We start from the raw sequence: 53484 nt of genomic DNA, 5'->3' as shown, positions 1-53484 counted from the left end.
TGCTTACAACAATTAAACTACAACTTAGAGCTTAGAACTAACAACTTTCAATATGGTAAGTTACAACTTCGAAATAGTTAGACTAATATGGCATCCAATTTTAGTAATTACAACACCAAAAATATACACTTCTTCACAGTAACTCTAGTAATTACATCACCAAAAACGTACACCAAAAAATTATAATTACAGTAATTACATCAATGGATCATAATATGATATCCAGTGGCAACATTCAAAATCAACCATTAATCACAGAATACTAAATGGGAGATAACTGTCTATAAGTTTGCAGTAAATAAATCACACACACAACAAAAGAATTCCAGATTTGTCTTCATTTTTTTCTCCTTGATTTCAGCTTCCCAATTCTTTCTTGCCCTTGTTTTTCCAACTGATTTATAGTTAAAGCAACATTCCCCTTCCACTGTAATGTTGGGGCTAAATATGGTAGATCTGTTGGCACACTAACACTACTGTGATCACCAGTGAAGTTGATTGACCTTGTTCCAGCTAGTATTTGTACATGTTTTTTCATCCTGAGCCTTGTAGTTACTTCTGATATAACTCTTGGCCTAAGCACAACATCTTCTTCATGTCTAACTCTTGACCTAAGCATTCTTTCAGGTGTAGGTATGAACCTAATCCCACTGTCCTGACTTGGTTGAGTGGTTTGAGGTGTTGAACAGTTGATATCATTTTCAACTTGAGGTGCTAAACTGTCTTGACTTGGTTCAGTTTCATGATCTATCAAACAACTTTGCCTCTTCCTCTGCTGCTTTCCTTTTGAATTTTTTGCAGCAGATGCTAAATTGGTGGCAACCTGCTCAGTTGTTGCAGCAGGTGCTGAACCGGTGGCAACCTGCTCAGTTGTTGCAGTAGGTGCTGAACTAGTGGCAGGCTGCTCAGTTCTTCCACTCTTACTTTGCTTCTTTCCCTGATAAAGATAGTTAAAAAGACAATTTAGAAAATATTCTTCATGTCTAGTATTTAATGCTTTGAAGTTCATGTAAAACAATTACATGACCACAAGTCCTTGCATTATGAGTTGTTTCTCCACATTTTGCTACAAGTCATGATTTTTTCTTTTCTGGACTTTGACCCTACTTCTTGTCTTTTAATTGCCTCATCCTTTTGCCTGTCTCTTTTAACCTTAGGTTTGCCAACCAATTTCACAAGCTCTGGAGGCTCCATTACTTGAGATGGTTCAATCTTCCAAAACTTTTCTCCCCTGACAGGCTATATCTTGTACCTATAAGTTAGCATAAATGCCTCTTTGCTATACCACCAGTTGATTTTTGTCATTGGATCACCAGAGTCATGAAGTATAGCTCTAATAGCATGTGAACATGGGATTCTTATAAGGTCTCATGACCTGCAAGTGCACTTCTTCACAGCCAAATTGACACAATGCTTGTCAGATCCTTCTGTAACTTCATAGCCATTTTGACCATTTGCATTTACTTCACAGGCTGTTTGAGCAATCTACAAGTACTCACAAGTCCATGCATTTTGGACTGAAATCATGTCTCCAACTCCTAACTTCTCCTCATGTTCTCTTAACAGGTTCATGGTCTTGATTCTGATGTCCTCTAGCATCTTGATTCCTGACTTATGCCTTGCATCCACAATCCACTTGTTGAAGGATTCCATCCAATTATTATCAACCAACTGATTCTTGCATATTGTATCCATATATGCTCTATACCAGGCCTGAGGTGGGTACTTCAACAAAGCCTCTACAACTTCTTTATTCAAGTCTCCTAATTTTTCTAGCTGATTTTTGAAATCTTCTACATATGTGCACCATGCACACCACCATAAAAGCTTCTTGTTTTCCCCAGTGTTGTACTGTTTGCACCAATTAGACTCAATATATCTAACACAATACATGTGATGTGCCTGGAGAAGGACCGTTTTGACTGCATCAAGTAGTCCCTGCATTCCAAAGAATACAAAGCTGGTTAGAAACATATATCAAGTAAAAAGTAAATAGAAGATCGAATAAAAGTAGACAGAATTGTTCAAAAACTTCACCTTTTGCATATCTGACATGAAGGTGATTCCTTCCCCTTCCTTGAGGTCCAAAGAAGATTGAAGCAACTGCAGGAATCAATTCCAAGTATTTTTTGTCTCCTTATCAACAATTGCCCATACCAAAGGGTAAAAATAATTTTGTGAATCTTGTCCAACTGCCAGTAACAATTGGCCTTTACCCTTAAAAAAAGTATCATCCAAACCAATAAAAGGTCTCAATCCTAGATTGAAACCCATCTTCAAAGCATGTAAACACACATACATCCTCAAGGACCTTCTTCTTCCTTCTTCAAGTGCACTATTTGAAAGTATAACAACCACATCACTACCATGGTTACTTTCCCTTAATATATTGTACTCATCTGAAATTACCATATAGTGACTCCAATACCATCCTCTTTGACCTCTTACACTTTCCATGATTAACATTTAGCTCAAATATTCTCTTTAAATCTAACATCATCTCCTTAACCTTGTACTTAGGATTATCTTGTAACTTCTTCTTGAAATATTTTGCAATCGTACTAAAATCAACAGTTTTGTTATCAAATGCAGTGCCACAATCATATTCAGCATTTAAAGTCTGATTTTAACCCCACCAAACTTTTCTTTTGATATTAAACAAACAATGGGACAACCAATAATATCACAACTATACCTAACCCTTTCTATGTCACTCTTCTCCAATTTCAATCTTTTCTTGTTAGCTAGAGAATATAACTTTATGCACTTCCTAGCTTCTGGTATGTCCTTAAAGGACATACTTTTGTATAACTCTTTGTAGTCACTAAGTTTTTCCGTTATTTTCCTTTTCTTTTGTGCTTTAAGTGCTTCTAATTCTTCAGAATTGTATCCTTCAGAATTAGTACTAAAGTTAGATCCTACGTCACTTAAGCCACAATCAGTACCAACATCATCCAAAATTTTATTAGATTTTTCTTCATATTGTACAATATTGGGAATAGAGTAAATAGGGGGCTCACATTCATCTACATTAAATAGGTTCACTATATTGAATTCATTGCATATTAACTTTTGTAAATGTCTAATAACAGTATCCCCTTCAATCACATAAAACTTACCAGATGGGGCAGCAACTATAAGTTGTTGAACCCCGAAAACTCCTAGCTCATTTGTGAATTCATTCACTATGTCTATGTGTGAAAGTAAGTCGGAGTCATATCCTGTCCAAGTTTTCACCAATTTTCCTGTGTAGACAACTTCAGGTTCAGTAACCCAATCACCATCGTAATTGAATATTAAGTCAACTAGTGCCATCTCCATCAACCTATCAAACACAACAAAAAAATATAAAGCAAACAATGTAAAAGTAAGCAGTGAAAAAAGAATAATTAAAGCCAAAAAAAAAATTATGACAAGAGCCCCCCCTCCCCCCAAAGAAGAATCCAAAATACCCTAATACTTTAATCAAATGGCCACACGATTGGGGACCATCTTTGTTAATAAACAATAAAAAAGTGCAGAATCTTCAGACAACACAAATATACTTTATTAATAAAGACAAAAAATAAACTCCACATAACCCCACAAAATCCCACAAAATAGAGAACCCCAACAATAAATAAACAACAAAGGCGTAAACCATGCATGCAAACACTAGAAACAGACAAGAAATAAGAATATATAATTGAAATTGCATAAACTTAAGTTGGATGTAGATGAAATCCAAAAAATCGAAACCCTAGAATAAAAATCCTAAAAAAACAAAACAAAAAACTAAAAAGATGAAATACTAACGAAAATAATATAGTAGAGATGAATGATTTTAATGGAGGAAGGTATTACCTTTATGGCATTTGTTGTTCAAATCGGCATTCAATAGAGAAGACAGAGGTTAGAATTCTAGAGAGTGAAAGAGAAAGAAGAGAAAATGAATAAAATGAGTTTATTTTATGTTATAAATCAGGGGTTACGGGTTATAGGTATGGGGTTTCGTGGAGCAGGTTGCTTAATATGTGCCCATATATAAAAAAGGGCACGTATGGGTGCCACGTGTCCCCCCCCCCAGTCCAATTAGGGATATATTGTTAGGATAGTAAGACGACAGGGAGTTTTATGGTCCAATAGTATAACAGGGGTCAATTTCAAACAATTTATCATAGTAGAGGGACAAATCAGACCTTTTTCGAGCGGGAATTGATCCCTATTCCTCTTAGTAACTAACTCAAATTTCAACCATGTGCGCCATTCAACCTTCTTAGAGGACGGGTGTCAACAGTTAATATTATACCAATTTTAGAAAATATGTAAATAAAATATCTAATTTTTCGGAGAGATCATGAGTTTACTTGGCCCATATTTTGCCTATAAATCTGCCCCTGCACTTGTTGTTGGGATTTAATCACGAATGCAGAACCAAGCTTTGATCACAAACATGAAGGATAGAGACTTGTGGCTCGCCACTTGAAGACAACGACTTCTTATTATGCGAAAGACTTGCGAATCATCATCGGAGAAAAGAGCTTCTCTTTGTATTTTTCTTGTTTTTGGCGGAGACCCCTACTTATAGTTGTAGGGGAGGTAAGCTGTGATAAATACATATCTTTTTCCTCCAACTTGAGTCATCAAATCTATCACTAAAGCTATATGATTAGTTTGTATATAATTGGTTGAACCATGTCATTTGAATACTTGGCGACATTGATTGGTCTTTGCATTTGACTTGGCCTACTACGTCATTTATGCGCGTAGCATGATTTTAGTGGTCCTTGATTTGACTTGGCGGGCCATATCATTTGACACATGTCATGAACCTTGGGCTTATCATTTGAGGTCCAATAAGATGGGCTAGCCCAATTAAATTGGGCTCTTAACTAAATCTATATATATTGAGTTTAAATAATAAATTTAATTATACTAGCCCATAATACTTATTTGGGCTAACACATGTTTAAATTTAAAATATGGTCCAAATAATTTAATGAACTTAAACTCAATAAAATTCAACCGTCTACATAGTAATTTAACAAGAGTAAAAAGTAAGAAAGAAGAGAGCAAAAGAAGAAAAAAGAGAAGAAAAGACCGGAGGTTATTTGATTCAACCATAGTCTCTAAATATAATAACTTACATAGGATCCCATTTCTTAACTAATTCTATTAAGCAAAAGGACTAACAAATTAGTAAAAACTTAAACCAAACTATTATAATCTAAACTTCAACTATTTGATCAACCAGCTAACTGTCACGATCCAAAATTTCACCACGGGCGTCGTGATGGCACTTAGTCTCTAAGACTAAGTAACCAGATCATAGTAACAATTCAAATCATTTTTTTTTTGAAATAGAATTTAATACAAATGTCAAAACCAACAACAGAAATAGTGATGCAAACTCCCAAAACTGGCAATATTGAGTCACGAACTCTAGCCGAATACATGTATTGATCTTAAGGATCGAATATACAATATTGTTCGAATAAAAGTTGACAGTACAATAAAATGGAAAGACTCCAAGGGACTGCGACGGCCAAGCAACTCTACCTTAAGTCCTTGCAATCACACTCTAACTCTGTCTGTGTCCGATATCTCAAATACTTGACTCTGCACAAAAATGTGCAGAAGTGTAGTATGAGTACACCAAAGTCGGTAGTAAGTATCAAGACTAATCTCGGTGGAGTGGTGACGAGGTACAGTCAAGACACTCACTAGTCTAATAATCTGTGCAATATAGCATAAAAATAATAGGAAGCTAATAACAACAATAATCAACCAGTGATATAAACAACAAGGAAACAAGAACACCATAAATATTGCTCTAATGAATAAGGAATATAGATACAACCAATTAATCAAGTCTTTCAAATATACGTCTTTCAAATGTAAGTACTTCAAGTATAAATCTTTCAAATATAAGTTTTTTAGAAAAAAATCTTTAGAATATAATCCTTTCAAATAAATATATATTTCGGATATACTCTCTTCAAATAAATATCTTTCGAATATAATTCTTTCCAATAAATATCCTTCATTATAATTCTTTCAAATGATATTTTTGAATATAATTCTTTCAAATAAAAGTCACCTTGTGACACCTCATTTTATAATCGTAAAAATACGGGTCTCAACCCGCTTTCACATTTTCACGGCACCTCGCGCCCATATTTCTATCGTAACCGCACGAACAACTCACGTGCCAAAAATATCAATATATAAAATCCACACGATCAATTTATTTTTAATAAAGTAAGGTTACAATTTTTAAATCAAGTAAGAAATCAACAAAGAAATGAATTTATTTTTGAAATAGTTTGAGTGAAGAAAATGACATTTCAATTAAAAATAAGGCATATGATAATCTACTGATTTGGATGTAAAACTTATTAAATTAAAATATAATAGTAATTTTTTTTAATTTAAAACAACTCATTCAACAAAAACAAGAACAAACCAGAAATACAAATCCTTGGAGTGTCGTACGAAAAGCCAACACAATACTACAAGAGTAAACAACAGGGGCGCTCCCGAGGTACCGCCTCATAGTCTCAAAAGTAAATGCACGATAGGGGAGCTCCCGAGGTACCGCCTCGTAGTCCCAAAAGTAAATATGCAAGACAGGGGAGCTCCCAAGGTACCGCATCGTAGTCCCAAAAGTAAATATGCAAGATAGGGGGAGCTCCCGAGGTACCGCCTCGTAGTCCCAAAAGTAAATATCACAGCATAATACAACTTGCTGCTCCAGTGCTCAAATATCACAACACATCACAAATTACACATCAAGTGCTCAAATGTTACAGTATGTCACAAATTGCATATCAAATACTCAAATATTACAACATGTCACAAATTGCCCATAGGCCCCAACAAATTCTAAATATACGATAAAATCAATTAATTCCATAGCAATTAACCCAAGGCTCCACACAACTATATAAAACCTCAAAAAATAACCACAAGGATGGAAAAGTAACTCAGCATATAACAACGCCTTTTTTAATCCAAGTTTCCGATAAATATATAATGCCTCTTTTTAAACCTATTTATTTACTTAATTATTTACAGATAGTAAAACTCATAATATAATTATTTTTGGGGAATATCGAATCAACAAACACAAAGAATACACATAAAAATTCAAGTAGCAATCACATTAATTTATCATATAAAATCTAATTAGACAACTAAGGATTTGAGGCATGGCAAATAGAGGATTAAATAAATGTCTATAATTATTCAGTTTAATATGTAAAAACACTTAAGACTTTAAACCAATAAGTTTTGCACATATAAGCCCGAGTACGTGCCCGTCACCTCGCGTACACAGTTTTTCACATTTCACAAATGGCACATAATACTCAATGTCTAGGGGGTAATTCCTCCACTTAGGGTTTGGCAAGATACTTCCTTTGCGGAGTTAGAGTTAGGTTGATATTCCAAAATAGCCTTCTCGCTTGAATTGACCTCCGGACAGCTCAAATCTATCCAAATTAATTATATAGCTTCATTAAAATTCATCGAAAATAATTCCAGATAATAAAATATTGACTTAAAATTTTACATTAAAAAGTCAACGCGAGACTCGCCTCTCGGAACCCGACATAATTTTTACGAAATCTGAATACCCATTCCAATACGAGTTCAACTGTACCAATTTTATCATTCCGATAATAACTTGACCTCCAAATCTTAAATTTTCGTTCTTGAAAAGTTTTGCAAAAATCTTGATTTCTTCCATTTAAATCCAAAATAAATCATGAATATAACTATAAAATTATGAAGTATAATTACTTTCGGATATAGAACACTTACTTTCGGATATAGAACACTTACCACAATCCATATGGTGAAAATCGTCTCAAAAATCGCTTTAATCCGAGCTCTATAGCTCCAAATATGCTACAAATGGCCGAAACCTCGAAATATAGCTACTGCCCAGGTATTTACTCTCCGCGATCACGGAAAATGCTTCGCGATCGCAAATCACAACTTTTCTCAGCCCAAAATTTGCCCTTCGCGATCGCGAAGAACAAGTGCCCAACTCTTCTAGACAACCTCTAGTATAATGGTCATAACTTTTTGTACAAAACTCCAAATTGCAAATGGTTTAACTTTTTGAAAACTAGACACCAAGAACTACAATTTTCATGCTTTGCTCATCTCCCAATTCCTTATATAATACGAGATATAATATTTCAAAGTCGGGTCATTGCAAGAGAAAGTTTCCTCTATGTGATTGCGTAAGGCCTTCCGCGATCACAAATCACTAGCCAATTTTTGCCATTTTACTCACCGCAGTCGCGACCATTTCCATGTGATCGCATAGCACACTGCTTTAGCCAAAAATCAGCAGTTACAAATGGCCTAGAAATGGTCCGAAACCACCCCGAAATTCACCCGAGCCCCTCGGGACCTCATCCGAATATACCAACAAGTCTCAAAACATATTAAGGACTTAGTCTAGGTCTCAAATAACATCAAACAACGCTAAAAACATGAATCACACCCCAATTCAAGCCTAATGAAACTAAAAAATTTCAACTTCTACCTTCGATGCCGACACTTGTCAAATCAAGTCTGATTGACCTCAAATTTTGCACACAAGTCATAAATGACATAACAGATCTGTTCCAATTTTTCAGAATCAGATTTCGACCCTGATATCAAAAAGTCAACTCTCGAATTTGTGAGTTCCATTTTTTTTTCAACTTTCGCCAAAATGTTTCAATTTATTTTACGGACCTCCAAATCCAATTCCGGGTGCACGTCTAAGTCCGAAATCACCATACGAAGCTATTGGAATCATCAAAACTCCATTCCGGAGTCGTTTGCTCAAAAGTCAAACTCCGATCAACTCTTTTCATTTAAGTTTAAAAAATAAAAATTATTCTTTCAATTTAATTCCGAATCTTCCAAAAATGGAATTGGACCGCGCACACAAGTCATAATTAATAGGTATTACTAATTTGCTTGGGACCTTAAGTCGATGAATGAGGGTTAATTCTTAAAAGGACAAGTCCGATGGTTACACTAACCAACCAACCGCCTTCACTGCAATTCACCATAACATTCCTTGTATGTTCCTTTGAAATTTGTTGCTTTTCTTCTTTTTGTTTTCAAGAAAGATTTTTACTGGGATTCGGATGTCATTTTATCTGCCATCCCTTTAATTTTAACTCACAGGCTTAGGTTAAACTAAAAGAGTTCAATTGGGTCCGGTTGAATTCAGAGCCCATACTTGATAAGTAACACAGTCACGGTACTCCGTAGTCCGTACAGATAGCAATTGCAGGTATCGACGGGTGGTGTCCGTCCTCAACTTACTACCCAGTCGACGGTTTCAGCAGAGCTATCGACGGTGGTTATGCTTCTCAGTGGCCGCCTCATGCTCAGGTCTCTATCTCTTGCGTCATTACCGGCAACTCCTTCCCTTCAGGAAATTGCCTCTAACCATCCTACAGGTTTGTACCCATTCAATACGAAACAACTTTACAATAATTATCCCTACTTGTAAAAAGAGCTTACGGAATATGTGCATCTATCGGACGTCACATTAGCCCGTTCTTTACTTATTTGAGGTCACTCATAACACCAAGTTATGCTTCCCCTTTCAGTTTACTGGAGAGAAAAATACTGTATAGGCCTTTGTTTTTATATGGCTGAAGAGCAAGGAAATGCCCTTATACAACTGCAACTATTCTAGCAGCTAATGCTATTCTGCTGCCCCAACCAGAGGCTGATCTACATTGTAACCTATGGGAACTAGTAGCTTCTGCTCATACCTGTATATGTATTAAGAAATCCCACTAAAATAAATATCTATAATTATTTGATTGCGAACCCATTTATTATTGTATATTAACTTGAAGTTGCTATAAGAACCCATAAACTTCCTGAATCCGCCTTTGGCCCCAATCTGATTGAATTGGTTGTGCAGGTGTTGCAAAAGTAGTGCTTAAAAAGGGCAAGACACAACTATTTAAGGATGGAAGTCCAATGGTTTACAGTGGTGCTATTGATAGAGTGATTGGTAGACCACCACCCACCACTGGGGATATTGTCCTCGTTGCTGATGGCACTGAGAAACCAATTGGCTGGGGATTTTACAATTCTACTTCTATGTTCCGTGTCCGCCTCATGCAGCAAGAAGAGGAAACAGCATTGTACTATCTGTCCCGTTTATTTCTTTTCTTGTCCTCTTATTTTCGTCGGATCAAATAAATATTCACCACTCCTGATTGCTATGCTTTGTGTAAAATGATGCAGAGACCCTTCTTGTGCGCTTAATGCGGAAAAGCTACTGGAAACAAGAATTGCAGCTGCTGCGGAGTTGCGTAAGAATCTAGGGCTTCCTTCTGCTTGCACAAATGCATATCGTCTTGTTAATAGCGAAGGGGACAGGTATATTTCCTTAAACATTCATCCCTGTTTCTCATGTATGGAGCCTTATTGGCACTAAAGATCATTTGATCATGTCTATGGCGATGAAGTTTTTACATAATTGCTCAAGCAACTTAAATGGCATCCCCACGTGCATTACAGTTGAGTCATTCCTGATTATGGATTTTTGGTACTCAGTCTGTGCAACTATTTTATGAAAAAAGAGGGACAATTCCAAATAAAACAAAACAAAATAAGATAAAAAAAAAAAAGTTAGGGAGAAACTGGTGAACAGATGGAGGACTGCTAGCTGTCAATGCTAGATGGACAACTAGTAAATGATTGTCATAGCTGTTTCTTACAGGGAAAGAATCAGTCGACCCTTTTAAATTAGTAAAATTTAGGTATAGGGTAGCTATAGCAGTAATTTAACGCATACTATTATGCTCTGTATCTTCTAAGATGAAAACATGTAAAGCCTTCTTTGATAGGATCCATAAGACATTTTCCTCAAATTATTTCTCCTTCTCACATCTACAAATTGCTGCTTTTGACTGATTCCCTATGGGAGGTGTTCTACTTCTCATTTCGCTAGTTAGTTACATGTACTCCAAATAATATGCGTGATTGTGAATATTATGCTGTTTACATTACAGAATGAAGAAGATTTAGCAATGTGTTAAAAATAAGACCTTTTTCTTTCTATATTTCTTTTTGAGAGCGAAGTTTTCTAGAAGGCAAATCTTATAGCTGAAGACTTGAGTCGATGTACTGTCTTATTATTGAAATTTATTATGCTTATTAGTGCTTAAGTTAAGAAATGATGTCCGCTAGCAGCTTGTGCCTCAGTTCATTAAGATTTCATGTTTAGTATAGGTAATATATATTTAATTTTCGAGGTGCATTTAGTGAATAGAGAAGTTACAGAATTCTGGTCTACAACAAGCTTTTTGTGAAGAGAAATGTAAATACAATTGCTGACTTTTTGGATTTCCCCGTATTTAAAGGAATCAGAGGTCTTATGTGTACATATTAGTACCTTCTTGGTGCAAGTAATGAAATTCTACTTTTAAAAAAAAAAGGGGGCAGCCCGGTGCAGAAAGTATCCCACGTTCACGTAGGGCCCGGGGAAGGGCCGCACCCCAAGGGATGTGATGTAGACAACCTACCGTAATGCAAGCATTAGGGTCTGCATTCTACTTATAAAATTAAAAAAAGGACAAAGGATTCTGTCCAGTTAATCTTTGTTTGTTGCTGCTAGTTGGTTCAGCCAGTTTTTGGCATAGTGACAACTTCAAATGGTTCATATTCACTATGGAAGAAGTTCGTGCAGCTTCTAAAATTCATATGGGACATGGGATGCAGTTTCACTCAACCCGGGGGTGACAGTGGTCATCCTTTTCTTTCACCTAGCAAAATTCATAGAGGCAGGAGCATGCAGATAGATGTAGGCAGTTGTTTTTAGGGCAAATGTGTAATTTATGATGTATATTAGAAATACACATGTCAGGTTTATACAGAGACTGTTAACATCTTGCATTTTTTGCAAGGGTAATTGTGATTATTTTACATGCTCTGGAATTTGTCGTTCAATTACTTCAATTGCCAGAAATCTGATATTTACTTATTACAAAAATTACTGCATGACAGACTATCAGGCCTTATTGTTGATATCTTTGGAGATTTAGCTGTAATAGCTTCATCAGCTGCTTGGGTGCAGATATACCAGCATCAGATAATGGATTGTTTGAGTAGATTAAATAATATCAAACAGATAAGCTGGAGGCCAACTGTTGAAATCTTGAAAGCAGAAGGCTTAGATCTTTCTGATTTGAAAAAACCAGATCTAATCATACCTCAAACTACGGTAAAGGTGAGATCTGTATTCATATGGATCTGTTGTGCCATTCAGAATTTGTTTTGTGAGCTAAAATCAATATGAAGAGTTGTTTGCTCGCATGGAGGTAATAAGAAACTAAGCCAAGAGTGTGATCTGACATGAAATCCTGTTAACATATAAATGTTAGATGCTAGGATTTGCAAAAGTACAATGCTAAATCCGACTTTTAACTTTTAGAGGGCATCTTGTGTTGTTAAGGAGGCATCTCCTTTTCATTAAGCTATTACTGTCGGTTTCAGAAACTGAACGCAAAGTCGTAGATGCCTAATCGTAAGTAATTACAATCATCTTCCGTAGTGTGATATGTGGAGTGGTGCTTATGTTGCACGCAGCAATGCTTTAGAAGCAGTTTAGGTGCTAAATATTCAGTGAGCTTTCTGCCTGTAGATTTGAAATAAGTGTGCTATACTGGCCTATCATTAGCATCAGAAAACTGATCTAGTTATTAGATAATAATATTGTGGAGTGTTGATTCTGTTATCTTGAAGTTTATATTTTGACCAAATCCTGTCAAAATTCTTTGGCCGACTTTTTTAGTGTTCTCACTTTTTTTATCTTCGTTGTTGGAGTTGCAGAATTAGTAGCCAAACTATTGCTGAAGTTAAATTCTTCTCAAGTTTAAAAGGTTGTAATTCAAACCTAAACTATGAAACAACCTCTTGCAAAAATGCAGGATAAGACTGCGTACAATAGACCCTTGTGGTCCGGCCCTTCCCCGGACCTCGCATATAGCGGGAGCATAGTGCACCGAGGCTGCCCCTCGTCCCTGGCCCAACCAATAGTTCAACTTGAGACATATTTCTGGCACACAAATGACAGGCCGGAAGTAAAGTAAGGGCCAATCATCAATCAATGACGCCTTAATCTCAAATATCAGGGGTTGGCTATGTGAATCCCCCCTATCCATTTTTATGCTCTACGAGGGTCTTTCATTTCAATATTATATAATTTGGTCTCTTAAGGCAAACTAGGAGCTCTCTAAAACTAAAGTTCTCTAAGTCTCCCGGCTGACATACAAATCTTTAACCACATCACAATGACTCATGGAAAACACCGGATCTGGGAAAGGTGTAGCAACAACATGTCATTTAGGGTAGGGAACGGAGGAGGGTAACTTTTGGGGCCATAGGTGGTGCCGAGACAGTACTTTGAAAATTTCTTTCCCAAACATTTACATAATTCGTGCCAAAAGGAGCTAATAGTCCAATAAGTTTGGAGGCTGTAAGATTGTCAAATCTTCTGCGGTTAGGATTTAGGAGGAATTTCCAAGATTAGGAGGTGATAGAGTTCCAAATGTAGTCAATTTGCGTCGCAAAGAAAGCACTTCACAGGGTAGCGTGAGTATTGTCATGGGCGGCTTTCCAGCCGTGCCCCATGACCCCTTGGGCGCGCCCCGTGGCGTCCTAGCAAGCCTCCCAATGCCTAGCGCCACAGACGGCCCCGTGGTCTTGGCCACGTCAAGTGACAAGCGCGCATGTGCCTCTGTCGCCCCACCGATATCCCTCGCCAACGCCCAACCGTAGGCGGATGCCAACAGCGCCACGCGCGCAGACAACGCCGAGCGTAGACCCTGATGCCAAAGACTATGCTGCTGACAACGAACCTGTTTCTGCCTTGTAGAAAACTAAGTCTTTTTCATTGTAAATATAGAGTAGTTTTATTCCATGTACTTCCATTATGTTTCTCTAGCTTAATCAAGTCTAGTTTTGTAGCTTTGGTTTATTTTTTTAAGTATTATTAGGGGGATCAAGCAATCAAACTTTCTAGCAAGCAAACAATTCTCTGTGCTGGTGTCTCTCCCCTCGACATCGCGTTGCCTTTCTGTAATAGCTTTCATTAATGTAATCAAGCTTTCTTTCATTCTCAATCCTCATTTCTGTTCTCTCAATTGCTCTTGACATTGATTTTCCCGTGCCGTACAATCTAGTCTAGCGTACGGAGGGGACTTCAGTTGGCGGACAATAACGGCACTGACATCAGTTGCTTAGCCTTATGTCGCCCTTCCAAGGAATCTCAGGAATGCGCCGCGTAACAGTTGGTATCAGAGCCTAGGCTCGACATCGGACGAGGGAACGCATTGCCATTACCACCATTTCTGACCATGGTGAATCATGGGGACCGCATTGCGGCCCTTGAATAGACGGTTGACGGATTACGGCCCATTGTGGATACGGTGCCTGAACTAAGAACCAACCTAGGGCAAAGGTTGGACGACCTGGACCGTAGGGTGCTCCAGGCCGAAGTTGACATAGAAAACATCAGTCGCAACTCCGAGGGAGACCGACAAACGGCAGCCACAGAGGCAGCCGAAATTTTTGGCAAATTCGAGGGACTCCAACAGGAGCGTGCCGAGGATTTAGCTTACAGGGCACAAGAGGCAGACAGGGTGACTGCCATGCAACAAACTATTGACGACTTGACAGACAAACTCAATGTTGTCAATGCTGCTTTACAGGGCTTGCTTCGAGGCGGTGGAAACTAAATTGGGGGCACTGCGAACCCCGCTTCCGTGACACGAAAACTAAAAATTCCTGAGCCAAAGCCATACAGTGGAGCTAGGAATGCCAAGGAAGTGGAAAACTTCATCTTTGACATCGAACAGTACTTTGATGTTGTTGGAGGCCTAGAAGAAGCTAAGAAGGTAGCAACTGCTGCCATGTATCTTCATGGTGATGCTAACTTTGGTGGCGGGTGAAGTACGAAGCCATCAAGGCCGGTGAAGATGCTCTCGAGACATGGGCAAAACTGAAGACAGCCATACGTCTACAGTTCTTCCCCGAAAATGTGGAATACAATGCAAGGAGGAAGCTACGGGAGCTCTGCCAGACCAAGTCAGTGCGGGACTACGTGCGGGAATTCTCCGCGCTCATGCTAAACATACGTGACATGGGGGACAAAGACAAGCTCTTCACCTTCCTAGAAGGGTTGAAACCTTATGCTCGCATGGAACTGCAAAGACAAAGGGTAGATACCCTACCCAAGGAGATCCAAGCAGCTGAATGCCTTGGGGACTATCAAGTGGAAGCTCGAAAGGATCGGCCTCAGCCGCCTGTCCGAGCGGGAGTCAAAGGGGGCCAAACTAGCAATGGTGGCTCTAGCAGAAGTGGGGGAGATCGGAGTGCAACCAAATCTAAGGCCCCCTCCTCAGGCAGCAATAGTGCTGCGTCAAACAACAATGACTGGGGAGAAAGCCTCCTTCGGGATGTCGTCATTGCGGCGGACCACATTGGAATAATGAGTGTCCACATGCACAGATGAACGCCCATCAAGCCTTTGATGATGGGACATATGATGACACAGATGATGCAGACCAGACCGAGCCAGTAGGTGCCTTCAATGCAATTGTTAGCTCCATTTTTTAGGCCTTAGCGGGAACCAGTGCTGGCATCCGTAAGAAGAAGGACCCCTGCCCAAGCACCAAGAAAGGGAAAAAGAAGGCGGATGAGAAGAATCCTCCTAAACAAGAGAGGACCTTAATGTTCGTTGAGATGAAGGTAAATGGCAAGCCCATTCGGGCGATGATAGACACGGGTGCTACCCACAACTGCTTAGCCTCGACTCAGGTGGAGCGCCTTGGTCTAGTTGCAGGAAAGGGCAGAGGTAGTGTCAAAGCTATCAACTCACCTCCTCAGCCAGTGGGTGGGATAGCCAAAGAAGTACCAGTGAAGCTTGGCCCTTATGAAGGAAAATTCAACCGGCTCGTGGTGATCATAGATGACTTCGAGTTGATAGTTGGATTGGAATTCTTGAGGCAAACCAACACCATGCCTGTACCATATGCTGACATGTTACTGATAATGGGAGCAAATGGGACCAAGCCCTGCATTATCCTGTGCATGCCCATGAAGATGGCCGTTGAAAACATCTCGGCCTTGCAGTTGAAGAAGGGGGTCAAAAGACATGAACCTACGTTCCTGGCAACCCTCTGCATTGAAGATGTAGAACGCTCCTCGGGTCCCATTCTTGAGCCTGTGAAGGAGCTACTACTAGAGTTTGAAGATGTCATGCCACAAGACATGCCAAAGCGACTACCGCCTAGGCGCACTGTGGACCATGAAATTGAGCTGGTGCCGGGCGCGAAGCCACCCGCCCGGGCGCCTTACAAAATGTCACAACCCGAACTCACCGAGCTTCGGAGACAATTGACGGAAATGCTAGACACAGGGATCATCGTGCCCTCCAAATCCCCATACGGGTCCCCTGTGCTATTCCAAAAGAAACATAATGGCAGTCTACGACTCTGTGTGGACTATCAGGCTCTAAACAAAATTACTGTGAAGAACAAGTACCCTATTCCGCTAATGGCAGACTTGTTCGATAGACTGGGTAGTGCAACGGTGTTCACCAAAATAGACCTGAAGACAGGTTATTGGCAAGTTCGGATTGTAGAGGGTGATGAGCACAAGACGACCTGTGTGACAAGATATGGGTTGTACGATTTCCTGGTTATGCCATTCGGCTTGACTAACGCCCCAGCTACGTTTTGCACTTTGATGAACCAAGTCTTCCGAGAGTACATTGATGAATTCGTGGTGGTCTACTTGGATGACATTGTGGTATATAGCCAAACATTGGAGGAACACCTGATGCACTTGCGGAAGGTCCTAGCTCGATTGCGGGAGCATGAACTATATGTGAAGCTATCTAAGTGCTCCTTTGCTCAAAAGCAAATTGACTTCCTCGGACATGTCATCGAGGAAGGGCGGATCAAGATTGACCAGCAGAAGATTCAGGCAATCACATATTGGCCGCCGCCTAAGGATATCCACACCTTGAGGGCGTTCCTTGGTCTATGCAATTTCTATCGGCGATTTGTGAAAAACTACTCCCTCATTGCAGTACCATTGACAGAACTCCTCAAGAAGGTCACGCCTTGGGAATGGGGACCCAAGCGAGCGGAGGCCTTCAACGCATTGAAAGCGGCTATGTCTAGTAGTCCCGTCTTGGCCCTTCCTGATCTGGCCAAGCCATTCGAAGTACAAATAGATGCATCTGACTATGCCCTTGGTGGAGTCTTACTACAAGAAGGACATCCTGTAGCGTACGAGAGTCGGAAGCTGAAAGATGCAGAGCGGCGCTATGCCGCCCATGAGAAAGAATTATTGGCTGTCGTCCACTGCTTGTGCCTTTGGAGGCACTATTTGCTGGGGACCCCGTTCGTAGTTGAATGGTCGACAGGCAAGGTGGCAGGAACTCTTAGCTGAATTCCACTTCAACCTGGAGTACCGAAATGGGAAGACCAATCATGTTGCTGATGCGCTCAGTCGGAGAGCTGATCTAGCATCGGTGTGCCTACTCGCCACCCTAAGGGGGAGCGAAGTAGCCACCTCCATCAAGGACCAGATACAGGACTTACTCATCAAGGATCCTGCTGCACAGTATTTGGTTGATTTGGTAGGACAGGGCAAGACTCGCCAGTTCTACATGGAAGATGGTTTTCTGAAAGTGAAAGGGAACCGACTTTATGTTCCTAAAGGAGGAGATCTGTGAAGGACTCTTCTGGCTGAATGTCATGATACTCCGTGGGCCGGCCATCCTAGTGAGGAACGCACCATGGCGTTACTTCGCCGTGCATATTATTGGCCTCAAATTGCCGATGACGTTGCTCAGTATGTGAAGACTTGTCTAGTATGCCAGAAGACAAGTCGGACCGCTTAACACAAGCGGGACTCTTGGAACCACTAGCTGTCCCAAAGAGACCTTGGGAAAGCGTTTCCCTGGATTTCATCACCGGATTGCCCAATGTCGGAGATCTAACAACTATCTTGGTTGTGGTAGATCGGTTTTCCAAGTATGCTACCTTTATTGTTGCCCCACAATATATATCAGCAGAAGATACAGCTCGACTCTTCTTCTCTCATGTCGTCAAATATTGGGGCCTGCCCAAAGACATTGTTAGTGATCGCGACTCACGCTTCACTAGTAACTTTTGGACCCAATTCTTTAAGTGCCTTGGGTCAAAGTTGAGTCACAACTCAAGTTTTCATCCGCAATTTGATGGCTAGACGGAGCGGTTCAATGGTATGTTGGAGGAATATCTCCGTCACTTTGTAACCGGATCGCAGAAGAATTGGGTGAAGCTTCTGGATGCTGCTCAACTGTGTTTCAATTCACAAAAGAGCTCTAGTACAAACAAAAGCGCTTTTGAAATTGTTACCGGACAGCAATCGCTACTCCCACACACAGTCAATGCACCAAATATGTCTAAATCTCCTTGAGCTGCTAGCTTCTCAAAAGAGTGGAAGCGAAATTTGGAGATAGTGCGGAGCTATCTTGTCAAGGCTCAAAAGCGGATGAAGAGGCATGCTGATCAGAATCGTCGCTTTGTTGAATACCAAGTAGGAGACAAAGTGATGGTCAAAATTCCAAAGTGTTACTTATTTGCGGGGGTCCATGACCCTCGCCTATTGCAAAAATACATTGGACCCTTGTCCATTGAAAGGCGCATTGGGAAAGTTGCATACCGGGTGGATACCCCAGCTTGGTTGAAAATTCATCCTGTCTTCCATGTCAGCCTCCTGAAACCTTTTCGGGAAGACACGGAGGATCCTTCACGGAGCCAGCTCACAATACCCAGTATTCGAGGGCCCAATTCAATCGGGAAAAGGCGTGTTGAGGCTATCCTTGATGATAGAGTGATTCATGCCTCAAGGAAAGATCACCAAGAGTTCTTGGTGAAATGGCAGGGCTGTGATGCAGAGGAGAACACTTGGGAGAGGGGAACAAACTTCAAAGCCTACAAGAGCCTAATTGAAGATTATCTTGCAAGTAAGGCGCCGAGGACGTCGCCAATTCAGGTTGGGGAGAATGTCATGGGCGGCTTTCCAGCCGTGCCCCATGACCTCTTGGGCGCGCCCCGTGGCGTCCTAGCAAGCCTCCCAATGCCTAGCGCCACAGACGGCCCCGTGGTCTTGGCCGCGCCAAGTGACAAGCGCGCATGTGCCTTTGTCGCCCCACCGATATCCCTCGCCAGCGCCCAACTGCAGGCGGATGCCAACAGCGCCGCGCGCGCAGACCCTGATGCCAAAGACTGTTGCTGACAATGGACCTGTTTCTGCCTTGTAGAAAACTAAGTCTTTTTTATTGTAAATATAGAGTAGTTTTATTCCATGTACTTCCATTATGTTTCTCTAGCTTAATCAAGTCTAGTCTTGTAGCTTTGGTTTATTTTTTTTAAGTATTATTAGGGGGATCAAGCAATCAAACTTTCTAGCAAGCAAATAATTTTCTGTACTGGTATCTCTCCCCCTCGACACCGCGTTGCCTTTCTGTAATAGCTTTCATTAATGCAATCAAGCTTTCTTTCATTCTCAATCCTCATTTCTATTCTCTCAATTGCTCTTGACATTGGTTTTCCCGTACGACACTGACAATCTAGTCTAGCGTACGGAGGGGACTTCAGTTGGCGGACAGTAGCTGCACTGACATCAGTTGCTTAGCCTTACGTCGCCCTTCCAAGGAATCTCAGGAAGGCGCCGCGTAACAGTTGGTATCAGAGCCTAGGCTCGACATCGGACGAGGGAACGCATTGCCATTACCACCATTTCTGACCATGGTGAATCATGGGGACCGCATTGTGGCCCTTGAACAGATGGTTGACGGATTACTACCCATTATGGATACGTCCACTTGGCTTGCAGCAGGAGGGGTGATCTTGATGGCCGAAAATCTGAAGAAAAGGTAGGTCATGTATGTCAATTGGTGCTTTATGTCTAAGGATTCGGGTGAAAACGTCGACCATCACCTTCTACGTTCTCGAGCTGCTACGAGGATATGGTGGGAGACCTTGAACTAGCTGGAAATCTTTGGGTGATGCCATCCATTGTGAAAGAGGTAATCTTTAGCTAGAATTGTGGTAGACGTTGCTCTACTAGTACTTATATAGGTTTGTTTGGAGAGAAATAAATGAGAGAGCTTTCAAAGGTTTAGGGTTGAAATTTGTACATTTGAAGATTAGGCGAGTAGCCTCTTATTCCTTCTTTCTTGTTGGTGCACTCATGAGGTCCTTTGTTGTATAGAAGACAGTGTATCATTCTTAGAAAACCATATGTTTTTGTAAGTTTTTTACTTGTTTGCCCAAACACTAATGATATTTACTTTGTTAAAAAATGTTAGTGTAGCAATAATAACTAATACCTTAATCTAACTGATTGGTATCGCTCATACGGACAAGAAAAGCTGAACCTTATTTTCAACTGCCTGGTATCATGCATCTAAATCCTTTGCTTCCATTTTTTATGTCTTTAGCTAAGTCCGTGTTAATTTAGGAGCTCGTAGGTCTCTTTTTTTTTCCCAAAGTTGTAATATTTTTTTTCCAGAGATTGTTGGGGTTTTAGAGCTCATATGACTTTCTCGCATCGTCTCCTCTATGTGTGCAACTTGCACCCTTTCTTGAATGTGATCATTTTTGGTCTTGTTCAATATTGTATGACCCCATATCCATCTTAACATCTAATTTTTACTACACTCATCTTGTGGATATGTTGCTCCTTAGCAGCAAAATATTCACTCACATTTCACATTGCTGGTTTCACAACCTTCATGTAGAACTTGTTTTTCACTTTATTGGGTATCTTTATCACATAATACTGCCACGACTCTCCTCCATCTAAGGCCCAACAATCACTCACATATAATTATGCTGGTTCCAAAACTGTTCTATATAACTTGCTCTTTTTGTTAGGTATCTTCCTATCACATTGTATCTTCATAGCACTATTTCATTTCAGTCATCCTATTTTAATCCCCGTGTTTATTTCATTTATCATGTCATTCTCTTGAAAGAATGAGTCTAGATTTCTGAAATTGTCTGCATTTAGACACCCCAATTCCGTCTAATCTTATTTCACCTCTATTCTCTTGTGGGAGATAAACTTGAAATGCATTTATTTGGATCTTGGTTTTACTTATCCTTAAACCTTTGCTCTATAGAGTGCTTCTCCATTATTCCAAGTCTTGGTTGACTCTCTCATTTGTTTTGTCATCTACCCCTTCTTTTTGCTAATGGTATCAAATCTTTTATTCAACGTTCAGTCTAGGTACTGACAAAGATACCAAAGTTTGGACTTGTATAGATTACTTTCACTCAAGTACCCTTTTCCAGGTTCATTTTGCACCTCTTTCTCTGAAGTTGGGATAGAGAGAGTATCTTCTCTTAAGATATAGGCTCTAACACAAGTTGTGCAGCGGGAAAGGAAAAGGAGGAGAGGAGCAAAGGCAAGATGGGAGGATTTTACTTCCTTTTTTCTATTTTGTATCAAAGTTTAATATCTTATATTTGCTTTCCCAGATCTCACCCTTTTAAAATGCAATATACCTATCCAAATGTTTCCAGAAATTCGATTCAATTGCATTGGCAGCTGCGTCAGAGTGCATTTTGAAGCAAATTTATATTAGCTAGTGTTACACACATTATTAGAACTGACCAAATCACAACTTCTGCAATAGTTTGGCAACTACTCTATGACTTGTTCTATATCTGCATTTAACATGCTATGCTTGCATTGGAAAAAAGATGACTGGAAAAAAAGAACACTGTATGCTAAAGGTTTAAGCCATGGTGTGCGATGTGGATATACTTTTTCAGCTGTTGTATGAACTTTCCTGTTAAGTATTAATCTACGCTGCTGAAAGCCTGAAAGATTTGTTAACATGGTTTAATTTTTTTCTGGTTGAGGTTATGGAGAATGGAATTTCATATTGGATATCCTTGGATGGGCAAAAGACAGGGTTTTATGCAGATCAACGTGAAAACCGTTGCTTCTTATCTACCATTTCAGAGGGTCGTAGAGTTCTTGACATATGTTGCTACACTGGAGGTTTTGCTCTAAATGCAGCATCTGGTGGTGCTTTGGATGTTATCGGTATTAATTACTTTCATTGTCTTGTCAATTTTTATCTGCAAATGTAAGTTACTATTTTGCATGTGTAACTCATGCAGTTAGATGACAGCAACAACATCAACAACTACTACACCTCAATTCCAAGCAAGTTGGAGTAAAAAAGATACAAGATTATAGTGTTTAATGAAAATAAAAATGTAAGATAACAATAATATACAACCGATATATCTTCTTCTGACTAACATATCGATAGCTTCTTTCTCTTTTTGTTTCTTGTTCATTGCTCGCAGTTCATGCTTTAACATAGAAAATAAAAAATTGTAATACCTGATCTTTTCCTAGATAACTAAGTAAAATGATAATGACATATTATATGATAATTATTAGAAGTAATCATAAATAAAACTTGAAATGCCAAAAAGGCTATGAGTTACTATGTTTTGTGATTTTGATGTAGAGTTCTTTTATTAGGTTGTCTTCATTATATGCTTTTTTAGCCATTTTCCTGTTTCTAGGCAAATGCTTCAGAGCTCAATCCCATGCAACATATTTGTTGATCAATGTCCTACCACCAATCCCATAGGGAGGTAACCTCCTTCCTCGTAATTTAGTGTTAGGTTCGAACAAATCGGAAGGTTTTGCATTCATTGTTTGTCCTCTTCACTCCCTTGGTTCTTTGCCTTCTCTTCGATTTTGAATTCTCTCTTATTCCACTCTCGATCTCTTCAAACTATTCACCTCCATATTTCCCCAACTGAAACATCAGGCGGTGATTCATTCTCTCTTTCTTCAAGGATTCCAGCTATCCTTCTATTTCTGAATCCATGGTGTCTTTAGTACTATAAGGCATTCCAAATCCCAATAATCCTTGATATAAGTATATAACCTAATCACTTTGATGATGCTGGAGCCCATGCCATTCCTTCTCCTTCTGTGAAGCTGGAGGTAATTGGTCCTTAAATATTTATGAAAGCTTAAGAAGGATAGTGGAGAATTGAAGAAATTGTGCTTATGATATCGACTTGCTCTTTTAAACATACTGAATCAAAAAAGAGAACCCAAACAGATAGGTGGAGAAGCCTTTATCATTTTCCTTGTTAGCAGACAGCAACGTCAATCGCAGCATCTTATTGTAATTTCTTTCTTGATAAAACATCTTACTGTAATTTCTAGAAGCCATGTCCATGTCAGAAAGTCATTTTCCAGCAACTGATTTTGATAGTCACCTTTCAATATCAATCAAAAAGAAAGATGAAGTATGGATGTACTGTTTTGTAACAATCCTTACCTCAAGGATCATTACATAAGCAAAAGAGTATTCCGTTGATTTCAACTCAAAGTAGAATATCAGTAGTTCTCAACAAAAATGAAGCGCGAAGTTACAAGATATTGGATGTAATATGCTAATCAAACCAACAAACTAAGTCGAGGCTGTAACCTCAACAACGATGATCTTTGGCAGTGATTTAACAGACTTTAGAAGGAGAAGAGTAAGAAAGAGAGGAAAAATGATAGAGATAAGAGCTAGAGAGGTAGGGGAGAAGCAGAAAGGAGGGTTCAGAAGAGAACAACAGATAGAGAGAAGGAGATTTCTGTGTCGATTCTTCACTACCTTCATTCTCATTTCCCCTTTATTTATATTGACAACAAAGAGATGATGTGCCAAGCCGTTGCCCATGTGACATTCGACCAGTTCACATGCCTCTAACAAATTGAGGTCATTACATTCCCTTCCCTTTGAATTTAACCTTGTCCTCAAGGTTGTTAGAAAATGAGTCAGACCATATCCTTGAGTTCAAAATGGATTTCTCTGTATGATGCTCTGACATGCCGAACCAGCTTAACATTATTGTAAATAAATCATACCCGGCATCATTTTCCGAAGGTTTCTCCAACTTCCTGTTGTCACAGGCAAATATTTCATCCCACAATATCAATAGGTCTTCAGGTTGAATTGCATACCAACTAGTTTCTGGCTTGTAATGTTGTTGTTTAGCTTCTCTAATATTTCTTACAATTTCAAGTATATCTCCTGCTTAGTTGTATGAGCATTATCACCAGCAAGTTATGAATGCAGTAAACCATCCACCTTCATTGAACTCCATTGCCTTTTCAACATTTTTGTTCTTCATTGAACTTCTAACTCTTTTTACATCATCCCACCTCTCTGCTCACCTCCATTGAACTCCATTGCCTTTTCAACATTTTTGTTCTTCATTGAACTTCTAACTCTTTCTACATCATCCCACCTCTCTGCTCTTGCATAAGCATTAGACATAATGACATAGCCTCTAGCATGCTATAATTCAAGCTGCAGGAGCTTCTCTGATACAACTTTTGCTATTTCAAGGTTCTTGTGAGCTCTGCAAGTAGAGAATACTGCATCCCAGATCACAATCTGACTCCAAGGGCGTGCTTTCAATAAATTTAAAAGCCTCGTCCAATCGACTACAGCATAATGTTTCATAGTGGGCTCAATCGAATACTCGCGCTTGCTATCTGAAAACCCTGATCCACCTGTCCGGCATGAGAGCTTTCAGTTAAAACAACAAGGAAGAAACTCCATTGGGTTTGGTTCCAGCCAGTTTCATATCTGTAGAACACTTTAGAGCTTTAATCTTTATCACCATGTCCATGAGTTGCCCGACCCCGAATAATAGGATTTTGAACATCTCAATTAATTTCATTGGAAGAGAGCAAAATCCCCAAATCAATAGACTGGACATCTCTCAGACCTCTCAAAAGTACAGAATCTCCCTGACAACTCCACCAATGCTAGCTCAATTGAAACTGGTGCCATTTCATACCATTTGACTGCATATTCTAGCCAACCAAATATATCACATCCAAAGAGAACAGGTTTAAGTGAGGAACCCGATCAAACACTTGATTAGAGTTAGGCTCCTTCGTGTTGCCTCACCCTCTACCTTCTTCACCTTAGAATCAATAATCATAAGCATAGGGGTGCCCCTTTCTCAAGCTTTTCTGTAACATAAGGTAAGCTTTTTGGGACCCTCATAAATTATAGCAACCTCTTCATCTGGTCCTAGGTCCTAAATCCTTGGCATTGCATATTCATTCATTGTAGCCCATGCTCGTTTATCACTCCTTGTGCTGCCTGATTTGATGTCAATTTATTCATCACTCTGATGTAGGTGCGAAATTGAGCTTCAACTCCATATTCTTCCGCCATGGTCGTTAATCAGAGCTGTGCCATGAAAAAGGCTCTGGTACTATTTTGTAACAGTCTAACCTCAAGGATCATTACATAATCAAAAGGGTATTCCATTGATTTCAACTCAAAGTAGAACTACAGTAGTTCTCAATGAAATGAAGTGCGAATTACAAGAAAGTGGATCTTACTAAGTATGTGTCCATCTCATCTAAAAGCTTAAGCTATTAGAGAGAACATTTGATTTACTTAATTATATTTTAAACACGCCCCATCACGTGCAAGCTTGATTCTTTTTCATGGGCCAAGCACATGGAGATTTTCTTTTTGATAATGGGTGGCGGTGAGACTCGAGCTTAAGATGTTTGCCTGCCTAAGTACCATGTTGAAGGTCCGGCCATCTCATCTCAAATCTTGAGTTGTTAGAGAGAACACACTTTTATTTAGTTAATTATATTCTTAACAGGTCTAAAATGCTAATCTGAACCAACAAACTAAGTCAAGGCTGAAACCTCAACAATGATGAACTTTCATATGATTTAACAGTCTTTAGAAGAAGAATAGGGAAGAGAGAGGAAGAGCTATAGTATTAAGAGATAGAGAGAGAAATAGACAGATAGTGAAGGAGCAGAAAGGAAAGTTGAGAAGAAGAACAGAGTAGATTGAGAGAATGATATTTCTGTAATGATTCTTCACTGCCTTCATTCATATTTCCTCTCTTGTTTATATTGATAACAGAGAGATGATGTGCCAAGCATTGCCCATGTGACATTCAACCAGCTCACGTGCCTCTAGCAAATTGACATCATTACATGTTGATAAATGGTGCAGAGAAGAACACTGCAGAAGACACAATTGGAGCATATCTGTAGTTACAGGTGGTGAGAGAAAGGTATATAACTAGAGTGCAATAAAGAGGCAGAGAAAGACATTGGCTTGTTCCATTTGCTATTTTCTTTGTTTTCTTTTTTCTCTCTGATATTGAATTAGTCACATGCAGGAGGATAATACGCCCAATAATAACTAATACTGAGATAATAGAATTGAAAAAACCATTTGCTTCTCGCTTCCCCACCGCCTCGCTCTTATGCGTGCTATGCACTTGCTTCATTCTTTGCACTTCACATTAAGCAAATATCATTCTTCGCATTCTCATCGTCATTGAAAGTAAGAACGATAGATTCTCACAGTTGTAGTTCAAGTCGGTAAGTTTGTGGAGTCATTCAAGAATGCGAGCAATATTTATCTTATTCCTCGGGGTGTATCAGAACACTTTCCTAGTTAATCCGACGTGCTATTTTTTATATCTTGGAACTACTTTATAAGTTTGCTTCTGGTTTTCTAGTGTAGTAAACACTCAGTGTTTTGAAGGTGTTGATTCATCTTCGCCTGCATTGGAACTTGCCAAAGAAAATGTTGCATTAAATGGCCTGGATTCCCAAAGGATATCTTTTCTGCGAGAAGATGCAACTGAGTTCATGAAGGCTGCTGTTTCTAGAAACGAATCGTGGGATATAGTTATATTGGATCCTCCTAAATTGGCGCCTCGGAAAAAGGTAATTGAAATGTTTTGTATGTGGACTTCAGTGTTGATGTCTTGGTGATGAACTTTACTTTGTTCTGAATATAAAAAGATTCGCATTTGCTGTGTGGAGTGTAGGCATTGCTCGATTTCTGAGTTCTGGTAAATGAATTATTATGTGATGCATTTGGTGGAAAGTGATTTACTGATGTGGTATCTCAAGTATTGGTTGTTGAATCACATGGCTAGTGGATTTGAAGAATGTTGCTTCTAGATTATTTCTGATAGAAAATGGTGATCAACTAAGCTCGAGAATATTTCTGATTTGAAGAATGTTGCTTCTAGAATATTTCTGATAGAAAGTCACTTCCCAAGAAACTATGTGGAAAAATTCCCAATGAGATGGCGAGCGGAGGATGATGCTATAGAACATCTGTTTTATCCCATGGGATGGTGAGAGGAGGAGGATGCCATAGAGCATCTGTTCTTTTTGAATATGCTTGGAATAGCAATCCTGGTTACTAACTTCCTCATTTGTGAGGATAAGTCATATTTGCCCTCTGTCGTCTTTGTTTCATCACTTTTATTCCATCTTAGTCATTTCAACTAATTGGAAGGAAAAAGCTTTTCTATGACATCGTGTTATTTGTTTCAGAGCTCTTTCATTTTGTAGTCATTTTTCATTTGTTTGTTACTTCATACAGGTCTTAAAGAGTGCGTCTGGCATGTATAGGAATTTGAACTATTTGGCCATGCAGTTGACAAAAAGAGGTGGTCTCCTAATGACCTGCTCATGTTCTGGAGCTATGACCCAAAGTGGACTGTTCTTGCGCATTCTTCAGGCAAGTTAGATTATTTTGTTCAAGGACTAGTAAAAAGATATATCAAACACCGTTGGAATATTTGCCGATATTATGAAAAAGTTTTCTGTAGAAAGAATTTTGTGTTTGAGCAACTTGTTCTGAAAAAAGGTTTTGGAAATTGTTCTTCCCTAATATTTGCAATTTTTTTTATTTGCGGAAGAATGACTGTGGTTCTTTTTCAGGGGCGGATTTCGTACTTTACTACTGGGCCCTTTTGGACCTAGTATTTTGATGCGGAGTACATATTTATGTGTGAATATCCACTAAAATTTTAACAAATGTTAGATCTGAACCCAGAATTTTAAAAGTACAATGAGTTCAGTGTTAAGAATCTTAAAGGTCGAACATATCAAGAGAAAATCCTAAATCCGCCTCTAGTTCTAGTACCAATCCTACAAGAAAAAGGGAAACCCAAACTTAATGACTGCTCTGTACTGCATACTTTTTTTTGACAAATGGTAAGTGTATTATTAGCATGGCACCAAGGAGGTGCTGTAAAAATATTTACAAGATGCCAACAAAATATCCTTTCCTACTCGTGAGTTTTCTCACGATGTGCATGGCGGCTTTGGTTTTGGGGATAGAAACGGAGGTGGAACTCCGCTAAAGCTTTTGACTTGGCAATAGCTAACTCGAGTTTTAAGAAGAGAGAAGAACACTTGGTAACCTTTAAGAGTGCGGTGGCCAAGACACAAATTGATTACTTACTCTTTAGGAAGTGTGATAGAAGTCTTTGCTTGGATTGCAAGGTTATTCCAAGTGAGAATCTCTCGACCCAACATAGGCGCTTGGTGATGGACTTGGAGATCATGAGGTAAAGGAAGAAGAGGGTTGTGTATGGTCAACCTAAGATCAAGTGGAGAGCCATGACTTAGGACAAAGCTCGGTAGTTAGGGGAGAAGTTGGTTGCTATGTAGGTCTGGAGGAATAGAGGGGACGCGAGTAGTATGTGGACCTCGACTGCGAATTGCATCAGGGAAGCGGCTAGAGAGGTGCTACGAGTCTCGAAGGGCTACTCTGGTGGGCACGGGGGACTGGTGGTGGAATAGAGAGGTCCAAAAAGAGTAGAAGCCAAGAAAACTGCATATCTGAAGTTGGTGGAGAGCAAGGACGAGGAGGAGAAGAGGACGAATAGGGAGTGGTACAAGAAGACCAAGAAGGAGGCAGAGCTAGCGGTTATGGTGGCTAAGACTGCAGCGTTTGGACGTTTGTATGAGGAACTTAGGGACAGAGGCGGGGACAAGAAGTTGTACAAGCTAGCCAAGATGAGAGAAAGAAAGGCTCGTGACCTGGACCAAGTGAAGTGAATTAAAGATGAGTATGGCAGAGTATTGATGAAAGAGGCACATATCAGGCGTAAGTGGCAGACTAACTTCCATAAACTCCTAAATGAAAAGGGAGATAGTGACATCGTGTTGGGTGATATGGAGCACTCCGAGAGCCGTTGAGATTTTGGTTATTATAGGCGTATAAAATTGAGGAGGTCGATGAGGCTATGCATAAGATGAGTAAGGGGAGAATGACCTGGGCTAAACGAAATTCTAGTGAAATTTTGGAAGACCGTGAGCAGAGCAGGCTTGGAATGACTCACTGGATTGTTTAACATCATTTTTAGGACGACAGAGATGCCCGAAGGATGGAGGTGGAATACGATAATTCTATTATATAAAAACAAGGGTGATATCCAAAATTGCAACAACTATAGGGTATCAAGCTGTTAAGCCACACTATGAAAGTTTGGAAGAGGGTGGCGGAAGCAAAGGTGAGGAAGAGTGTCTATTTCCGAAAACTAGTTCGGATTCATGTCGGGTCGTTTGACTACGGAAGCCATTAATCATGTAAGGCAGTTGGTGGAACAGTATAGGGAGAGGAAGAGGGACTTGCACATGGTGTTCATTGATCTAGAGAAAGCATACAACAAAGCCCCAAGGGAGATTCTATGGAGATGTTTGGAGGCTAGAGGTGTTCATGTAGCGTATACTAGGGTGATTAAGAACATGTATGAAGGAGCTAAAACTTGGGTGAGGACAGTGAGAGGGGACTCTGACCTCTTGACAGTTATGATGGGGTTGCATCAGGGGTCATCTCTTAGCCCATTTTTAGTTGCTTTGGCGTTGGATACAGTGATGTGTCACATTCAAGGGGAGGGGATGTGCCATGATGTATATTATTTGCAGATGATATTGTACTGATTGACAAGATGCGAAGTGGTGTTAACGCGAGATTATTTGTATGGAGACAAACATTAGAGTCTAAAGGTTTCAAGTTGAGTAGGATCAAGACAAAATACTTGAAGTGTTAGTTCAGTGACGGGACCAGTGAAGTGGACGGAGTGTGATGCTTGATACACAACTCATCCCCTAGAAAGATAGTTTCAAGTACTTGGGGTCTATAATCCAAGGTAATGGAAAGATTAACGAGGATGTTACACATCGTATTGGTGCGGGTGGGTGAAATGGAGGCTCGCATCCGGTGTCTTATGTGATAAGAATGTGCCTCCTGAACTTAGAAGGTAAGTTCTACAAAGCGGTAGTTAGACGGACTATGTTGTACGTGACTGGGTGTTGGCCAGTCAAGAATTCTCATGTCCGAAAAATGGAAGTAGTAAAAATGAGGATGTTGAGATAGATGTGCGGGCATACCAGGATTGATAAGATTAAGATTGAGGATATTCGGGCCAAAGTAGGAGTGGCCCCCATGGAGGATAAAATGCAGGAAGCGAGACTTAGATCGTTTGGGCATTTGAAGAGGAAAAGTACAAATGCCCCGATGAGGATGTGTGAGAGGTTGTTCTTGGTGGGTCTTAAAAGAGGTAGAGGTAGGCCAAAAAAGTAATGGGGAGAGGTGATTAGGCAAGATATGGCTTTGCTTCAGCTGACCGAGGACATGACCCTTAATAGGAAGGTGTGGAGTTCGAAGATTAATGTTGTAGGTTAGTACGTAGTTGTGTTTTTTTCCGGACATTTCCATGTTATTAGTTGTAGGCTTGTATTCTAATATTGTAGATTTCTATCACTACATGTTGCTTTCACCTTGTTTCCTTTATCTTGTTCTCGTTATTGCTTGTTGCTACTGGTCTTTTCCTCATTTTCTGCATGCAGAGGATCTACTGGAAACAACCTCTCTACATTCACTGCAGGGGTAAGGTTTGCGTACTATCTACCTTCCTCATATCCCACTTGTGGGGCTATATTGGGTTTGTTGTTATTTACACCAAAAATGAAATAAAAGTAAACAGTTCATCTTCAAAGGGGATCTAGAATTTGAAGTTTCTGGATTCCTATAGCAACTTCAAGTCAATATTACAACAATAACTACGAATCACAATCAAATACTTATATATAATTAGTGGATTAATATATATACATGGTCTGAGCAAAAGTTACTGGGTTCATGTGAACCGATAACAAACACTCTAGATCCGCTCCTGGTCAACTTGATCTTCTAAAAAGAGTTTCCTTTATCTTCAAATAACCTAGTGTTTCACTCCCTCCAACCTGTCCACCATATGCAAGCGGGAACGGTTTGCTAGCATTTCCTTTGATTGGAATTCTTGCCTCTGATGCTCCAATATTTCAGTAGCTCACGAGTACACCCTCGTTTGCTCCGTTTTAGTACCATATTCAGAAAGAGTTGCCATAGCTGGTCCATAAGATGATAGTGCAAAATAAATGTTTGATACTCTTAGCCTTGTCTCCACATAGATTACATCAACAGAAATCTTCTTTTTTTAGAGATTTTTACATGGATCCACTTTTCATTCCATTTGTGGGAATTTGATGATCTATAAACCGTCTCTAACGAGCGATCGGCTCATGTTTGAGCATGATGAATCACTTCGTGCCGACCTGTTGCCAATCCACTTTCCGCTGTGTTAAACAAGCTTCTCGGGTACCAAGTGAAAAAAGCCACTTTGTGAGTTGCATTTGTTTTCCACATCCTGCATAGTTTTAGCACCCAAAATCCATTTGATGCCCTGAAACTTGATGTTTGATTAACAGGTTTGTTAAAAGACGATGTTATCTAATGGAACACCATGATATAATGTATAAAGTAGGCTTTAGTTTTTTTTCTTTTGTAAGGTAGGCTTAGTTAGTCCATTTTAACTTTGTCAATTCTTGCTCTGCTCCTATGTGGTTTTACAATGTCTCTGGTCAAGGACAATTAGTAACTCGATACTCTTTATATAGCTATGTGGATAGACAGAAGCTTGTTTCTCCTCTCTTTTCTTTGATGATGACCATTACAATACTGATAACCATGTCACTGAATGAAGCATCCTCACTTATTGTGCATGTTGTGCCTGCATGAGCACATTTCAGGCAAAATAGCAGTACTACATAGGCACACATACATATAGTTAAAGACATTAGTCCACTAAGTGAAACGTTTATTCAGCAACAGGATCTATTCTTTGTGGTATTTTAATGCAGCCTCTTTTCAAAAGAGAACTTGTCAATTTTAATTTGGGTCTTATTCCGAGCATAAATATCTTGATCTGGTCCTTCAGAAACATAGTTTGATTGATGTGCTTTGTGATTTGCTTGCACTTAGGGTGCTGCATCAATGGCTGGGAGGAAAATCACTGTTGTACGTCAGGCAGGAGCAGCATGTGATCATCCAATTGATCCTGCCTATCCAGAGGGAGCATATCTCACGAATATCTTGCTTAGAGTGTTGTAGATCTTTTTGTATATCGAATGAACCCCTTGTTTACTAATGGATTCCTTTCAGGAATAGAGCAAGTTCAAGGTGTAAGGTGCCAAAGAAATTAAAATGCCATTTTTTTTCGTTTTGAGGTTCTTTTTCTTTTTCCCTATTTCGGATAAGTATTATTAGTCCTGTATTACCTGTTGACGGTAGCTACTCCTGACTGACACGACTCCTCACTGACGCAATTTCCGTAGTTGACTTGGTTGTTGAGCAAGAGACAAGCTCTCTAGAGGTGAAATAGGGGTGATCAAACTGACTTTCCAGTCTGTAACATTCTAAATTTCTAATTATAAGACAGTTACGCCCAAGGGAATGAAAATGTAGAGATTTAAAGTAAATAGAAAATTTTATAAAACTGAGTCGAGAGGAGTATGTGTAGCTTGTTTGAATTGCCTCTTTTTTAGCACTTTATTTTTCCGACTGGAAAGAAAAGCACTTTCTTTTGCACTTCCTTCTCACCATTATAATTACTATGTTTCTTTTTTGCTTGAATGTGCTTCTCCTTGGTCTACTTCGTCCTAAATAATCCATATAGCCTGCCCTTAACAGTAACATGGCTGTCATATGGAGTCCAACTGCGTATTTCACATAAAGAAGTTTGACCCAAAAAATTTTTAAAAAAATTTGAGAAGTCAAAAAGCCAATTTACCTTCTCAATTTGGGACCAAAAGAAAAAACCTCCACTTATTCGACACACAGGCAACACAAGTGTATCAAAGTCTATCAAAAGTTCGATAGCTAATAATTCAATTATCCAGATAACGAGACAGAGGACACAGGGTTCCGAACACAAAGTACGAAGAAACATTCTGAACCAAACTATTAGAACTCCAACAAAATCCAAAACTGAACCTATCAGGAAGTAATATTCTTTTCTAGCCTCTCAATTAGAAAAAAGCTTTGGTCTTTCATTTTGCTCCTTTACGGCAACCCTCAGAAGTAGAGCCTGTCTTTTAGGAAAAGAGTACAGTACCTTTCATGTTTAAATGAACTCTTAAAGAGAGGCTTTCAGCCAATAAACTAGAGATAAATTTGACTACTGTTATCAAAGAAATACTTCATTACATACCATCCTCTGCTAGCAAACGAGTCTAAATTCCACATGCAAACAATTTAAAAAGAACTTGTACAGATAGTTCTTACAATGCACAACCTGTGCCCACCCAGACTGTAAGGTGCTCGAGCCAACCAGCCTTCATCGGCTTTCCTAGTGACCTCCTGGGTTTCGGTTCCACGACAAATAAGATGGATCTCCAAGTTGCCTGGAAAATAAGAACTTATCAGCTAAACCTTGTATCCCCCAAAGAACTTGGATTTCGAGTCAGATTTCCTTGTTTCTCATGCATATCAATCAAATAGCAGAAAAATATTTAGTACTCCATTATGGATGAATTGCAGTTTTCATATCCAGCTTTCTCTTTCTAACATCCCACAAAATGTCAAGTTTCCCAAGAAGAAATTCAACTGTCTACTTGCAAAATGCTCAAAGAATACTACATTTTATACTCCATCTCCCTAGGCATTACGGCAAAAGGAAAAAAATTATTTTATTTTATGGAGATGGGTCCAAAAGCGGATGTAATGTTAAGATCTGACATTTTATTTGTTCAAAGATGGTCTTATGTGTCTATCTTTAGAAAATGTGGAATGCACAAAACGAGAAGTATGCTAGCATTATTAGAGAGAGAGTACAGGGAGCCCAATTGTCCCTCTTCTCAATACAAATCTTTCCTTCGTTTGATCCTGAAATGTTAAATAGCCTACAGCCTATGTATGTTCCCCCACTTAATTGCGAATGATACACACTCATATGGAGAGTAGAATACCGGAAAATATGGAGCAATATATGGAGTTTTTGGAGTTGTTAGGAAGGAACATGAAGCAATATATGTATCTTTCTGTTTTCATGGACTCTTTCGTACCATCTTGGTACTTTATCTAATAAAACCTTTACCTTATAAAATAAAAACAAACTAAATTGTTCTCAAAGAACCATCTAGGTATATGCTTTAATTACAAAAAATAAAATAAATAAAATAAAATAAAATATGAAGGTGTATATGCCTTGGACTACTGACAGTCAATTCATATGTTTACCAACGAAAGCATGGATCCTAGCAGCAAGGTAGTTGAATTAAACTGGTGCAACCAATTTTGGATAGACAATTGTTTTCTTTCTAATAGCATCACAAAATGGTAATTCGCCAAGCAAGTTGAATTCCAAGTTTGGATAAGGAGCAAATAACGAAGGCTAATGATATATGCAAAAGGGGAGGTTTTAATCTATTTGTGGTCCTATTGTCATCTTCAGAGGTGCTTGTAGGACATATGTTAGAATTCTCATCAAAGTTCATGAACTAACTACAAATGGACCACATAGCAAGAAAAATTCAAGGTTGAAGAAGATAGAAATGGTACCTTGGCTTAACTAGATATATAATCATGAAAGCCATAGCCAGAAAGATACACAATCCACCTACTGTGAGATAAGCAATACCAAGAAAATCATTCTTCCCACCAAGCCAGCTAGTCGTAGAAAGTACGAGCTTCTTCTTGCCATTGAAACTGTAAGTGTTGTAATTATTCTGCAATATCACATTTATGGCTTCACCCTCCTTCAGATCCACCTCTATTTTCCCATACAACTTCCTAAAAGTTGGAAGAGCAGCAGTACGCATCCAAACAATTAGGTCCTCCTGCTCGCTTAGCTGTTATATGCAAAACATACATAAACATCAATGAGGCGCGACAACTCCCCACACCAGCATAGTATGAACATAACAAATGAAACAAAGAAATGCAATAGTATTCTAGGCCAACTGTAGGGAGATGGAAGATGGGAGTTGGAAACTAACCTATAACTTTTTATTTTGTGGCTTTAACCATTTAGTATCCAAAACTCATGTGCCTATCACATGTCCCACATGGTACTACCGTTTCCATTTAACCAAAGCCTTGGGAAACTGCTTGGTTTGATTATAAAATTTATACTAATTAGATTAATGATTATTGAATATTTAATCAATCCATAAATTTCATTAGAGAATGTGAGTGAATTAGTTGAATGAAATTCATACTCCCTCCGTTTCAATTTATGTGAACTCATTTGACTAGGCACAGAGTTTAAGAAAAGAGAGAAGACTTTTGAACTTAAGGTGTAAAATGAAGCACATATATTTTGTGCGGCTATAAATCATTGCATAAAGGTAAATTATTTCCAAATAGGGAAAGAGGTTATTCTTTTTGGCACGGACTAAAAAGGAAATAGGCTCACATAAATTGAAACGGAAGTATAATTTAACTCTTATGTGGATTGTATGGAATGAGAGAAATATGAGAGCTTTTGAGTGGATTGAAAATGATTTTGTACATTTGAGGAATAGCCTTTTGTCTTTGAATGCTTTTTGGTGCACCCATGAGATCCCTACTTGTATAGACACTCATTTTGTTTTGAAGAAGTTATATCCCGATTTGTTTTCAATGACTCAATTTGAATCTTTGTTCTGTGATGCTTGTGAATATGCAAGGCATACTAGAAACTCTTATCCTATGAGTGATAATAGAAGCACAACTCCATTTATGACTATTCATTCTGATGTATGAGGTCCCACCCAAACTGTTTCTTTGTCTGGTAATCGATGGTTTATTACTTTCATTGATTGTTGTACTAGGATGCTTGGGTATATTTTTTAAAAGCCAAAAATGAAGTTTTCTCTTGTTTTCAGACATTTCATAAGATTATTTTGTACTCAGTTTGATGCCAAAATAAAAATCTTGAGAACCGACAATGACAACATATACATGGATAAAGGACTTGGTGCTTAGTTGGAGTCCAATGGGATAGTCCATCAGACTAATTGTCCTTACACTAGTAGACAAAATGGGGCCGTTGAAAGGAAGAAAAAAAAGGCATTTCTTAGAAGTAGCAAGATTTCTTATGTTCACCACGCATCTACCAAAACCTTATTGGGGGATGCTATTCTAGTGGATGCCTATCTTATCAACATAATGCCATTTAAAACCCTCAATTTTCAAAGTCATCTGGATGCTTTAAAGGGTAAGAATGAATATACTATTCCTCCAAAGGTGTTTGGATGTGTTTGCTTTGTCCACACTAGGAATTCTGAGAAACTTGATCCTAAAGCTATAAAGTGTATTTTCATTGGGTATTATCTGACACATAAATGTTCTAAATGTTATCATCCTCCCTTTAGGAGATCTTTTGTTAGCATGGATGTTATCTTTCGAGAATTTGAGCTCTAATTCAGTATTATCTCATTACTTCTTCAGGAGGAGAGTCGTAAGGAGGAAGAGGTGATTTTACCTAGTTCCATTACTGGACCTCTTGATGACATTGTCACAGAGGAAAGTGAAATTGGAGAAAGAATTCAAGGGGAGATTTTTGGTCATTGGATAGGCCCGATTTGAAAACTTACTCAAAGAGAAATAGAATAGAAGAAGCCATCATGCAATCTACTCAAGCTGAACCTTCTACTGTCAGATCTTGTACCACCAAACACCCTTTATCTAATTTTGTTTACTATAATTCTTTGTCTCTTTCCTATAGAGTCTTTGCCTTGTCTATTTCTTCTGTGTCTATTCCCTAGAATTGGAGGGAAACTTTTGTAGATCCTAAATGGAAGCAAGCTATGATTGAAGAAATGAAGGCCTTGTCAAAAAATGAAACTTGGAAACTTGACACTTCACCACCAGACAAGAAGTTGGTTGGCTGCAAATGGGTCTTCACTATGAAGCACAAAGCTGATGGATCGATTGAAAAATTCAAGGCAAGATTGGTGGCTAAGAGATTCACTCATGCTTATGGAGTGGATTATCAAGAGGCATTTGCCCCTGTTGCTAAGATGAACACTTGTATTAGAATTCTTGTCTTGTGCAACTAACCTTGATTGGGACTTGCAACAGTTTGATGTGAAGAATGCATTTCTTCATAAAGACTCAGAAGACGAGGTATATAGGGAGATTCCTCCCGGATTTGATACTGCACAAAGTCAAGGAAAGGTATGCAGATTGAAAAAAGCCTTGTACGTACTGAAGCAATCTCCCAAAGCTTGGTTTGACAATTCTACAAAGCAATGATCTCCTTTGGTTACCAACAAAACAATGTGGATCATACCCATTTCATAAGACATCAAACGGGTAAAGTCACTTTTCTCATAATTTATGTTGATAACATAGTAACGGCAGGAGACGACAAACAAGAGATGGCCCGATTGAAAAAGTTATTGGCACATGAATTTGAGATTAAGGATATAGGAAAATTACAGTACTTCTTGGGAATTAATGTTGCTAGATCAAAAAGAGGAATCTTTATTTATCAAAGGAAGTATATTTTGGATCTCTTAAAAGAAACTAGTATGACAAGTTGCAGACCCGTAGAATCGGCCATTGAAAGCAATCACAAGTTACAAAGCGGAGTGGGAGAGTCAGTTGATAAGGAGAGATATCAAAGGTTGGTTGGAAGACTCATTTATCTCTCTCACACTAGACCAGACATAACCTATTTAGCTAGCTTGGTTTGTCAGTTCATGCATGATCCCCGAGATCCTCATATACAAGTTGTCTTTCACATTTTGCAGTACCTGAAGTCTGCTCCAAGGAAAGGTCTACTTTTCTCCAAACATGATCACCTCCAAATAAAAGTCTTTACAAACGCGTATTGGGCTGATCTCTAGCTAACAGAAGATCTACATCCGGTTAGTGTACACTCGTAGGGAGAAACTTGGTTACTTGGAGAAGCAAGAAGCAAAGTATAGTAGCTAGATGAAATGCGGAGGCAGAATATAAAGCTATGGTCTAGGATGTTTGCGATTTGCTTTGGCTACAAAAATTACTAGATTAATTGAGACTGTCTGAAAAAGGAAAACTTTCCTTGTACTGTGACAATAAGGTTGTCATCAGTAAAGTTCATAATCTAGTCCAGCATGACCGAACAAAGCATGTGAAAATTGATCGATACTTCATCAAAGAAAAAATTACAACTGGTGTCTTGAGTTTGTTTCATGTGCCATCAGAAAAACAGTTAGTTGATATTTTTACCAAGGGTCTTAACAAACTGACTTTTCAAACACTGGTTTGCAAGTTGAGCATGTGCGACATCTTTGCACCAACTTGAGGGGAGTGTTGACTGGCTTAATTATTAGGAAAGATTTGATTCTATTGAGATTTGATTTTATTCTGATTGATGGTAATTGATTGTAAATTGATTATAATTTATTTTCTTTCCTAAAATAGTCATACGACCTAGTGTATAAATACCTTCGCTTAAGGATGTAATAAATACACAGAATACAAGAAGCCTTTTCTTCTTCTCAATATCTACAGAAATAACAAAAGAATGGTGGAAAAAGAGACAAGCAAGCATTGGGGGTGAAAACTTCCCGCTACTATTACATACCTATATAATTCCGTAAAATAAGCTGAGTCCACATTTTAATGATATACTTCAGCGGGAGGGCGAGTGCTCTGACATCGTTCCTATGGACAGCAAAGTCTATAAAAGGAGTTCTGAACTAGGGCTTTCTAGGTGATGAGAAGTGCCTAGTGTTGCCTTTCTTTGGAGATGGAAGCAAAAACAAGAACTAAACTTGTTCGGACAGGAAATCTCAGCAAATTACAGCTCTTTTTTTAATCTTGTCTTACACACCTTAGATACACAAACAGACAATGTCACATAAGAAGGCACTCCCAAGCACATGATCAAGAGAGTATTCCAGAGATGAAAAAAAACCCAACAATTCCTTTGATACTGGAAAGCACGGGAAATTACCACACCTTCTTTTTAATCTCGTCTCGCTAAGGGATGTGTAGACAATATCAGTTTACAACATATCGAGCCAGAAGGAGACAACAGTTAATCAGGCTTGTAAAGAACAAGACAGTGGAGGTCTTTGGGGTTTAACATTTTTGGGATTTTTTTACAAAATGTACCAAGTCTAAGAGGCAAAAGAATTCCAAAGATTGATGGAACTGCTAAAAAACAGAGCATCACATAGATGGATCATGATGCTTGGAAGTAGGAGAGGTACGGAAAGTAAGATCTTCTTGGTTTGTCCTATTTCTAGAGCGTCAAGGAAGATATGCTTGTTCATATTGATGGAAGCAACAGACGCGATCCCAACCGCTAATATGATTTGCATAAAAGGAAGTAGCAGATGTCAGTTGGCTTCATGTACAAAAGGGCGAGAGGAGATAGTATTAAACTCTGGTGTACTGTATTAAACCTATTAGGAATGACATGGTTAATAACATGAACAATAAGGACGTTGCACAGTTGGACTCATAGAAGAAGGCGAACAAGATGTAGAACATGAGATGCAACTCTTTTGGCCTTTATGTGGGTATCCTGGAAGAGGTAACAAAAGAACATTTGAAGGGATGGTAAATGAGCTTGTACAGTTGAGGCCATTCCTTTCACTTTTGGGGCTCTCTTTTTTGGTAAGGTCCTTTTCCTTTTGGTCAATTATAGTGCACCGACAAAGTTCCAGTTGGTATAAATGATTAGATGTCATTCCTAGAGAACAATATTATTATGTAGGTTCTTTATTTTTTATACACTACTTTATACTGATTTTTTTTTTCCACAAAAACAATGATTATTACTTTACTAGAACGGTGATAAATATGAAGGGAGATTAGACAATTTATTGTGCCTAAATGCAACCAATTGAGATATCCGGCCTCAGTCTTCAAGAGATTGACATGATGTATGAAGATGTGACACAGAAGCAAAATAAGATGTTTGAATTGGATGAATGATGCAAAAGTAATATGTGATAAAAAATCACCTAACAAAGTGAAAGTAAGCTAATTTAACAGTATTGAGACCAAGCTACCAGCCAATGCTATATTGAAGTGAATGATGGTTAACATATCCACAAGATGAGCATCATATAACTACGAATACTAGAATGGAAAATGATCATAACTAGCAGATGCTGCAAGTACCGTAGAGGATAAACTGAGAATCACCTATGATGGTTTGGTTATTTCTTACGTTAACCACCACATGCTTTGGTTGTAAATGCGACATTATGATGATTGAAGACGCTAAAAAGAGAGGAAGTAGAACTAAAATCACATTGAGAGACGTTCCTTCCAAGGACATACAATCCTAGGGAAAGAATGCAGAACGAAAGCAAATGATCCATATACATAATACCATTTTAGTTCATTCTTTTTTGGAAAAGGAGGTTTATTATTTAGTTATTCCCTCCGGTCCACTTTAAGTGATTTTTTGGCTCTTTTCACACATATTAAGGAATTCACCTTTTAGCATTAATTAACAATGAAATTGTCCATATTAACCTTAATTTGCTCATTGGAAATATAACAAACTACTCCTAGGCTCTTGTGGAAAGAAGAAGTTAACCTTCTTGATATCTGGAAAAAATCAAATATTGTGAACCACAAAAAAAAGGCCACAAAATCACTTAAAGTGGACCGGAGGGAGTATTATTATTACACTTACATTAGGTTCGAAATTTGTCATGAGTCCTTTCAGTCTGGTAAGTCTTGGACGCTTAGAGATAGTTGAAGAGAACCTCTAGCTTTACAGAGCCCCTTATTTGTAAGCAGCGTAGTTTCGAAATGATTTGAGCTTGGAAAGAATGAAATAGTTAAATAGGATTTATATAGTCGACCTCAACTTTGTTGGGGAATTCAGCAAAAAGAAAAACTTTGTTGGGGATTGAGGTGTTCAGTAGAGATACACAAGCACGGAATATCACACACCAAAGACACTCTGAAACACATGATCAGGAAAATAGGAGCTCATTAACTCTTTTTCGGCCCACTCGTCTCTAAGGCAGTTGACATAGACCTATTTACATTATTATGACACATTGCGACTTGATCTCCAACGAACCTTCGACTGTATAAGAAGTTCCTTTCTTTCCTTCCTTGTTCTCTACTGAAAACAATTGATTCTCTCCTTCTCTAATCTCTAGGCACTCAGTTCTTTACAACTCTCTCTCTCTCTCTCTCTAACCCCTACCACCCCCAAGGTTTAATTTGCTCATTACTGGACAATAATGGACAAATGGAAAAATAAAAGAAAGCAAAGGAGGGGACATGAGATCAAAGAATGGAGGGTTCTCAACCAAACAAAAGAATCATGAATCCATGTCAAACTTCTTAAATTATCAAATGCATCCCAAAATTTGGTTTTGTTTCATGAAAAAAACAAGTGGAAACATCATTTCTTTGTGCCAAAATCAAGGCCTATACTGAATAGTTCCAGAAGAAAGAAAACAATAATACTTTTCAATAATTGTTCCCAACTACCCATTGCTTCGAAAATTTGAAAACCAAATAAGTGTCACCAATCAGGCCTTAAGTTTCCAACATGACAATCATAGCATTACTTTGTCTCTTTATCTTTTTCTTTTAGCAGCAAGAAAGAAGTTAAAAGCAAGTACATTTCTGACTATACTTCTACTTCTGAAGAGTGGAGTCAATCGCATAGGTCCACGAGGCAATCCATTTATTAAGACTGAAGAGTGATAAGCATATATGAGAGAAAAATTAGCCCCTCTAACAAAATATCAATTTAGCAGTTATGAAACAATTTCAGATTAAAAATCACATATTATATATAGGCATGTGGTGACAGGATTTTGGCTTCAATACTAAGACTACAAAAAAAGTTTGAGAGATATATTTAAGTTAATTCCCAACTATGCAAAAGCTTACTGATTTGTTATAATCAAGCTTGCCACCCCCAACGAGAGTCCCATTCTGGAAGTTCCTTGGGAAGACATTTTTCCCAAACTTGTGATCCTTATCGCTCTTCCAAGCAATATCTTTCTTGTTTACAGGCAATTGCTGATTGCTGCGAGAAAAGATGTAAGTATCATTAAACAAACTCCAAGCTATTAGGCCACAAGGAACAATTGGAAGCCCATTTGATTTGTCTTCAGGTTCACAGGAACCGGTGTCATCCATTTTACTTGGGTTCTTCAATTGTTGGTCACTTCGACTCTTCACATATCTGAATAAGCATCAAGGTTAAAAACATGAAAACCTATCAATGAACCATCAGTCAACAGAAAAAACAGGTAAAATTCCATCACGTATCATAATTATAAGCTGATAGGAAGATCTTGCTTCTCTGAAAAGGAATTACATCTCTGTAACATGGAAATCATGTATAGGACAATCCAAAATAGTCATTAACTAGATTGATATTCATAATAATAGACCAAAGTTGCGGTCATGTTATTTGGTAAACTCCATCAACTGGATGCTAGACCACCAAAAAGAAGCTGTTAATTTTCACATAGTAAAGCATCTCTTCACAAGCACCTGCGATGATTCTGATAGAAGTTGTCAAGCTGATAATACACATAAATCGGCTGCTTCATATTTTTTGGTACCTAAAATTAGTCAAAAACAAAATAAAATTACTACTTTGAACAGCGAGACCAAACAATGATAATAAAAAAAATAACAAACTGTGCAGCTCAGAGGACACATACTGTTAGAGTTCTTTTACATGTTTTACTTTTAGAACTTTGTATGTAGCCAACTTCATCATCAGTTGAATTTTTTGGTATGCACTCAGCATCATACCGATCAATGATCTCAACAACCTGATAAATTGCCACATGATTCAGATTTAAGAATTTGAAAAATAAGAAATAAGAAGTCTTAAGTTGTAATTTAGGACATACATCTCGAGAAGCAAACAGGGATACCACTCCAATTGGAATGAAAACAACACCGACAAGCAAAAAAGCAGAAATCACCTGCCAATTAAGGAAATAAAATTATAAAATGATGTCACATAGTTTTGAACTAATTACTGGTGAAGATAAATTGCCAACTAACCCATTTTGGTGTGAGGATTGGCTTACATGCTGGAAGTTCCTGCTGCGTAAACCTTGAATCTGAAGTAAAATGCAAGTCAAATAAAAATAAGTTAAAAACAAAATCACTCAAAAGCAGCAATCTCTGCCTCATCATAGAATCGAATTAGTTGAAGGATGGTATAAATTACCATAGGGATCAACTTCTTAATTAAAGGCACAAAGTGAGAGCAGTAGCTTTATAAAAAGAAAAAAAAAGGGGGAAATTAGAGAGAAACAAACACTTAGGTCGCTTGGAATTTCTTCTAGCTGCTGTATTATCGGCAGATCCGGCACTCGATGATGGAACGGCGTTTGAGTTCATTACTCCAGCTGATTTTCAAGTTGCAAATAATTAGCCCCAAAAAGAAAACATAACAAAAAAAGTTGTTCTGAGTTGAAATGCTGGATATAATCCAGGTTTCTGTCGATGAATTGGGGCAGTGCCGATCAGCAGTTGTGGTCAAACCAAGTACTCGATGGACTTCGGACCCGGTTTGGTTTCCCGGGTTTAGCTCTTCGATTCTTTGGAGTCTGGACCCTTTTTTCGAGTTCACACGGTCACAAGATAAGAGCATTAGAGGGGTAATACTTCACCATCTTTGACTTGACGAAAAAATCAGAAAATATGTCATTTCTTGCCGAAAATTATTTTTCACAAAAACCAGTACTCCCTCCGTTCCAGTTTATGTGAACTTATTTCTTTTTTGGTCCATTCCAAAAAGAATGACCCGTATACGGTAAAATTGGAGGGTCCAATTTTCTATCGTTACGATGTCTCGAAGGCTCAAAAACACGATCGAGTTTCATCCCTCGAGGCCCATCGACGCTCGACCTCGGAGCAGCACGAACTGACGGTTACAGGGAGAAAGTGGGGAGTTCCCAAGGCGCACAACTAGGGCTGACAAAGTCTGGTGAGCTAAGTTCATACCCGAATCATGGCGTCAATTGTTGTCCCATCCCCATATCTGTGTAATAAATGCACTTGTACTATGTTGGGATTCCCCCCTCTTATATAAAGGAGATCCTTGTCATTATGTAAACGTCTGCTGCTCGTACTAAATACACAAGAACATTCTCTCTACTCTGTAACATATTCTCTTGATCTCATTACTTCATTTATCGCTTATATTTATTGTGTTCTATTTATTGTTCATCATTTATTGCTTATTATTGGCCATAAAGGGCCGCCATTGATTTATTGTAACTGTTAGTTGCCCCTCGACAGCTCCCAACCGAGCTTCAAACTCGACCCCGAGGCCCTCAAATAGGCAAGCTCGAGGCCCCGATTATTGATCATTCAGTTTGGTTATCACCTTGCTCTCAAGATCTTATCTCATTTCTAAGTTTTTCATATAACATCAACAGCTTAACAGCTAGCATAAAAATAGATCACGTATTTTTAGAACCACTAAATCAAATTTAATTGTTATTACCATTTTCACGGTAAACAGTTTGGCGCCCACCGTGGGGCTAAAAATAATAGTAATTATCTCCTTGCTAGTTTTACTACACAACGCAAGTTATCTTTCACACTTTTTCTTGCCTAAGATCTTTGATTTTAGGTCAAAATGCCTGACTCGGTAAACAATAATCTCGAGAACTATGAAGAGAATGGTGTGGATGTTCCAGGTGTTGGTGTGCCACCGCGAAACCCTAAGAACGCATCAGAACCAATTCTCGTGGACGCGGTCTCACGCGATGCTCAACACGTTGATGTAAGCTCCCACACCAACATGAGCGTGCTCCAAGGAGACCAACAAGAAGCTCAGGAAACCCTAGCTAGGAAAGAACGGGAGGTTAGTCTTCATGTTATTTTTGAAATGTTGCAGGCACAACAGCTAGCGATTGCTCAGCTGCAAAGTCACCAGAAAACTTCCAGCACGGTAGCGCCGGGGACGGCTCCCCCAACCGAGCAGGTATCAGAGAGATCAAGCAGCAACGGATCGGCAGCCGACCCCGCCATCGTAAAAATGCTTGAGGACCTCACAAAGAGGATCGAATCGGGCGAGAAGAAGATAGAAGCCAACGACAAAAAGGTCGAGACCTACAACTCTAGGGTCGACCAAATTCAGGGAGCACCCCCAATCTTGAAAGGTGTAGATTTAAAAAGTTCATTCAAAGGCCGTTCCCAAAAGAAGTGGCTCCAAAACCCATTCCAAAGAAGTTCAGAATGTCGGACCTTCCGAAATACAATGGAACCTCAGACCCCAATGAGCACGTTACTGCTTACACTTGTGTAGTAAAGGGCAACAACCTAAAGGACAACGAGATCGAGTCCGTCTTGCTAAAAAAGTTCGGGGAAACACTCTCGAAAGGGGCCATGATGTGGTATCACAACCTAGCTCCTAACTCCATAGACTCATTTTCCATGCTGGCAGATTCTTTCATAAAGGCACATGTCAGTGCCATCAAAGTAGCAACAAGGAAGTCTGACGTCTTCAAGATCAAGCAGAGGGAGAACGATATGTTGCGAGAGTTCGTATCTCGCTTTTAAATGGAACAAATGGAACTACTTTCAGTCTCGGACGACTGGGCAGTACATGCCTTCACTCAAGTCTGAATGAACGAAGCTCGGTGGCTTTGATGCAGCTGAAACAAAATCTGGTCGAATATCCCGTTGTGACCTGGTCGGACGTTCACAACCGATATCAATCGAAAATCAGGGTCGAGGACGACCAACTAGGAGCCCCATCGGGCTCGGTATACCCAAGTAGGCTTCTAGAGAAGGAGCCAAAGCCAAACAAGGAAAGGTACCAGCCATACATCGACGACAGGAGAAACGCCCCGAGGCGTAATATACCCTGCAATGACCGAAGGATGGACCAAGGCCAGAATCCTCGGGAACTCATTAACATAGCCGAATTCGATAGGCACACAGGACCAACGGAGGCACCTCACTTGTCGGAATACAACTTCAATGTCGATATATCAAAGATCATATTCGCCATCAGTAAAATCAGAGGCACCAGGTGGCCCAGGCCAGTGCAAACAGATCCTTCGCAAAGAAATCATAACTTAGTGTGTAAATTCCACAACACGCACAGACACAGGACCGAGGATTGCCACCAACTCCGAGAAGAAGTAGCCAGACTACTCAGTAAAGGTCACCTCCGAGAGTTCCTCAACAATTGGGCCAAAAATCAGTTCCGGAAAAGAGAGGCGGCCAAGAAGAATGAAGCGAATGAGCCACAACATGTCATCCACATGATCTTGGGAGGCATCCATGCCCCACATGAGCCCATGATGAGAAGAACAAAAATATCCATCACCAGAGAAAAGCAAACTCAGGGATACATACCCGAGGATGCTCTCATATTCAAGACCTTATCTTAGCCTCACAATGACGCACTGGTAATCTCTTTTCTTGTAAATACATTTCAAATTAAACGTGTACTTGTGGATCCAGGTAGCTCGGCCAACATTAATATCAGGTCGAAGGTGGTAGAGCAGCTCGGACTGCTTGACCAAATCGTACCTGCCTCTCAAGTCCTCAACGGATTCAACATGGCGAGCGAAACAACGAAAGGGGAAATCACCCTCCCAGTCAACATGGCTGGCACAACCCAAAATGCCAAATTCTATGTCATATGAGGTACAACGCCTTGCTTAGAGGACCATGTATACACAGCATGAGAGCAGTACCATCCACCCTCCATCAAATGATGAAATTCCCGACAAAGTATGGGATTAAGACCGTCTATGGGGAACAACATGCGGCGAGAGAAATGTTCGCGGTGCATGATGTGGCCCCGACACTAGTACCTCCACCTTCGAAGGAGCCGAAGGATAAGCAAACAGTAAAATAGCGATAACAAGCTACACTCTCAGCTATCCCCAACTAAACAAAGCAGGGGACCTTACCGCATCCTCATCACAAGCGACTAAAACATATCAGGGCTCGAAACACTGCCGACACATTCTACACTAAGGTATAACCGTCTCCTTTCTCTTTCAGTTACATTCTACACTGACCTGAGTGCAGGTATCCGATCGAAACGGCCAAAGCACTCTCCAACTCGAAGGCCTTAGGTTTTAAAAGCATGCGTTGCACTCTTTTCCTTCGACCAGGTTTTTATCCCAAAAAGGGTTTTACCGGCAAGGCTTTTAACGAGGCAACATCCATATGCTATCTAAGGAAGACTCAACAAGTATTCAAGGTTTCTTTTGCAATCAACCTCGAACACTGGGGGTCATCCCCCCGAAAGGTCACCTACTCGGAGAAGCCTAGACGCGCTAAGCGGGGTCTCGACAGGAAAATAATGTACCGGGCCAAACGGTCGAACGAACCATGTCCGCATAGAACAACCGTGCCCGTAACAGCAAAGACATGTATACTTATACCAAGTAATCAAATAATACTTCCCAAAAGCATTTTGTCTTTCAAGAAAACTCGATATTTTTGCAAAAACGGCTCCTCTGTCAAAAACGTCCCGAACACTCGGGGATTGGTGTCAACAACTCACAATAATGCGACCTCCGAGTCGGCGCTTCGAACTTGTAAGCCCTCAATGAAGCAACAACAAGATCACAAAATAGCTCCAGAGCCAAAAAAACATCTCGAACACTCAGGGACTAGCGTCAAAAACTCAATGCCACATGACCTCAGGGTCGGAAATTCCGAAATCATAAGCCCTCAATGAGGCAATATCAAGTTTACAAGTAATGGCTCCCGAGTCAAGAAACCCTCGATGACTCGGGGACTATCGTCAATCTCCATCTCCATCGACTTATCAAAACCTGAGGCCATAAGACCACTTGCGGGCAGCCTCAGTCTCGTAAGACCTATATAAGGCAATAACAATATCTGTAAGACCTCAAGCAAGGCATGAACCATACTTGTACCAAGTATCCAAAACTGTAAGACCTTAAAGGCATGTAAAACTTGTAATACCTTACTAAAGGAATAAACCCGATCTCAAAGTTTAGGCTATATAGACGCCAAAACTACTTCACTCGAGACTTAAAGGCTCCGGCCAAACACAAATGACTCCGGTCACAAGGTTGTACCAGCCAAACTAACGCGACTTGGGGATGCCCGACCGTCGCTATAAAATCAGAGGCCTTCAATTACTTCGAATATACTTCGAAAAGAACCAGTTAAACATGCTACCCTCGACATAGGCAAAAGAACTTTGACCATGTCAACTCCTAAACACTGGCTTCAAGATACTCAACCTCTGAGCCAAACCTCCCGAGGTGCTCGATCATCGCCATATAACGACTCACAATCGAGGTTTTTTAAACCGTCGAAGAGTCAGGCAAACATTATTTCAAAAAGTCCTTAACGAGGGAAAAATAAAGCCTATATTAGAGGTCGCATCGACCTAAGGCGTAAGAGCCATTGTCGCTAGCCCACATAAAAGGTCGCATCGACCCTAGGCATAAGAGCCATTGTCGCCAGCCCACACAAAAGGTCGCACCGACCCAACGCGTAAGAGCCATTGTCGCCAGCCCACACAAAAGGTCGTACCGACCCAACGCGTAAGAGCCTAAGGGCCAGCTTGCAATTCAAAAACTTGAGGGTCGAATGAGCTCGAGTAGAAACCCGATTCGGAGACTGAACCCAAAATAGTTAACTAAATATGCCTTAGAGCAAAAGTGTAAGATCCACTGTCGCTATCACTAAAATCGAAGGTCACACAGACCAAACGCGTAAGAGCCACTATCGCCAGCGCTAAAACTGAAGGTCGCATCAACCCAGTACGTAAGAGCCTAAGGGCCAACTTGCAATTCAAAAAACTCGAGGATCGAATGAGCTCGAGTCGATACCCGACTCGGATACTGAACCCAAAACAGTTGACTAGACACGCCTAAGAACACAAGCATAAGAGCTCGAATGCCGGATTATGCTAAAAGGTCGTATCGACCAAGCGCGTAAGAGCCTACGGGCCAGCTTAATGAGCCTCAAGGACATACCACGAATCTAAGAATTCCTTCTAGAACCAGTTCATCTGGCTAAAATTAAGGCGAAAAGAAATGCAGGATAAATGAAACCGCAAAGCTTTCCTTTTATACATATATACGAAAAAATACAAGCTCCATTTATAACATACTTCAAAAGTACTATGTACAGAATTAGAAAAGGAAATCTACGTCCCCCTTGGGGACTATGGCCCGTCGGCCTCATCCTCGTTGTCCTCGGCGTCGGACAGAAGTGACTTAGCGCCACATTCGTCCGCCCTTGCCCGCTTTACCTCTTCTGAGAGGTCAAAGCCCCTAGCATGGATCTACTCGAAGGTTTCCCTTAGAGACTTGCACCGAGCATATTTCTTGCTCCTACCATCGCGATCAAGAGTCCTTCTCATCTCAGCTTGAGCATCAACAGCGTCCTTCAAATAGACCGCCACTTTCTGGTCAGCCTTAGTTCGGCTCATTACAGCTTCAGCCCGGCATCTACAACCTTGGCCTTTATCTTCAAAAGCTCAGACTAGAGCTTCGTAATCATATCTGCTTGAACCAAGCTATTATCACGAGATAAGCGAAGTTGAACCTCAAGGGCGGAAGCTTTAGCCAGAGCACCCTTCTCCGCCTAAGCCTGAGCATCCGCCTAAGCCTTTAACTCATCATACTCACGCCTGGCTCGGCTAACATCATTCCGAAGGCTCTCCAGATCCTCCGTCTTTTTCTGCAACTAAAATATACGAAACATGAGCCTCAGGAGCTAGAAGAAGGAACACATACTCCCTCAGAACAAAAATTACATGTCCCTTCAGGTAGCTCTCATAATTCAAGCTCCGACTCGCCTCATACCGTAAGCATGCCAACTCGACTTCCCTTTCGTCGCAAAAGAGCCTAAGGGATCTCTCCCCATCCAAAATCTTCCGTAGCCTGGCCTTACGGCGAAGCAGCTCGGACTTAAGCTTGTCAAAGGCCTGCAAAAGAAAACTCAATAAGAAAGGGAAGGCACGGAACTCAAAGGGCATGTGCCAAAACTCACCACAGAGTGAAGCCGCTGGGCTTCCTCGAAGGTTGAGCGCACATCTGCTAGTATGGCTCCCTCGGCCCCAAAAGAGCCGACCCCGGTCGGGATACGGTCTCTTGGTGTATACAATCCCGGGTTTTGAGTATCCCTCGAAGTACCATCGACGGAAAAAGAAGACGGCAGTGGAAGAGAAACCGCCTTTCCAAAACTAGAAATCGCGGGTGAAGCAGGCTTAGTCAATACATCCTCTCCGATCCCCCGATGTGGGTTCGTCTTGCTTTGAGCACTGTCGCCCTGCAAAGGCATTTCTTGCTTGTTGTTATCATTTTTTAGCCCGGAAGCCCGCAATCGTTCTCCCTCTCCTATAGAGCACGACCTCACTTTGAGGGACTCCCCAATGCCTATGATGACAAAGTTAGTACGCAGAAAGAAAAAGCGCCCTTTCGAGAGAAAAAGGGGGGGAGTGAATCACATAGCACGTACCGTGGTGTTTTGCCTCCCACTTATCTTTAGATAAAGCTCATCACTTACGCTCATTGTAAGTCGAGTGGGTCGCCAACTTCTGAACCCAATCTGGCAGATCGGGAACCTCGCCCGACATCCACAAAATCGCTGCAGAAAAAGAAAAGAAGGCGCATTTACGAAGCCAGCCTTCGCCATAAACAAAACTAAGAAGGCACGAGTGTACCACTTACACGTAAAATTCTATTCCTCAGGAAATGGCAGAAACTTTACTGGAATAATATCGACAGTCCGTACCTGGACGAATCAGCTCATCCATACCCGATCTCTATCTTCTTCGTCGTCAATAACAAAAGGTGTAGTGGATCGATATCATAGAGTCAACAGGCCTCAATGATGAAAGGGCCGATACAGCCTGAAGAGGTGACTAAGAGTGAATTCAAAACCTGCGTCTTCCGTAAAGAACCTCATTATCAGTACTATCCGCCAAAATGACTAGTGAATCTGCGCCAAGGTAACCTGGTACTTTCGACAGAAGTCAAGAACAACCCTATCAATGGGGCCTAGCGTAAAGGGGTACGTGTATATGTTCAAAAATCCCTCGGCATGGTCCATGATGCCCTCCTCCGGGGAAGGTACCCGCAATGCTACCTTTTCTCCCCATCCACAGTCCTTCCTCACCAACTCAAGGTGCTCCTCTCCTGTTAAAGAAATAAACTTCGAGGCATACTCCCCCACAACCTCGAGCGTTGGGAGTCTTTTCTGATGGGGGTTCCCTCTCAAAACAAAGTGCCCAGAGGTAGAGCTCCCTTCTCCCTGCCGAGCGGACCCTGATGTAGCAGCCATAGCTGTGATAAAACAAAGAAATAGGAAATGAAGATTTGGGCGAAGGCTTTGAGTTAAAGGAAAATTGGCGCAAGAAGGGAGAACTCTATAAAAGAGGATATCTACTTAGAATAGCAAAATCTCCAAAAGGGCGAAGACAACCCTATATATGGAAAAAGCGACAACCACCTGCCTGCCTCAAAGGCCGATTAAAAATAATGGCTAAAACTTTTGTCGCTTCAGAAAGATATTCCAGCGGAATCACCTCGGTCATTTCGTAATCGTGTCACACATTCGATGCCGCCATACGACGTTTCAGGGTTGAATATCCCGCATCATTACAAGTCCCGAGATGGTACCCTATCTCGAGGACCTCCATCAAAATGAAGTTAGGCTCCAGGAAGCCATTGGCATCATTGCAAGTCCCGAGATGGTACCTGATCTCGAGGACCTCCATAAAAAAGAAGTTAGGCTCCAGGAAACCATTGGCATCATTGCAAGTCTCGAGATGGTACCCGACCTCGAGGACCTCCATAAAAAAGAAGTTAGGCTCCAGGAATCCTTTGGCATCATTGCAAGTCCCGAGAAGGTACCCGATCTCGAGGACCTCCATTGAAAAGAAAATAGGCTCTAGGAGACCAATGCCCTCACTATACGTCCCGAGACGGTACCCGATCTCAAGGACTTCCACCAAGAAGAAGACATGCTCCAAGGGGCCATTGATATCATTACAAGAATTGAATGGTACCCGATCTCGAGGGCTTCTCTCAAGAAGAAAATAAGCGCTTAAACTCTACTCATATGGGCTTGGCCTTGGGGTACCATCTAAACCCGGGTAGACCCTCATCTGAGATCTATATACAATGCCTTAAGGCTATCTACACTAAGTTCAAAACAAGTTTCCAGATGGACCGAGTTTGAGCAAACCCCCACTCGAGGACTGTTCTCGAAAGCCTAAAGGCAGTCTCTATTCTCGGGCTTCCCAGCGAATCCCCCCTCGAAGATTATCACAGGTTCTAAAGGCTAAGTATCGGTCTAAGAGTTTGAAGCCCTACTCTCATTCAACTCGAAGTCAGGGTCCCGACGACCCGAGTTTATCAGTCCAATCCGGGCTTGGTCTAAGGAACGACAAAGGGTTCTGCGGGGAGCCGTGTTAATCAATCAAAAGTCAGAAGAAATACTCATACTCGGGCTCGGTATTCGCACCAATCGGTAGGGTCATACACTCAGATTCCTCACAAGCGTAGATAAAGGGGAATATAACATACATTAGAGACAAATTGAAGAAACATCTTTATGTTCATAAACACTTGATTATAAAAGCCCACGAGGGGTCCTTACACAAACACAAAGAAGCAAAAGGGTACACATATAGTAAAATCCAAGAGCCTAATCTGTTCTCGGAGGTGCATCCTCGGCGGCATTATCTTCGATCACCACCTCCTCAGGGGTCTAAGCTTAGTCCTCCAGAATGATATCTCTGAGGGCAAAGATGAAGAAGAGGAAAGTGACGCGGAAGAAGCAGAAAGGGATGGAGAAGTGGCTGGGTGAAAAATCTGGCTAGTATGGATTTCGCCAGCACTACTATTGTGAAGCCACTTCTCGAGACATTACACCGGTGCAGTATGCAACAGTTAGTAGATAGTACCACCTCACTCCACAGAAAGAAAAATGAGTGAGGCGCCGCACCGGGTAGTCGGGGGAGGTGAGCAGCGATGTATAGTCCGAACACCCTCCTAAGCAGCGGTGTAGAGTCTAAACATTTTCTTGAGTCGGGAGAAATCGGCTCCCCTATCTCCTCATCTCGAGCCAACGATGACAGCTGTAACAACAACAAGAAGAAGAAGAAGAAGAAGTTGGTGTAATCTTGCTCGGTAAGGAAGAGCCTCGGAAAAAGGCCATGGTATAACTGATGAGAACGCTGCCATGCAACTTTGAGGCCACGGGCCTCAGACATGGGAAATGAAAATGGATGAGGATGGAGAGAAGAAATGGGTGAAAGGATGATTGAAGATCATTTGAAT

General features: G+C 40.2%; 2 protein-coding genes across 4 annotated transcripts; one reads left to right on the top strand and one right to left on the bottom strand.

The window, feature by feature from the left end:
• The first annotated feature begins 8932 nt into the window (after positions 1-8932).
• On the top strand, positions 8933-32691 carry LOC107788632 (uncharacterized). Of its 3 annotated transcripts, none has more exons than XM_075236963.1 (9): positions 8933-9066; positions 9175-9452; positions 9929-10154; positions 10258-10392; positions 12022-12244; positions 21948-22134; positions 26657-26841; positions 27512-27649; positions 32225-32691. In XM_075236963.1, the coding sequence occupies exons 2-9, from the start codon at positions 9356-9358 to the stop codon at positions 32351-32353; spliced, it is 1320 nt and encodes a 439-aa protein (XP_075093064.1). In that variant the 5' UTR covers positions 8933-9066; positions 9175-9355; the 3' UTR covers positions 32354-32691. The 3 variants fall into 3 exon arrangements, with proteins under 3 accessions (XP_075093064.1, XP_075093065.1, XP_075093063.1); XM_075236964.1 differs by adding an exon at positions 30772-30811 and having other exon boundaries at positions 8980-9452; positions 32225-32487; XM_075236962.1 differs by having other exon boundaries at positions 8980-9452.
• Positions 32692-33273: 582 nt separating this feature from the next.
• Positions 33274-43858, bottom strand: LOC107806554 (ALA-interacting subunit 3). Its single transcript, XM_016630725.2, has 8 exons — positions 43492-43858; positions 43232-43290; positions 43075-43149; positions 42880-42993; positions 42707-42777; positions 42095-42392; positions 34802-35091; positions 33274-33645 (listed from the first exon to the last, which is right to left on the bottom strand). The coding sequence occupies exons 1-8, from the start codon at positions 43571-43573 to the stop codon at positions 33591-33593; spliced, it is 1044 nt and encodes a 347-aa protein (XP_016486211.1). The 5' UTR covers positions 43574-43858; the 3' UTR covers positions 33274-33590.
• Between the last annotated feature and the right edge of the window lie 9626 nt (positions 43859-53484).

This window comes from Nicotiana tabacum, chromosome 18, assembly GCF_000715075.1.
Source record: "Nicotiana tabacum cultivar K326 chromosome 18, ASM71507v2, whole genome shotgun sequence".
In the NCBI taxonomy this organism is placed as follows: domain Eukaryota; kingdom Viridiplantae; phylum Streptophyta; class Magnoliopsida; order Solanales; family Solanaceae; genus Nicotiana; species Nicotiana tabacum.
Note: the sequence above shows the minus strand (reverse complement) of the source record. Positions and strands in the feature narration are given on the sequence as shown.

What these genes read in the sequence shown, in the direction of transcription:
- LOC107788632 (XM_075236963.1), top strand. Translation starts at nt 9,356, where the DNA reads ATGCTTCTCAGTGGCCGCCTCATGCTCAGGTCTCTATCTCTTGCGTCA. An exon ending in CAAGAAGAGGAAACAGCATT is followed by an intron (nt 10,155 to 10,257) that starts GTACTATCTGTC and finishes AAAATGATGCAG; the next exon opens with AGACCCTTCTTGTGCGCTTA. An exon ending in GTTAATAGCGAAGGGGACAG is followed by an intron (nt 10,393 to 12,021) that starts GTATATTTCCTT and finishes ACTGCATGACAG; the next exon opens with ACTATCAGGCCTTATTGTTG.
- LOC107806554 (XM_016630725.2), bottom strand. Translation starts at nt 43,573, where the DNA reads ATGAACTCAAACGCCGTTCCATCATCGAGTGCCGGATCTGCCGATAAT. An exon ending in CCCTGTTTGCTTCTCGAGAT is followed by an intron (nt 42,994 to 43,074) that starts GTATGTCCTAAA and finishes GCAATTTATCAG; the next exon opens with GTTGTTGAGATCATTGATCG. An exon ending in TTCTATCAGAATCATCGCAG is followed by an intron (nt 42,393 to 42,706) that starts GTGCTTGTGAAG and finishes ATGCTTATTCAG; the next exon opens with ATATGTGAAGAGTCGAAGTG.